This window comes from Oryza brachyantha, chromosome 3 (assembly GCF_000231095.2).
Source record: "Oryza brachyantha chromosome 3, ObraRS2, whole genome shotgun sequence".
Taxonomy (NCBI): domain Eukaryota; kingdom Viridiplantae; phylum Streptophyta; class Magnoliopsida; order Poales; family Poaceae; genus Oryza; species Oryza brachyantha.
The window spans coordinates 12,182,390-12,253,049 of NC_023165.2; the positions used below are offsets into that span (position 1 = coordinate 12,182,390).

General features: G+C 38.7%; 6 protein-coding genes and 1 non-coding gene across 22 annotated transcripts; 4 read left to right on the forward strand and 3 right to left on the reverse strand.

Moving 5' to 3' along the window:
- The first annotated feature begins 12,980 nt into the window (after positions 1–12,980).
- On the forward strand, positions 12,981–21,223 carry LOC102711687 (calcium/calmodulin-dependent serine/threonine-protein kinase 1). Its single transcript, XM_015834421.2, has 11 exons — positions 12,981–14,046; positions 15,699–15,829; positions 18,467–18,508; positions 18,618–18,726; positions 19,044–19,122; positions 19,209–19,505; positions 19,593–19,705; positions 20,076–20,183; positions 20,255–20,317; positions 20,410–20,577; positions 20,661–21,223. The coding sequence occupies exons 1-11, from the start codon at positions 13,492–13,494 to the stop codon at positions 20,802–20,804; spliced, it is 1,809 nt and encodes a 602-aa protein (XP_015689907.2). The 5' UTR covers positions 12,981–13,491; the 3' UTR covers positions 20,805–21,223.
- A 466-nt stretch (positions 21,224–21,689) lies between these two features.
- Positions 21,690–24,953, forward strand: LOC107303855 (cyclic nucleotide-gated ion channel 2-like). The gene is made up of 2 exons (XM_015835054.2): positions 21,690–22,175; positions 24,609–24,953. The coding sequence occupies exons 1-2, from the start codon at positions 21,933–21,935 to the stop codon at positions 24,744–24,746; spliced, it is 381 nt and encodes a 126-aa protein (XP_015690540.1). The 5' UTR covers positions 21,690–21,932; the 3' UTR covers positions 24,747–24,953.
- A 604-nt stretch (positions 24,954–25,557) lies between these two features.
- On the reverse strand, positions 25,558–25,630 carry TRNAA-AGC. Its single transcript has one exon. It is a non-coding gene; the product is annotated as a tRNA-Ala (tRNA).
- Positions 25,631–25,733: 103 nt separating this feature from the next.
- LOC102720777 lies at positions 25,734–30,018 on the forward strand. Its single transcript, XM_006650050.3, has 6 exons — positions 25,734–26,063; positions 27,033–27,122; positions 27,201–27,434; positions 27,611–27,713; positions 28,697–28,926; positions 29,511–30,018. The coding sequence occupies exons 1-6, from the start codon at positions 25,756–25,758 to the stop codon at positions 29,719–29,721; spliced, it is 1,176 nt and encodes a 391-aa protein (XP_006650113.1). The 5' UTR covers positions 25,734–25,755; the 3' UTR covers positions 29,722–30,018.
- An 897-nt stretch (positions 30,019–30,915) lies between these two features.
- LOC102721059 (heat stress transcription factor B-4d-like) lies at positions 30,916–45,041 on the reverse strand. 16 transcript variants are annotated; one of them, XM_015835481.2, is made up of 13 exons: positions 44,952–45,041; positions 44,578–44,712; positions 42,556–42,654; positions 42,106–42,157; positions 41,939–42,024; positions 41,311–41,424; positions 39,345–39,831; positions 39,111–39,245; positions 38,878–39,004; positions 37,830–37,969; positions 36,265–36,359; positions 33,350–33,610; positions 30,916–31,849 (listed from the first exon to the last, which is right to left on the reverse strand). In XM_015835481.2, the coding sequence occupies exons 11-13, from the start codon at positions 36,271–36,273 to the stop codon at positions 31,223–31,225; spliced, it is 897 nt and encodes a 298-aa protein (XP_015690967.2). In that variant the 5' UTR covers positions 36,274–36,359; positions 37,830–37,969; positions 38,878–39,004; positions 39,111–39,245; positions 39,345–39,831; positions 41,311–41,424; positions 41,939–42,024; positions 42,106–42,157; positions 42,556–42,654; positions 44,578–44,712; positions 44,952–45,041; the 3' UTR covers positions 30,916–31,222. The 16 variants fall into 16 exon arrangements, with proteins under 16 accessions (XP_015690967.2, XP_040377688.1, XP_040377685.1 ...); XM_040521754.1 differs by having other exon boundaries at positions 39,345–39,359; positions 39,767–39,831; positions 41,939–42,157; XM_040521751.1 differs by having other exon boundaries at positions 39,345–39,359; positions 39,574–39,831; positions 41,939–42,157.
- Positions 45,025–46,354, reverse strand: LOC102721252 (CST complex subunit STN1). Its single transcript, XM_015835491.2, has 2 exons — positions 46,139–46,354; positions 45,025–45,538 (listed from the first exon to the last, which is right to left on the reverse strand). The coding sequence occupies exon 2, from the start codon at positions 45,517–45,519 to the stop codon at positions 45,037–45,039; it is 483 nt and encodes a 160-aa protein (XP_015690977.1). The 5' UTR covers positions 45,520–45,538; positions 46,139–46,354; the 3' UTR covers positions 45,025–45,036.
- An 823-nt stretch (positions 46,355–47,177) lies between these two features.
- On the forward strand, positions 47,178–57,521 carry LOC102721530 (peptidyl-prolyl cis-trans isomerase PASTICCINO1). The gene is made up of 20 exons (XM_006650052.3): positions 47,178–47,442; positions 47,588–47,672; positions 48,559–48,628; positions 49,266–49,363; positions 49,525–49,647; positions 50,761–50,793; positions 51,387–51,445; positions 52,056–52,137; positions 52,668–52,823; positions 53,369–53,426; positions 54,163–54,311; positions 54,753–54,850; positions 54,925–54,994; positions 55,468–55,527; positions 55,990–56,046; positions 56,318–56,386; positions 56,567–56,644; positions 56,839–56,940; positions 57,049–57,120; positions 57,208–57,521. Exons 1-20 carry the CDS (start codon positions 47,357–47,359, stop codon positions 57,496–57,498), a joined length of 1,896 nt encoding a protein of 631 aa, XP_006650115.1. The 5' UTR covers positions 47,178–47,356; the 3' UTR covers positions 57,499–57,521.
- Positions 57,522–70,660: the final 13,139 nt, after the last annotated feature.

Consider the following 70,660-nt stretch of genomic DNA (forward strand, 5'->3'; position numbering starts at 1 on the left):
CTTGGCAGATTTCAGAGTAATCTAGGCCCAGAGCACTGGAAATTAGTAAAGAAAGTCTTGCGTTATTTGCAAGGCACAAAAGGCCTCATGCTGTCTTACAGAAGATCAGAATCGCTCTAGGTAGTGGGGTACTCTGATTCTGATTTTGCAATGACAACACAAAGTCAACGTCGGGATACGTGTTTACTCTCGCGGGAGGAGCTATTTCATGGAAAAGCTCAAAATAGACGATCACCGTAGGGTCTACAATGTATGCCGAGTTTATAGCATGCTATGAGGCAACATGGCAGGTGAACCGGCTTAAAAAGTTCATACCCGGTTTAAAGGTGGTTGACAGTATTGAGAAACCACTAAAGTTATACTACAACAATGAACCCTCAGTAATGTATGCTCACAACAATCAGTCAAGTGGTGCTGCCAAACACATTGACATAAAGTACTATGTTGTGAAAGATAAAGTCCGGGATCAAACAATCAGTCTCGAGCACATAAGAACAGATAAAATGCTCGCGGATCCGCTCACGAAAGGCCTACCACCCAACGTGTTTAAGGAACATGTAGCCGGCATGGGTTTAAGGGAAGCCTTATGATTCCTGGACTATATGGCCCAAAAGTAAAGTATCTATTTCTGAATAGAGATGTGCATAGTGGCCGTGGAATCCATCGGTGATTAACTGAGATGATGAAACATGCTCTATATGCAAATCTGGGATGGAATAGAAAAGGCATAAAGAAATAGTGAGATCAAGGGGGAGAATGTTAGATTGATCTCCAGCCTTATTAGCCCAACGACTAATAGGCCTTGATCGCGTCCTGATCGGGGGCGTCCAGCCCAAGTAGGCTAGTAGGCCCCCGTCACCCTACGCTACATAAACAGGGGGTGGAGGTTGGCTCGGCACGCGTTCCAAAGTTCGTCACCGCCACCACTCCACCCCACAAAACCCTAACCGATCTAGGGTGAGCGCAGCCAGTGACGGGAATCGCCACCGTCGCGCCCCAACCTCGCCGGGGGCACTACGACCAGTACCTCGCCGGGGCTTCACCGACCACCGCCGCCGCCGTCAGCACCAAGCCCTGATCGACGACGATGGCCGGTTCCTCCTCCTCGGCAAGTGGCTCCACCGGTCGGTAACCTAAACCCTAATCCCTCTTACAACACGTGTAAATGTTGTTCTACCATGTCAATAGATTACCCGATCAATGCTAGACCTAGGTGATCCCAAAAGAGTCTAACAGGTGTACGTAGCAAAATATCAGAGACACGTACGGTAATCACGTACGTAATCATGCTGGACATCGAATCTAAACTAATGATTTGGGTATAAGCTCCACTGTTGGAGTGAGTACAATAAGCGATACGAGCAGGTTTTCCAAAAATTTGTATGTTGTATTTATGTTTACGTGGAGAAGAAAGCAAATGAGAGAGTTTACGTGGAGAAGAAAGTAAAGGAGAGAGAAGAAAAGTTGATTACAGATTTACACCCAGCCATAACACAATCTGTACGACACCGAGTGCGTATGAGAGGTAGTCTATACATTGATGATGTAATATATATTTATGTGTAAATGTTGTACAAAGGATAATATGCTAGTTCTTAATAACATGAAAATAATTTAGAACTATTAGTTAGCTTTTCTAATGACCTTGCTCAGGTCTTAGTCTCTTTCGTAAGGAGAATTGTGAAATTAAAGAAACATGAAAAACGTAGAAATAAAATGCCACACATATTGAGTTCATACGAGATTAATTTCAAAAGAAAGTAAAACTTCAAAAATATTGTTCGATTGGTATACATAAAAAATGCACGGATTCTAGCAACAAAAAATCCAAAACATAAGCTGAGACATCATGCTTATTTTCCTCTAGAATCTCTTATTTTATAGAAATTTCAAAGGAGTTGATAGGAATCAATCATTTGATTCAAATGCCTTCATAAAATTATTTCATATAGAAAGTAAAACATTTATAATTCGTATAGTTCTTCTTTGTCTCAAAGGAGGCTTGACCGGCCAGGTTCTGACCATGTTCTTCTTCCCTGGCACATGGCAGTCTATCATTAAGCTAGAATTTTCTTCTTCTGATTTAAAAAAAAAACTAAAATATATGATGTGATTCCAACCGAATTCAGCTAGCTGCCTAGCTGCGTTCAACAGTTCAACTGTGTGTCCGTTTGTGTTTCTTTCATCCTGTTTCTTCGTACATGTTGTTGTCAAATTTTTTTCTCGCAAATTAATTTTGATTTAGTTTGGTGCACCACAAAATCTGCAGAAGTCGACCCGCGTTTAATACTAAATTATTAATTACTTAATTATACTTTTGATTTCAAGATGTGCACATATTAATTCATTCATGGCTCCAGCTAACAGGAAACGATTAACACAGAGTCGACTTTTGCATCGATTTGAAGAAAACAGAAAAGGACAGGACGAGACCCAGCTGTGAGCAGCTTCCCGTTATCGCGATAATCGCTCGAGTTGTCGGGACAAGGCTTGGGTAAGGAGTGATATGGTTTGTAAAATTTTACGAGCTTTCAAAATTTCTGAAAAAGTTGATAAAAAATCCAAAAAAATTTGTCATGATATATCGAGGTAGCTACAACATATCGTGTGATTTCTCACCCCAAACCACGATTATCGATATTGATCATACCAGCTACAACATATCGTGTATTTCTCACCCCAAACCACGATTATCGATATTGATCATACCACCGTAATTATCGATGTTGCGAAACACCGTGATTATCACTAAAGTATCACAATAATCATTGGATACTGTGTGATTTCGCTTCCAAAACCGTTGTGGTTTCATTCAAATTTTTCAAATTCAAATTTCCATGCTTTTTGGGCGATAATCACGTCAAATTGTCCCCTCGCGGTTTCGGCCCAAAAACAATATTGCAAACACTGATCTAGTTGGTGTTTAAGATAGCTGAGATTTTTAGATTACGGGATTATCTTATCCTTTTATAATTATTTGAGTATATAAATGACCAAATTAACTAAAATAAACTGAAAATATTACTTTTAAAAGTTCATATGATTAACTTTTAAAAGATCCATAATCCAATAAGGCCGTGTTTGTTTGGAATGGGTTTGGAGTAAGTTATCCAGCGTGGAACACAGTAATAAATTAGTACATGATTAATAATTAATAATTATAAAAAAAATAAAAATCGATTAATATGGTATTTTAAAGCAGGCCGCGTTCGTTTGGAATTGGTTTGGAGTCAATGCAGTAATAAATTAGTACATAATTAATTAATTATTAATTATTAAAAAATTAAAATAGCTTAATATGGTATTTTAAAACAACTTTTCTATAAAATTTTTTACATAAAATACACCGTTTAGCAGTTTGGCAAGCGTGTGCGTGAAAAAAAAATCCGGATAAGTTATCTTCGAGCCGAACGCGGCCTAACAATGCAACCCTAGTTGACTTCTAGTATAAGGGCTTGTTTAGTTCCCAATTTTTTTTTCCAAAAACATCACGTCAAATTTTTGGACACCTAAATAAAGCATCAAACATAGATGAACCAAAAAACTAATTGCACAGTTATGGAAGAAATCTTGAGACGAATCTTTTAAGCCTAATTAGTTCATGATTAGCCATAAGTGCTACAGTAACCAACATGTGCTAATGACGGATTAATTAGACTCAAAAGATTCGTCTCGTGGTTTCTAGGCTAGCCGTGAAATTCGTTTTTTCATTCGTGTCCGAAAACCCCTTTCGATATTCGATTAAACGTTCAATGTGATGTTTTTGCCAAAAAAAATTTAGCAACTACACACCACCACCTAAGTTGTATATACAGCAGCTATGAGTGTGGACACATGGGAAGGTCAAAATGTCAAAAATTAGATGGGTGGCTAAAAAGTCAAATCCATTCTGATTTGTCGTCTGGTTTGACCAGTTCACCTGTTCAAACAAGTGAAACCTCCCACGGCCGTAATACTTCCCTTTTTGAGTTGGCAAGCAGCTCCAGATTTTTCTTTCGTTTTATATGCCTTTGGTGCTTCATTAGAAAGAAATAGAGGAAGGTTGTGTAAAAGCCGACCGACTTTGGCCCAGTTCTTTGTTTAGATTGTAGTTATCGAAATATCACGAGCACTCCTTTTAAACCGTTAAACAAAATATTCTTAAAAAGTATATAGATTTTCTTAAAAACTATTCAAATATATCAACATAATTTTATAATAGATAATACTTAATTAACCATGCGCTAATTAAGTGTTGTCACAGGGTTGGTACTCAGTCACAAATTTTTTATATACATATAATGTTTCTGTGTATACCCTCTCCGGTTTTTAATATTTAACATTGTTAACTTTTTAAGCATATGTTTGATCATTTGTCTTGATAAAAAATATGTGTAAATATGTAAAAATATAAGTCATGTTTAAAGTATTTGTAATAAAAAAATACAATAAAATAAATGTTAATTGTGTGTTTTTAAATAAGGCAAGTGGTCATGCATATGTTTAAAAGTTTACGACAGCAAATATTAAAACTAGAGGGTTCATACCAGATGTCTCAAAGATATACATGAAATTTTTATATAGACCTAGGTCACAGGGTGGAGGTCATATTTGTGTGGTTAACTGTTGTGCATCATGATGTAGTTATTTCCAATATATTAATCTCCTGAGTACAAGTATAGATAGAAACTGATGTAGAACTCCAATAACGACTCAACGAGGTTAAATGAGGTTGGATTTGATACCAAAATCGTGATGCTTTTATTTAAAAATTTGAATCTAAATTTATACGGTTTCCACACGATTATTACGATTATCGAGTATCGCTGGTGTATGATTCGGCTCATAAGCAGGGGCGGTACTAGAGCTAAGACAGCTATGGTTGGAGCCCTAGACCTAGGTCCGTAATCCCTTTAGAATTATACAAAACTAACATATAATTTTTTAAAATAGTTAATACTATATTAGCTTAGTCCTATTCTTTAAAATTTTCTGTTTCAGCCCCTTACTTATAATATAAGACGATAATCGAAACCATGGCTACCTAGTACCAAATATTATATATATATATATATATATAAAAGCTCCAAAGCTCCGGACACAAAACAAAAAGAGCGCCGGACAAAATGAGCACGCAACGCAACGCGTCACCTCCATCGTACTTGCACTTCCACGCATTTCTAGCACGCATTGCAAGCTTTGCAACTTCCGTGACGTGACGCCTTCTGCCCGTGGATCTATCTGCTTGCTAGCGAGGGGCCGGCCGGTGCTCTTGCTCCTCCAATGCTCCATCCTGCAGATCAGATGGACGTCGTCCTGAAATCGACCCTCTAACCACCAACCACAATCCTTAGCTAGTAGAATGCTAGATACACATTCCTCTCTTGCTAATCCACAAGGAAACAAGTTAATTAATTTTTTTTTCGAGCATACATAATTAGAGACGGAGCCACCTCCTAGATTGGTCGGACGGCTATATATCCATGCTCCCGCAGGCATACTTTCACCGGTTTAATCTTATCAATTTATTGTAAAGTATACGTAAAAATTAGAAAGAAAAAATGATGAATAGGGGCAATATAAGTTGGTCGAGGTTGATGGTGCGTTGTAGTACCATGCTTGCATAGGTGAGATCCCCAGGGTATAGCCTTGCTTGTGTGCCATGGTTGGCAACCGATGGAATCATGGTGCTCGTCATGTACGAGAAGTACATCCATATATCCATATATAGCTCTCAACCCCAAATAATTAATTAAGGGCTTAATCTCTTGCAAATTGCAAGGCGATGATCAATAATTCAATATATGTGCGCGCACATTCTTGGCCCATGTTACTCCATGTTCCTCCTACTCATGTACTCCATATTATTCCTTCCCAACCACTTAAATGATTTTCTTGTACTCGTTGGAAGGCTTGTCTGTCTAGAGCAGTGTATTAATTGGTTGTAATATATTCCCTCAAACCGTCACAAAAGCGTACTGTCGAATGCTTATTAATTCCTCCTTGATTATACTCCCTCTGGTTTTTTTACGCCGTTGACTTTTTATTTACGTTTGGTCTTTCGTTTTATTCAAAAATTTTGTCCAAATATACAAAATTATAAATAATACTTGAAGTTACTTTAGTAATAAATAAAATTATAATAAAATAGTCAATAATTATATAAATTTTTTTTGAATGGGACGAAGGGTCAAATGTAGATTAAAAGGTCAACTGCGTCAAAAAAAAAATCGGCGGGAGTATGTTAATATTTTTTTAAATAAAGAAGTGCTTGAAGAGAAGTTCACCTTTTTGCGTACCCCTAAAGCATATATAATATTTAAGAACACACCCAATCTAGTCAAGATGGAACAAACATAAATATATTTACAAGCCAATTCTAATTTCCGAGTTCTGTTAATTGTTTGGCTCTATCTATTGAGTCCACAAAATCCGAGACAGTGAAGGTGGAATGTAAAATGACTCTTTGGCGTCAAATATAAGTTAAACGGAAACCAAACGAATTATTTATTCTTTTTAACGATATATATTGCAAATGTTGCTATATTTTGTTATTACTTTTGCTCTCTTATTTCCTCATTAAGGTCCACTAGTAAGTATATTAATTAATTATAGGCATGTGTGATGCAATGGTTTTTTTAATTCAGTTTAGTGAAAATATTTGGACCCCATGGCAGGTAAAATGTTTTCAACTAAATAGTTTTAAGTGGTAGATATAGAGTTGCATAGGCATAGTTTTCTTCTCCAATTCCCAAATCGATCGGCATCCCAGGTACTACGATCGAAGCCCAGTTTTTTTAAGAACAGGGTTGATGATAGAATAATCATGCATTAGGCATAAGTATCATCAGTATATTTAATTGCATACGTACATCACCTCCTAGTACAGAATAACGTGATCATGGTCACAGTGCGGTTGGCTTATGTGAGATTAGGTGAACGTAAAGGCATGCCATGATGCTGTAATGTCAGGCACAAGATTTCGTTTATTTCGTCATACGGGACATTCATTTTTTTTATGCTTGTTCCAAACGTGACCTCTTCATTTTATTTTTCTAACAATTTGAAGAGGTGGAAAATAGTTTGACGACCCTTGATGAACATATATAGGTAATCGCTTTTATGCAAAATAGTGGAAACTACGCTCTCCCTATTTTAAAATAGATGACACCGTTAATACTTTGGTACACATTTGATCATTTGTCCCATTCAAAAAGCTTATCTAATTATTATTTATTTTTATGTTGGATTTATTACTAAATATATTTAAATTATAACTTAGTGTTTTATAATTTAAGTTATAACAAATGTTCAAACATGTGGCAAAACGTTAATTGCATCGTCTATTAAAATAGATAGAGAGTATTATAAATAATTAAGTCAAAGTTTCATAATTAAAAATAATTAGTGTAGGATGTTCTACACGTTACATGACCGAGGAAAAAACTCACGAACAAGCTCAATCTAGCTTGAAAGATATAGGTTTCACAAGTAGCGGAATAAATATTGGGAAAGTAGCGAAAGATCAATCTGTAATCAGGCTGTAACGAAGCCTATGTCTACTGTGTAAGATTATAGTCATGACCTATAATGAACAATTGCCTTATAAATTAGGAGAATTTGGTTTGGAAATAGTTGTAGTGTTGGCATCGGTGTGTAACTAATGTGAGTCAGGTTGTGATATCTGTGCCCGGGTACGGTTGGTTTTCTTTACGTGTGCAGGTGACTTGAGATCAACTATGGTCAATGACTGGTAAGGACCACGACTAGGTTCAGGGAGGAACCGAGATCTGGATGGTCAGCTGACCATGACTAGGTTCAGGAGGAACCGAGGTCTGGATGGTCGGGATGCCATGTGACATGGTTAGACTGTAGTCGTGATTCTCGAAGATCAATATCGGTCAATGGCGGTGGTATCGTGACTAAGCTCAGGGAGGAGCTGAGATCTGGACGATCGAGGATGCCGGATGACGATATTGAATATGAGATGACACATGGTAGAGGAACACCGTGTGGAATGGAACGGTAACAGACTTCACATGTTGCATGTGTAAGCGCCGGAAAAACGCGAGGTAAATCGGATAAGAAAAAGAGAAAGCTGCTAAATGAATCGGATTGCTGCAGTACAGCGGTTACTGTAGCGTTCAAGGACTCCCTCGTCCTTACGCACGCTCCAACCTCGAATAAAACCGAAGAATTCCACCCGCACACTCACACCTCAAAAAATCTGAAAAAAAAAAATCTAACCGCTCCCACTCAAAAGAGAACCATACAAAATAAATCACTTTTATTTTTCTATTTATTAGGCAGGCCCATTAGACAGTCAATAACATATTATAATTTGATCTAGATATTGGGCTATGTCCATAAAACGATCAATAGCATATTAAAAAGTTCTAGTATGAAATTAATATCCATGGCTGTTAATTAGCACATGCGAGTTAAGTGACCACACATGTCATCCAAAATTTCCATATTTCAAACCAAGTGATTGTATTCTAATATGTTATGAGTTTCTAATTCTATTTGTCAAAAGTTACCTGTTCGTACTTTACTGATTGGGAGTTTATTGTGTTTAGTTCCATAAGGTGTTCGGTGATAATCATGGCAAAAGTGAAGAACTGTAGTTTCTAATGATGATGTAAATGCATATTGTAAACAGTGAAGATTCCATTTCTCCCTGTAGTAAAGAAAATTGAATCATCGCTTTTTTTTTCCTACCTAACGAAATTTAAAGTGCCATCACCACTAATGGCATTTACTCTTTCATTTATTCATATTTTTAAATATAAGATCTCATTTTATATTTGGCTCTAGAGCTCAAATTCTTATAGCATCTTCACAGCTTATCTAAATTTAGTCTTTCATATCTTTATTTGGATGATAATCTAAAATAGTTTTACCCTCTAAATCCATTTGTACTTCAGCAGACCATCTATATATGACATATTTCATATATATTTAAAGGATGGAGAGAACATCATATATAGAGTTTCTCTCCTAATATAGATGACATCAAAAAACAGATGATGAAATAGATATTCTGCTGAAGCTCAAGTTGTATCCTTTATGCTAGAACATACCAGTAGATAATATCAACTCTACTAGATAATCCAAAGAACAAAGCGTTTAGTTTTTCTATAAAAAAAAGACATAGCATACCGCTGTATACGATGTTGCATCATGAATATCAACCATATTAAAACTATTTACCTACATAATATTTTGATTTGATTAATTAAAGGGCACTTGCATGATGGTTGATGGGTACATTCAACCTGAAATGGACAAGAACCCTCTATCCCCCACACATGAACTACTGCTGATACTAACCTGCCATTTAGTTATTTTCTGTGTGCACACGTATTGGGGGTTCCTTTAATTAATTAATTTCGTGTAAACACTACATGCAATTAAACTCCGTTTGTTGATGTTCCAAAACATCTCATTCACGTAGACGATGGCAACCTCATAACGCATGTTCCTTTTTTTTTCTTTTTGTAAGGACACATGTTCCTCTTTCACATAAAAAATTAATTAAGTTTGATCTCGAAAATATTTGGTGGCTAGGTCTCAGGTGCCCTATACGTTCTCTTTCACAACAAAATTCAAGCATGATTGAACAAAAGTAGGAAGCAAGAAGCAAAGCACAGTTCAATCCCAATATTAGATCAAAATAAGTCGTGAGTGGTATCTCCGGGTTTTGCGAAAACTATTGATAGACTTAAAAAAATGATGAAATCCAGATAAATTATATCAAAGATTAAAAATTCAGTATGAATTTTTTTGAAGTTGATTTGAAGACCGAACAGTTTGTATTATTATGCACGCGCACACATCTAGCTCTTTTCCTTTTATCATAAGTATAGGCCAATTTGGATGTAAGAATCTCTAGATCACTAGCGTGTTGGGGGTTTGATTACCTACACCAAAAGCCCTTGATTGAGGCCTAACAGAAATCTTAAAATGCAGTAACACGAAAACCCATTATTCAAGTTTGAATCTTTAGAAATTTTAGAGAATGTACTCAGGACGGATCCAACATGGGGCGACAGGTCTCGAGTCCCCGTTACCCCGTTAAAGTTATTGGAGCCCTTACAAAGACCATCCTAAAATTTTATAGCAAAAATCAATAGAGATGGATGACCCCCTAATTTCGTTGGCTAGATCCGCTACTGTCTGTACTAATCGGTCAAGCATATTATTATTAATCACTTTTTGGATGTTTCATATGAAAGTGCATAGAGTTTCAAAGAGGGATAAGGGTGAGTTCTTTTGGGCAAAAATTACCTGAAACAATTTGCTTACGATACATTTGTAGCACATGATTAATTACGTGAAAAAGTTATATAGAAAGTTGCTCTAATGCCATAAATAAACTTATCTTTTTAAGTTTAAAATAATTACATATATAATTAATCGTGCGCTAAGACTTACCCTTTTTGCGTGGTCAAATTGTTTTAGACCAGTTTTGCCAAAGAAAACTTACCCTAAGATTTCATTCTCAAGCACATATATCTTCCCGTGAAGTGAACAATATTGCATAAAATTTCATCCTTAAGTCCTTGTGCTTGGGCTTATATATTACTCTATTTGGGGATTTAGCAAGAAAGAATCTTATGGCAAAAATTCTTTTCTTTCCAAAGAACAATGTAGGGAACATTTTCATAGATCACGGTCCTATAAAAATATTATTTTTGTTTTTTCTTTTTCAGGTAGGGCCTCACTAGACGGGTGAAGTCAAATGTTTAGCAGAGTCGACAGCTGTCACACAAGCCACAACGCCATACCACTATTCGACCAAGCAAAGCAACTACAGAATACTCTCTGATCCAAAATACAACCCATTTTGCATATATTGTTTTGAGATGGTTATGTTTGAACAAAAGTGATACGGACATAATGTGTGCCGCTGAAATTGCAATTTCTTATAATGGTAAATACCATCAATAAATATATACTTCTCCGCCTTTTTTATTTGACGTTGTTAAACATGTATCTAACACTCAACGATGATGTTAAATTAAAAAAAATCATAGAGACTATGTAATAACTACCAGAAGTATTGCTCGATATGACGAGGCATATTATTTGTGCAAGGGTGATTTTTTAACAAAAACATCATGAGACAATCTTTCTACCTGACTTAAATTAAGAAAACACAATACTTAACGTGAAAAAGACCGTGCCAACCCAACTATTGTTAGGTTTTTTGTTCTTGGCTTTTACGCGCATGCTTACCGATATATTAAATTCTATATTTTTTTAAAAAAAGTTTCTATATAGAAGTTCATCATCTCACCTTTCTATAATAGAATTTTAAATTTGCAACACCTAATTTTATCGTTTACATCATTAAATAGCTATCAAAAAATCAAAAAATCTTTTATCTTTAGATAGAAAATAATACATCCTAGGTAAGATCTTGATTAACACCAATTACACAGTTGCTTTTAAAGTTTGCAATAGTCATCCATCCTGAAGAATGAATCCATGGAGCCTCATAGAAAAATACCAATGAGGTCACGCCTCTATGTCTAAAACCATATATGCTCCTATACCGTCATCCATAGACATAAATATAACACTCACAAACCCTTCACTTTGTGGAGCAAAGAGAGCGCTAGAGGATCGTTATTCTAAAGAATGTTATCATCATATCTATCAAAACAACGACACCATGTGTATATAACTCATAGTCAATCTCATTTCACGGGAAAAAGTCATCGAAACAAGATGACGTTAAAAAACACCAATAAAAGATCCGCCATCATCACCATTGTCAACGTCGATGAGGGAAGATATAACCTTTATTTGGACGAAAACCTAATCAACTATAAGTTCTACTTAGAATGCTGAATTTTATGTCTCCTCTCTACGAGCAGCTAGTCAAAGAGGAGGAAGGGATAAAACTGAGTTTATAATAATGATTCGAAGCCGTAGATTTAAAAAAAGCTGATAAGTTGATTTAAAACGAATTTATAAGCAATACCAATGATATTTTATGTTTTGACATACACATATGTATACGCATATGCACATTTGCATAACATCACCCTCACACACATAAGAAAAATCATACTATCTCCTTCAAAAATATAAGAGATTTTTTCTTAGATTTGTATTGTCAATATCTCTTATAAGACGAATGTACTATTATTTTTATTTTTGGAAACATGATTGTGATATTCCATATATCATGAGTAAAAAAACACACTTAGCCAGGTGCTACTAATTAGTGTTGTGAAAGTCGGCCATCCCAACTGTTTAATCGGCCGTGTATGCAGAAACGATGGCTGGTCCGTACCGTACCGCCGAGTCAGAGTAGCAGTAAATTTCAGTACAACTGTGCAGCCAAATGACATGATTAATTGTTCATATTTAGTCTATTTGATCTAATCAACCTTAAAATGTGTTTATTACCTTGCAGCACAGCTGCACTCGCTTCCATGGACTGTATTAATCCGTCGTTATTTATATTCTTTAAGCAAATAATGCTGTTTTCCTGTTATACTTATAGAAAAGTATAAATATATCCGGTTAAAATTATATAATCTCCATCAACCACAACCATTAACATAAAAAAACATATACACCAGAGCGAACGTATAAAATCCATTTTATTCTATTTAATCGTTCGTATTTCGACTAATCATTTGAAGGTATCTCACCCGTCGGATACCGTACTCTGTCTTACACAGCACTGCTACTAATACTACCGAATGATCTCTTCCATGAAAAGAAACAGAACGGTTTTTTCCCTGGCAAGGGAAGGAGCCAAGATGAGCAGCAGAAGAGCAGAAACTGTCAAAAGAACGGATTCCACCGCTGCCAGCGCAGACTCCTTCCTCCCCTCCCTCTCCACAGTGCTTTCCCTTCAAAAAGTAGAAAAGAAACAACCAAAAGCGAAAAAAAAAAACCTTCAAAAGAAACAACAAAAAATACAGAAAAGCCTCAGTGAGAGAGAGAGACAGAGAGGAGAGGAGGAAGAGGAAGAGGAGAGCAACGGAAAGCTACGCAAGCGAGCGAGCGAGCGAGGCAACCTCCCTCTGCCTCTCCCTCCTCCCCTTCCCCTTCTTGTTGATTTTCTTGGCCCCCCTGAAAGCTCCCATCTTGGGGAGTGCAGCGAGGAGGGGAGCGGCGGATTTGTGTTCCTTTTTCTTTTAGGGATTGGTCGGTCTCCTGCGAGGAGCTGGATTGTTTGATTGTTTCAGCTACGTTTCTTCATCAGGCGGGGCAGGTCGGTCTGCCCTGATTTGGAATCTGGGGGGAATTTTGGGCCCCGTTTCTTGGTTTCATGTTTTTGTTCCGGTGGAAGGAGAAGGATTTTGGTGCGGAATTCGAGGCGTGGTGATGAACTCTTGGGTTCTTGAATCCGAGGTGCCTCTTTGACGTGTTCTTGATCCTTGTGTTTTTCTTGGAGAATTCCGGCGGAGTTTGCTTGAAAAATTTCCGGATTTTGGGGGGGTTCTTGGGGACGCGAATCTCCCCCACGGTTCTTGATCCGGCTCCATGGGTCTCTGCCATGGCAAGTCGGCCGCGGTCCTTGAGCCGACGGTGGTGGAGGAGGAGGAGGAGGAGGAGCAGCCGCGTGTAGCCGAGGCCGCGGCGGCGACTCCCGCCAAGGGGGCAGCGTCGCCGGCGCCGTCGGCGGCGGCGGCGGCGAAGCCCGGCACGCCGAAGCAGCACAAGTTCCCGTTCTACCTGCCGAGCCCGCTTCCGCCGTCGAGCTACAAGGGCTCGCCGGCGAACTCGAGCGTGGCCTCGACGCCGGCGCGGGGCGGGTTCAAGCGTCCGTTCCCGCCGCCGTCGCCGGCGAAGCACATCCGCGCGCTCCTGGCGCGGCGGCACGGCTCGGTGAAGCCGAACGAGGCGTCCATCCCGGAGTCCGGCGAGCCGGGCGTGGGGCTGGACAAGAGCTTCGGCTTCTCCAAGCACTTCGCCGCCAAGTACGAGCTCGGCCGCGAGGTGGGGCGCGGCCACTTCGGCTACACCTGCGCCGCCAAGTGCAAGAAGGGCGAGCTCAAGGGCGAGGACGTCGCCGTCAAGGTCATCCCCAAATCCAAGGTGCAGCCTTCTCTCTTCCTTGCTGGCCGCCAATTCTTCTCCTGTGCAGTTCACGACTTGGTTCTCGTGGCTGAGGTTTTTTAGTCAATGTATTTTCTTTTTCTTTTTCCTTGTCTGGGTTTAATTAATACTTTGATTCATTCCTGCATTGTTTAGTGTTTACACCTGATTGAATTCATAAATGTTTCTGCTTGATTGTATTGTTTCCATTTCTTTTGTTTAATGCTAGACTTACTTGGACTAATGTTTTCAATTTTGTGCTCAAAGCATCTTTGTTTGTGGATTCTTTTTATCTTTTTGTTTTTGTTTTAAAGAAGTATGTGGATTCAGCATAGTTACCTCTTGACCTCATTTGGTTGATTAGTTCAGTTGATACGCTTGTGATTTTTGACTTTAATTGCTAAGTATCATATTAGGAGGTAGGAATAGAGAAAAATTACAAAGTCGATTTACATACTTCCATGAAATTTTTTTGGGCATATATACTCTGATGAACAAGCTAGTTGCTTGATTCAACACTTAGAATACAGTATAGACAAGAATTCACATTTGTCCTCATTTTGGATGTTTCCTGTTTAGTAATTTGGGAAGGGACAATGTTGCTCCGTTGAAGCTTGCTTGGTTCTTTACAGCATTCGTTCCAAAATGATGGAGTCTGTGTCTCCATAATGTGCAAGCTCTCCATATCTCGTGTAGTGTATCTGCTTCATGTGAGCCCTGATAGTATTATCATTTTCACTGGCTGTTTACTATAGAACTATTTAAATCCCTGAGTCAAAAGTCAAATAATTGTTATGGTGCTGTGCAATCCCAGTCCTTGTTATTATCTGCCAAAGCATTGTATTAGTTCTATTGAAATACTTACCCCTTCTACCATCAACACTGCTGTGGACCTTCCAATGCCTTTTACTGGGAGGGTCTAGCTACTATCCTCTAGTTGTTCAAGGTGCAATCTTGGCCTTTCTATGTCAATCATCATCATTTTATTTATGCAATGCTGAATTGTTGACAGATATAAGATATCTTTATTTCATGTATTTGCTGCTATCCATCATTTTTTGGATATCAGTTATGCTTGTTTTCCTTATCAATCTACTCTAGCTATCCTCCTGTAGTGCAGTCATGTTGTTCTCTTGTTGCTCTTCCCTTTTTGATGTCTACCCTTCTTGATAATGTTAAATGATACTTGAAGCAAGCGAATTTCGGATTACATTAATTAGAAATGCATGTTCTGATACTTATTTTATATTTTGTTTGTTATATTATTAGTGCATATCATTGTTTGTTATTATGTATTTGTTCACTAAAAAACTAATCCTAACACATGGCATATTTTTTGGTACCTGTAATTGATGTCTTATTGTATGTACTGTACTATACTGTACATTAAGATTTAGAATTGTTGGTCCTAACCTGCGGTCAGATTTTGTTTGTATTTCACCTTGTGGATAATCCATCGGGGAGATTTGAGGGTTTTGTGTTTGTGTAGTTTGATTAATTGTACTGTGAAGTTGCTGCCTTTGACATCTAGATACAAATATATGAATCCACTGGAAGTTCAATTCCTCCTCCTTTTTAAGAAAGAGAAAGTACTGTTAAGTATGTCTGTAAATACTGCTAACTAATCTCACACAAGCAACTTCTTTCGACAGATGACAACTGCTATTGCCATTGAAGATGTCAGAAGGGAAGTCAGAATACTGAGTTCATTGACAGGCCACAACAACTTGGTGCAGTTTTATGATGCTTTCGAGGATGAAGAAAATGTATATATAGTTATGGAGTAAGTTCATACTTCTGTTTACCAGCTTAACCTACTGATCTGCCAAAAGTTACAACTGCAGTTTTGATATTCTTATGCCAAATAAATAGCACGAGTTTTTCAGGTGGGTCTTTTGAAATTGCAATACACTATGTACTAATTCCTCGGTGGGTTAGCATGACTAACAGATGTTGGTTGTTTTTATGACAAACTTAGTCTCAAGCAAACATGGCATGCTAGCATGTGCTTTCATTTTTCCATGTGATAGTATTCGTTTTGGAAGGAAATCAAAAGCGAGTAAATATGGCACAAATACTAGTGAGCAAATAAAAGGGTGGGAACACATAGAACTTGAATGTGGTCTGATGGAACCACCAACCAACCAGAATGAACTTTGTGTTTTGTCAAAGCTATGAATAAAACTAGCATGATTGACTTGGTACATTTTATGTAGGAAAAGACCCAAAAGAATATACTTGATGTTATAGCTGCAGAACTAGACATCGAGAGAGTTGCGTTTGAGGGGTATGAAGCCCTTTGAGACAAGGAATTCGAGCTTTGAGCAGAAGTTGAGAGTAAAATGAGCTGTCTCTATGGATTATGCTAGTGATATGTTACAATATGCATAGCTCTTTTTGTACACATCGAGGGATGGCATAGAAAGTTAAAGTTGTTGCCCTATGGAGGGCTAGGTACATAGAGTTGCAACTGGTGGATCATAAGTGATTACCATTGTTCAAGAAGGCACTAGAAGCTAGATAGTGGGCAGGGCTAGCCCCTAGGGCCTTGTGACACCTAGAGCCGTGGCTTATCTAGGATCTTTATTTTAGGTGGTCCAACTTACATAATTTTTTTAATTTCACAAATATAACATACAATATATAATAGAAATATAAAATTTATCAAAAATGTATTTTGCATATGTTAATAAATGATTTTTCTCTTATTTTTATTTTTTCTATATATATATATGCACTTAAGCTGGGATTTTTTGGGTGGTCTCGGGACTACCCTCTAGATCCGCCTATGCCTAGAGCCCTAGACTCTGCCTAGGATCAACTTGACCAGTAGCTTCCAAGCAATTTCCTAGTATATGACATACAAGAAAGAAAATATAACAGCACTAGAGCCCCTAAGGCTGGAAAGCTGTCTAATTCACTGCCAAATTTCCAGACAAGATTTTTAGAACTGCCTAGCACAAGCTGTCTAAGCCTAGCGCCCGATTTTTAGAACTGGTGATTAGATAAGTCGTAAGTGTGGTGCTTACTCCTTAGGAAACCCCCTTGACTTGGTGGATTCTGCAAGACAACCAAGATAAGAATGATCCTGCAAAATGGGAAAAAAAAAGTAAGAACGAGGTATCATCCTTCTACCAGGGGGCTTTATCCCCTCATCTTGGACTCCACAACCTTGTTATATCTAGGATGTTAAAGGGGTTATGTTCTTGGGTTTTTCTTCAAAAGGTGGATGGCGACCTTTGGCTAGCAATTGGTGCTCCGCTTATGTGCTAATGCTTTGTGCTGATTTTTGTTCTGCCAATAGGGGGCAGCAACTTCTCATTTCTGCCAGTAAACCAAAAACCTCACTTTAGTTAATAGAAACGAGTGGCCTAAAAACATAAGTAAGAAAATGATTGGCAGTGGTAAAAACAAAAAAAATGCCTCGACAGAAATCCTACTAATTGGCACTGAATATGTACATGTAGAAAAACAAAGAGGAATAAATAAAAGTAAGCCATAGTCCGGAAATTGTAAAACTTAAAGAGTATGCCCTTGGTTAAGCACCCAGAGCTGGACATTCATAAGCAGAGCAGCTACATTCAGATGCCGATTCTGCCTATTCCAAAAGACAATTGTGGCCAGTACACAGTTTTGAAATGTTTGGACAAAGGATATTCCATTTGACAAATAAGAGTAGGATCATATATATTGAGCTAGAAATGTGTTGCATTTTGCTCTTGCTGGTCTTGAGTGGCGGAGCTGGCCATGTTAATGTGAAACTTGGGCGCTTTTGTAGCCAATGCCCATCGTAGTTATTTAAATAACTCGCAGACTTGGTTCAATCACATTTTCCTATTTATGGAAAAATGAGTTTTGTACAATCAATGCTCATGGCTAACTCCATCTATTAAACATTTTACTCATGAAAGCGATGCAAGTTTCTTTCTAATATGGTACATGTTCAAGAGATTAAAAGGTTATAATCCCTATTACTGTAGGCAGTTTTCATGGCCTTGGCTCATAAACTGTTCCTTAGTTCACTGCCAATTTACATTTAAAGTGAACGGTAATCAAAAAGGGAGAAAATGTTCAAAAGTAAAGGCCCAGAGAAGACAGGAAACAGTTATAAAGCTCCCAACAAACAAAATATAGGTAGAAACATTAAGAAATATGATCATTTCCTAAATCAAGATTTTCTTCTTGGAATAAGTGTTTATAATGGGTATTATTTTCTTTTGAACTCTTTCCTAGCTAAATCCATAAATCCATATAGGAAGCATTCAACTGTAGTCTTGTGTATAATTTGTCTGTGTAGTCAAATATGTGAGAATTCAACTGCCATGAACTCATTGAAATAGGGTGTTGTGATATCTGAAAGTTTCCCGTTTCATCAACTGATTATATTCAACTCATTGGAATTATTCTTTTTCTGATTCAGATTATGCAAAGGAGGTGAACTGCTGGACAGGATTTTAGCTAGGTACTTATAGTACAGGATATATCATTTCTAATGCCAGCATCATTTAGAACAATTAATTCAATAATTTTACTAGGATTCCAAATATAACTGCATATATTTTTCTTTGTAGAGGTGGAAAATATTCTGAAGGAGATGCGAAGGTTGTTATTCGCCAAATCCTAAGTGTTGCTTCATTTTGTCATCTTCAAGGTGTCGTTCATCGGGATTTGAAACCAGAGGTAACTTTGATTTAAGCAATTCATAAATATTGCTTAGAATCTTCTCTGTTGTACTATCTGATTTTCATTTCATTGCTGTGCATATGAAAAAATTAAGGCCATACAAAAGTTATCTACGTTGGACAATTTGCTAAGTGGTGTAATGTTTAGTGAGCTTAACTGATGGAATCTTATGCATAAATCCTTTCACCCTTCTGGTGTTTGTTAATTTGTTGTTGTGACAATTCTTCTACTATTGTTTGCAACAGCACAACACAAGTGTAATTTTTTATTCTGATGCTAATGTTTGCTTGCGGGATTTTACTTCTGTTTTGTAGAATTTTCTTTTCTTGTCAAAGGATGAGAACTCTTCCATGAAGGCCATAGACTTTGGTTTGTCTGACTTTGTAAAGCCAGGTTAGTCTAATATATTTTTCTTATTCCTTGTTTACTATTGCTTTAGTTTTATCTATTTAACTCTTGGTCATCATTATATTCTGCAGATGAGAGGCTTAATGACATTGTCGGAAGTGCATATTATGTTGCTCCTGAAGTGCTCCATCGTTCTTATGGCACTGAGGCAGATATGTGGAGCATTGGAGTAATAGTGTATATTTTGCTTTGTGGTAGCCGTCCTTTCTGGGCAAGAACTGAGTCAGGAATATTCCGAGCTGTGCTGAAAGCAGATCCTAGTTTTGAGGAAGCCCCATGGCCTAACCTCTCTGCTGAAGCAAAAGACTTTGTAAGGAGGTTGCTCAATAAAGATTACCGCAAGAGGATGACTGCTGCGCAAGCCCTATGTAAGTACCATAATTATCTTGGTTTACACTGTACTACTAGTCAACTTTCCTGATGACAAATGCCTTTTTTTTCCCCACACATTTAAGGTCATCCGTGGATTCGTGGTACTGAAGAAGTGAAGCTTCCTTTGGACATGATAATTTACAGGCTTATGAGGGCTTACATAAGTTCATCTTCTTTGCGGAGAGCTGCATTGAGGGTAATATTTCTTTTAGGCTGTATACACTGGTTTGTACTTTGCAGATGTTCTTTATCTTTACTGCCCCAAATTAATGTGATGCTTGGGGTTCCTGCTTCATTGTATGCCATTAACAATGCCATTTACATATTTATGCTGCTTCACCTTTTAGAGGCAATTTAGTGGTCAAATAAACTTTGTTGGCAAATGGTTTTGTTTTAATGTTCTTATCATTCTTCTTCATAATTAGCATGTATTTGCCTGTGGGCACGATTACATTCTGCCCATTATTTGATGTTATAGAAACATCTTGAAGATTTTATATTTTTCCAATATTATGATCACTTGAGTATTAGATTAGATTTGCTAAGTAGCTCTTTACATTTTTCAGGCCCTTGCCAAAACATTGACAGCAGATCAACGCTATTACCTAAGAGAGCAGTTTGAATTGCTGGGCCCAAACAAGAGCGGTCTTATAACCTTGCAAAATTTGAAGACGGTGAGTTATTTTGCCATTTAGTCTAAAGAACTAGTCGAAATGAAATCACTAAAAGTATGTGAAACTTCTAGGCCTTGATGAAGAACTCCACAAATGCAATGAAGGATTCTAGGGTTGTTGACTTTGTTAACACAGTAAGCCTTAAACTCTCCTTTTCTTTTTTTCTTCTTTCTTTCAAAGTAGCATTAGCAATTATGTAATCACTTGTCCTACTGATGAATGCCAGATATCCAATATTCAGTACAGAAAGTTGGATTTTGAGGAGTTTTCTGCGTCGGCCATAAGTGTTTACCAGATGGAAGGCTTGGAAACCTGGGAACAACATGCCCAGCAAGCGTACGACTTTTTTGATAAGGAGGGTAACCGGCCAATTGTGATCGACGAACTCGCATCGGTATATTTTGATCCCTATCACAAAATTAACTTGGGCTGTGCATGATAAAATGTCCTCACGGGTGATGCCCTTTTCTTTTTCAGGAACTTGGCCTTGGCCCTTCGGTCCCTCTACATGTCGTCCTCCAGGATTGGATCAGACATCCTGATGGAAAACTGAGTTTCCTCGGATTCATGAAACTATTGCATGGAGTTTCTTCCCGTACAATCCCCCAAAACCTGAAATAACTTGTTTTCTCACATCCACCGAAGAAAAGAGTGATGACTAAACTAATCTCTGGGCTGTTTGGAGAAGCTTGCATGGAACCAGTACAAAGATTAACAAGCTTTCCTAGTGTAAGAGGTGATGAAAGCTCTCCAATCAGGCCTAAAACCTATCTCGCCTTCTCACCAGATGATTGATGTTGTTTGTACTCAGGTCTGCTTAGAGGAATGTACAGATGAGTTTAGGAAACAGGGAAAAAGAATGAAGTGCTAAGAAAAAGTGGTACATGGGTTTAATTTTGATTGGTGTCTCTGCATTGTAACTGTGTGCGTTTGATCTTGCCGATCTGTGAATTTCGTGGTTGATCTGATAACTGAAATGTAGTTGGGGGCATTGAAATGGGGTGGTATCATTGTCAAATTACTTGGATGTTTGTTTGCAACAGTTTGGCTCTAATGTACATCGGTGATGCTAGAAAACTGAGGCGTAATGGCTTTATTTTCTTTGTTTAGGCTTGCTTGGCTTATAAGCCTAAACAAACAAGCAACTTTTTTATTAGGTTTTTTATACCCATAAGCCATTCTTAAATTGTTAAGCCAAAAGTTAACTGGTGTTTGAGTAGTTTTTTATATTTATACCTATTTAAAGTAGAGGTACAGCTAAACAATTAAGCTTGAGGTTTAAAAGTTATCGGCTTATAAAAGTTTAAAGGTCTAAGCCAATAAACTTAGGATTTTTTTAAGGTACCCTATAGTACATGTGAGCTGTCTATTAACACTAATCCAATGACTTAGATACGTTAATAATGTAGTGATTAAATTATGTAGTAGCGTAGTAGAAGGGTAATATGGGTAAAGATTATTGTGGTATTATTGTAATTTGTGAATGTTTCAAGGGTAGAGCGCTAAGCCTTCGAATGGCGATTAGGCTGGTCCTATCCTAGGGCAGCACAGGATACTGCTGCCGCCGCCGTCGGGAGGCCATCCCGCGCCGACGCCCGCAGCCGCAGCCGCCATCGCAAGCCACTCCCCCATCGACGCCAACGCCGACGCCGTGAGATGGCGCTCCCGCGCCGCTGACTCTCGCCGATCTGATCGCCCGACGGCCGCCTGTCCGTACCGGCCATCACAAGCCGCTCCGGCCAGCCATGCATGTACATGGACGTCTGCCTCGCCGCCGCAGTCACGGCGCTCCGCACTTCGCACCTGCGCCAACCTAGCGCATCTGGCGCACGTCCTGCTCCTGTTTCGCCTCGCCTACATGGCTACATCTGCCACGAGTCCCTCATCGTCGGCTGCGGCAAGCTCGTCTGGGACCCCCGCGCCATCGCCACACACACTACGCCCTCTCCCTCAAGGGTCTCTGGTTCCTTCATCTTCCTGCCCATCCCACAGGTCAGCTTCATCTCTCATCACCATTTTTAGTTCTTGATACATCTGAATGCAATGTTCAATATTTTGGGTTCTCTGTTTGAAATATAGTTAGAAATGTACTCAAGGAGTGTCTGCCATCTGCAGGGTTTTCTTTTTTGCCTACTAGTATATCATGAATTTTTTATCCTGTATATTCAGGTGATACACTCAAACTACATTCAGTTATAACTAAATCAGTATGTTTTTCAGATTGTGGTATATTGCTTTTCATGGCTAAATTTACAATGTTTTTTTACAGTGGAGATTACATCTCCTGCATTACTTTGGACATAGAAGCAATAAACCAACATTCGATTGTCTTCTTTTGCGTTGCCATTTCCTGTTGCACCTGTAAACTTAATCAGTATTCTTCTAAAACAAAGGAAATATAACAGCTTAAATCTAGCTGCGTCTAAAATTACTCATGGGCTCGCCTGCATCTGGCATCCTTATTAGTCGAAACGTCTCTTTGATCATTTCCTAGCTTTACCTTGTTAATTGATATAAGGCACCTAGATGGCACATATTTATCGAGATACCCTTCTTAATTTATATAAGGGACCTAGCTGAAATGTTTCTTTTTTCAAAATTGTGACTTATCTTCCCTTGTTTCCGAACACCAGATGTTGAAACCAGGAGGTTCTGTGAGATCAATGAGTGATCTATATGTTTTTGTGATGAACAAATTGGTGGTTTGCGAGATAAATGTTTTTTGATATTTGACCGGGCGGTCAGACCGCAGGTATATGGGCGGTCAGACCTTTCAGATAACTGCGGTCAGACCGTAGGTATCTGGGCGGTCAGACCAGCAGGTCAGCCCCGAAAGTTTTAGCTTTCGGTTTTCTTTTTTGGTTTCGGAGTTGTTCTTCGTGAATTCGATTTCTAGTTGGTTTCTATACGTATGAGTACTGTTGTTTTGCTAATCATAAGTCAAGTTGGAGATAGTTTTATCTCGGAATATGGTTTGTTTGTTTGATTCATGTGTAGGTGACTTGATGCCTCGGGAGAGTGTTGCCGGTGATGGATCTAGGGCTGGATAACGAGCCAGCTCGGCTCGGCTCGGTCCAGCTCGTTAAGATAACGAGCTGGCTCGGCTCGGCTCGTTATCGTAACGAGCTAAAAACCTAGCTCGGCTCGGCTCGTTATAAAACTCGAGCTAGCTCGTTAGGCTCATGAGCCATGCATAAAAAATTAACCTAAATAATTTTTTAATAGGTTATACAAGCGAACTTTTATTTCAAACATGCAAATCATATGAAATTGTATTTAAATATTAAAGTTTAAACCAACAAATCATATGGTGAACCTATGAAGTACTGAACACATGTATTCCAGGTGAAATCAATGAACGCCGGTAAATCTTGTGTCTTTGGTCTAGCTCATTAGGCTCGCGAGCAGCTCACGAGCTAGCTCGTTATCTCTAACGAGCTAAAATACTAGCTCGGCTCATTAGAAAAATGAAACAAGCCGAGTTTGTCACGAGTCAAGCGAGCTAACGAGCCACGAGCTTTCTGTCCACCCCTAGATGGATCAGGAGTCAACTTGGAGATTCCGGCGGTCGAGATATCATGCGGGATACTTAGGCTAGAGTTCAATACACGTGGTGGTGAAGATTCCATGTGACTTACGATGGAGATATTGTGTGCGTATGGGATATAGAAGTTGAATTCGGATAGAATTCGGATTTAAGAAGATTTGTTATATTAGAGATAGAGATATGGTTAGTTATGGATAAGGATATGTTTCCCACGAGATTGAGAGTCCTAATTCATGCTAGATACGTGGGTCTTGCATACCCACGTCGAGGTTATAAATAGGTACCGAGGGGTATGCCCTCGGAGAGCTTTTTTGTGCCGTTTGAGAGGAAAAGTTAGGGTTTCGACTCTATTTCGATATTAGATCGGAAGTTTTGGTTAGGAGTGCTTTCTATGCACTTTGTAAACACTGGTTGATCAATAAAAGTCGAGAGATTCAATCTACATCTTGAAGCTTTGTCGATTGGTGTTTTTCTAGGATCCCGTGGCTAGTCAGACCGCCAGCCTACCCGACGGTCTAACCGCAGGTAGGCTGGCGGTCTGACTAGCCACTCAACGTCGGTTTGACTGAGGTTATGCGAGCGGTCTGACCGGCCACATAACGGCGGTCTGACCGGTGGTACATTCGCAGTGCGGCCGGAGGCTTCGGTAAGGCTTTTGTGAAGGTAATCTTTTGTTTCCGCGAAAAGATTTGGTTTTTTGATCTAGCTACCATTCACCCTCTCTGATAGGTGTTTTACTCTGTTGCGATCCTTCAAGTTCAACTGAAAGATAGGAACACAGGAATTGGACGAGGCAACCGGGATTTCTGCATGCCCTGTTATGAAATGTTGAAATGTTATCTTCCATTCTGTCTAAAAATAGGTTTGTTGCAATGCAGGTTCCTAAGCTTAGAAAAGATTACATTGATAAGGTTTCTGTCCAGCTGAAAATGGTATGTGAATCTGATACTGATGACGTGCTTTTGGAAGATTACATTGATGAGGTTTCTGCCTGTTCCAATGATTTAGGAGCTTAAGGAGACCGTACCTTGCATTTAATTTGTAAACAAATTAGGTAAAGCAGCTGGTTGTATTTGTTGGCTTGTGCACATTTGGTTTCTGAATTGTATTTGTGTAACCAATCCATGTTGGTTGTAATTACTTTGTGATGTATATATGATGTCTGGCACACAAACCAGATTGTGCTACTGCTGTAAATTATTTTTGCAGATTTTGTGATGAAATGCGTGATAGCATGAATGAATATAACATCGCTTTATATAGTGTTTATTGGGCGTCCCTGCTGGCTGCTCTGCTGTGGCCAATCTGTTATTGTTTGTTCAAAGTAGGGAAACAATACTGAATTCTATCATAAATCCATAATCATGAAACATGATCGTACAACTTACGGAGCAAAGTTTAATGGCATTCAACCAGAAGAAACAAATGTGGTCTACTCCCTTCATAGCGCGTTCTCTTTGTTTCTTTGCTGCACGTTCAGGGCCTACTATCTCGGCCACTCAGTAAATAAAACAAAAAGACTAATTTGTCCCTCTCTTTATTTAAGCAAATTACGAAAACACAACCGTAAAAGCGCCCTAAACTTACACCGGGGGTCCGGGAGGCCGAACTTCTGACTCATAGTGATCCTGAATGTACAAAAATGGAGATCCAGCGCAATGCAGAATCTGAAAAAGAGGGAAAAAACTAAAACACATGATGATACATCTTGCTCTGCATAAATTCACACAAAATGGACAAACACAGTTTATTTTGCTTGTGAACTAAAACTTTTTTTTTAAAAAATAAATTAATATTCAGATTACAACAACGTTAAAAAATTAGAATTGGAGATGCGGGGTATCGATCCCCGTACCTCTCGCATGCTAAGCGAGCGCTCTACCATCTGAGCTACATCCCCTTTGATTTGAATTTTGTCTTAGAAAATTTATCTTTCGAATTTAATTCTCAGAGCATATAAATAAGTTTGCTACTATACCGCACGGAAGCCTTGCAGAGTTGCAGTACACTCTACTCCTCGCTCGCATGGCGATCCCTCCCCGGATCGCCCGCAAGCCAAGGATGCCGCCGCTCCCGCCGGCGAGGGCCCTCCTCACCGCCTTCGCGGCCACGGCGGCGCTAGCCATCCTGTGCCTCGTCTCCTCCTCCTCACCCACCTCGTCGTTCCGCGGTTCCTGGGGACCCGCCGCGGCGGCGGCGAAGGGCAGCGACAAGTACCTGTACTGGGGTGGCCGCGTCGACTGCCCCGGCAAGCACTGCGGCGCCTGCGCGGGCCTCGGCCACCAGGAGTCCAGCCTCCGCTGCGCCCTCGAGGAGGCGCTCTTCCTCGGCAGGTAGGTTCCGCCCCTTGCTTTGCTTGGATTTGTAGCTATGCTTTCGGGCACTTGCTAATGGCAGATAAGTAGTGCTCCAGTGTCATTTCATTGCAATTTAGGGGGTACATGATGCAAATTATATGGTTGGTAGAATTCAGGGTGTGCAAGATGCAAATTTAGTCGTGGACAGGAGGTTTTCTCAAATATTCTGTAATGCAGTGTTCTTGTACTTGTTGAATGTTTTTTTTTTTTGTATGTGAGAGCTTATAACCAGAGCTAAATTGAACTCTGAAATGTCTTCACATGAATAATGCAGATTTGCTCTGTGTTTCGACAATATTTTGGTAAAATTCTTTGTTCATTCCATCTATATATAGTTCCTTTTTGTACCTGAGTTGTACATGTAAAACTGAAAACTAAAATGTAGGTGAATACATTTTTTATTCTTAGAAATACCCACCATATTCCCTCCCCTAGTAACATGCATGTTTGCCGATGACTCCAGTTTGTATCTCTAAGAAATGTGTTCAATCAATAATTAATGGTTTACTCTGAGAATGATATAATGTGCATTTCATGAAGTAATATTGTGAACGATTTAATGGTTTACTCTTAGAACAACATCCACAGGATCCACGAAAGTGGTGTGGCATGTGCTTGAATTGCTGTATTTGATGAGTGTGCATTGCCCTGGGTAGATAGGACACTAAAGGAACATTACAGGGATACCGCGGCATATATTTTCTATCCCTTTTCTCCCTTCCTTTCATGTCAGCATCTGGTGTAATGAGTTCCAATTCTTTTCCACTGTAATTAATTGATTCATAAAAGCAATTAAAGTGACGTCAGGAGTACAGAAGGCCCATGCTAATGTTTTTACATTTCTAAACACACTATTCCTTTGTGATGTGTGTGTGCTCAACAGCTCAAGTAGTAAAACAATGATGTGAAGTATTAAAAATTAATACAATTCTTATTGCTTTCCAGAATATTTGTCATGCCCTCAAGAATGTGCCTTAGCTCAGTACATAACACAAAGGGAATAATCCATTCAAGCAATGCAACTTCGGAGCAAAGGTTTCTGCTTAGCCACTCATATTTCTGTTGGTTTTTGGCTATTTAAACCAGAATTTGAGCATGAAGAAATATTTGTAGATGGGAAGAAAATTCTTGCTCTATGGATTCGCTATACGATATAGGCCTTATCTCAAAAACAGTACCTGTTATTCTGGACAATTCCAAGACATGGCATGAGATAATATCAAGAAGTATGAAACCAGATGAAGGAGGCGTGGCACATATTCAAGGAATCAGCAGAGCTGAACTCAAAGATAATCCTCTGTATTTTAAAGCTCTTCTAATAAACCGTACTGCAAGTCCTCTTGCTTGGTAAGTACACAGACTATTGTCGTACTGTTGTTTTTCACCACTATTATTGGAATTTTCTTGGCTTACTCTAGCACAGCCATAATTAGTGAATGAAAATAAGATGTACAGTTTTATTAGTTGACTTCTATGATCATGCCAAGCTTCAAGCACATACCTTGACCATCACTTATATTTAGGTTTATGGAGTGCAAGGATCGCAAAAGCCACAGCTCTGTGATGCTATCTTATACCTTCTTGCCAAGTATGCCAGCTAAAAAACTGAGAGATGCAGCAAATAAGGTACTACAGGCATTGTATCATGCACCTTCTGTTTATACTGATATCCTTACATGCAGGCTTCAAGCTTAGGCATTTAATTATATGGATTTTCATGTGTTATAGTGTTCCTTTGATCAATGAACTTTGTGGACCTGCATGTTTATCAGTTGAAACATCTCAGGTAGAATCTGGTGTTTATGTTTGTGATGCAAGAATACCACAAGAAATACTATAGTTTTACCATCTCTACTACTATTTGAAGTTACATTTTTCTACTTTGTATCCCTGAGAGAAATCATGAAGCACTCTACACATGAGTTCCATAGTTTTCTGTTCATGAAGCATTCATTATTTTGCTGGCCTGTGGTCATGACGCTAGTTTTTTACAAAAATATGAGCTATAGAATACAACAATGTTTTTTTACTTAAAGTTATGCTTGAAAGACCACGTGAACTTTGTCTTCCATGCATTAAACCAAGAGTCGATGTGAAATTTCTGAAGACAGCTGTTCTCTGTGCTTATGTTACTTCGTCTCGTTAATAGAGATGGCATCAGTTCTTTTGAAATAATTTGAGAGCTTAGATTACGCTATATAGCTCTAGCAAAGTACCTCTATGTGGTCCTTGACATTGGATATTGATCTGACAACTTTGTATATCAATTAATCAGATATATGCTTCAGTTATGCAGCCTGTTCTTGTTTCAATTCTTCCTTACTAAACAAAAACATACTCCGACACCATGTAGTCATAGCAACTAGTTAATCTAAGGCTATCCAGATTATTTCTCCTACTTAAAAAAAAGGAGAGAAACAATATATGTAGCCTTGTTCCAAGTCATATCAGATAAGGTTATGCAGTGCATCTGTGCATGCAGAGGGGACTTTCTTTAATTTTCCTTATGAATTCTTTAATCAAGAACTAAACAGTTCTATTGTCTGCTCATGTTCAGCAACTGAGTACTGACTATCCTGTACTTATATCCCTTTAACGTTTTGTTTCAGATGAAACAAATACTTGGTGATTATGATGCTATTCATGTGCGGCGTGGTGATCTACTGAAAAATAGAAAAGATAGATTTGGTGTTGAGCGGAGCCTTCATCCTCATCTGGATAGAGACACCCGGCCTGAGTTTATCAAAAAGCGAATTGCAAAGTGGATCCCACCAGGTCGAACTCTATTCATTGCCTCAAATGAAAGAACACCAGGCTTCTTTTCTCCTCTGTCAGACAAGTAAGACTTGCACTCTTTTTTTACTGTTCTTCTCACATGAGGATCTCTGGCATTATTTCGTTTCATTGTCATTTTTCTTATGCATTCATCTTAATAGTATATCATATTAAGAATCTGTCTTTATTCTATATATTCATATTCTGGGTTGCCAAGGCATTTAAATATATATTTTTGTTCTGTTGCTTAATGTTTCATGGCTATGCAATTTAGAAATAAGCTACTCTGTAGCATGATAACTAATAACACACATATGGCAGCTTTAAATATGCAAGACTTTCACATATTTTGATCTTCATTATTATAGATGTATCACTATATAGGTCAAGACACCTTTGTGACTTGGTCTAGATTTGTTGAATACGAATTACCTATTCTAACTTGTAGCAAGTGGTAGACACAATATGCACAATAGCAGTAACACTGCAAGATAAATGTGTTGTTGCATATATTTATGGCACTACTGCAAAGAAGGTTGGGTTCAGTATTGCTACCTCAAGTTATAGTGTAGTTTTATATTTAACTTTAAGAAGCATGCGAATATGCTTATTAACTGAGTCTGTGTTTTACTTATGGTGCCAACTCAGATACAAATTGGCATACTCGTCCAACTTTAGTAGCATATTGGACCCAATAATTGAGAACAATTACCAGCTATTCATGGTGGAGAGATTAATGATGCGAGGGGCAAAGACATTCGTGAAAACAATGAAAGAATTCGACAATGATCTCACTCTTTGTGATGATCCAAAAAAGAACACCAAAGTTTGGCAAATACCAGTCTATACAGATGATTGACGATATCTGGCTACCTGACCACCCGAAACTGCTGCAGCACGTTTTTCTCATACCCACATCAGCACATGTGTTCTTATGGGAGAGATGTGAAATTGTTTTTTTTATTCTTTTCACAATTAACTAGATAATAGGTTATAGGAGGAATTTTGTTGTTGACAGAATGCATATGTCCCATTTTTTTTCGCATTCTCTGTATATTAATGTAACAATCAGCATGACCTTGAGGCTTCAATTGTAGGGACGATGATTAGTCGGTACTACTTTAATGATGAGTTCTTAATTGTATGTATGTTGATGCGCTGAACTTGTTTTTTAAGGGTGTGTTCACTTCATTGCCATCTTCAGCTTCACCAAAATTTGACAAGGCAACAGACCAGACACACCGTTACTGGCACAACCTTACCAAATTTTGATAAATTCAAAACTTCCACTTTCAAAACTATCAAAATTCGGTGAAAATCAAACGATACCTAACATCACCTCACTAAACTTTGGTAATGCCTGGTGGTTAGAAAAAATGTTTTTTTTTCTTCAACAAAGTGAACAAAGCCTTAATTCGTTTGCCACGTGGGTACTAGTTTCTATTACTTCCTAGTGAGTATGGGCTGGCGCAAATCAGCCTTTTATTCTCCATTTCAGCCCATTTTATCATAGCCCGTTTGAAGCCGACATCTCTGCCGACAGAATCCTCTTCGATGGCTTTTTTTTTTTAATCACCTATGTGCAGTGAGCTGATTAGTTACTTATGTGTCATCACGTGTAGCCAACTAAAAATTTCGATGGCAAGGGAATTCCAACATTGAACCAACCTAGTACCATAATTTCTCTCTCAAAAAATGTGGACTCATTTCGTCAAAACAAAAAACAAAACAATACATATATAGATTCATGTACTTTCTATCTAGAATAGGATTAATATCTTCTAGTGATATAGACAAGCTCTATCTATATATTTGTAGTACTAGAAGATATAACATACTGTGTTAGCTATAGTTTAAAATGAAAAAAAAAAATCTACTCTTCTTCCATCGTACTAAGCAATTTCCTCGGACTAGCTATAGATATCTCAAAAAAAAAAAAGTTCGGCAAGAAAACTTGCTTGCTCTAGCTAGGTCTCATGTGATCACTTATTAATCCATGTCCTCTAACTCGACTACTAATCTAATAGTCTAATAAAGTAATAATCTAACCATATATAGTCCCTTGGGAAAAAAACAAATCAATTCACAACTAGCTAGCTAGTTCTTGCGGATCAATCATGAATATCTCTAATTAATAACAAAAAACCAAAACAATTAAGGACCTGCCTACTACTACTACACACTCATTCCTACATCTACATCTTAGTGACAAAACAATTAAATTCAGCCACATAAAATGCCCGCAGCAAGCTATAGCTACGTACCCCTGCAGGCTGGAGCTACATACCGTACGTACCTGATCACTCTCTATGTACACTACGATTAAGCTACGTATACGTACGTCACAGTGACCGACCGACCTAGCTAGCTTCCCGGCTCGCGACATCTCCTTCCTCCACCAGCTGCGCCCTCCTCTTCTTGCCATGGTCATCCAGCCGGACGCCGAACAGCCGCACCGCCGCGTCGTCGTCGCCGGAACGTTGGGTGGGCGAGGGAGACGGGCCCAGCTCCACCAGCCTGCAGCTGGTGGCCGGCGGCGGCTTGGGCGTACTGGGCGCCGCCGGCTCGACGTGGTTCTGCAGGAAGTAGATGATGTCGTCGTAGAGCTTCCTCATGTGCGCCAGCTCCGACAGCAGCAGCGAGTTGCGCCGCCGGAGCTGCCGGTTGTCCTCCGACAGCGCGGCCAGTAGGTCGCCGCCGCTGACGACGACGTCCGAGGAGGGGGAGCAGTACTCTTCCTGGAAATGGTAGGCCGCTGCCGCGGCTCCAACCGGAGGAGACCTCGTCGTCGTCGTCGTCGTCGGCGGCGGCGGCGAGAAGAGGCTGAGGGGGTAATGCTGGTGCATCGGGAGCGGCAGCAGCGGCGGTGGGTGTGAGCAAGACGACGACGACTTCCTCCGGTGGATCTTCGAGAGGAGGTGCTTGGCGCCCTTCCTGAAGAACTCGTTGGCGAACTCCCACCTGTCAGCCACTATCTTCCTGAACCCCTGCAAAAAAAGAGGCAAAAATTAATATAATCAAATGTTTTCTGACTGATATATGGCTAGTTAATCACGTAAGATTCAAGACAAGAAGCAAATCAACATTGAGATGAGTTAATTTGGAGATAATAAGTACAGAATGAATGAATGAATGAACAAATATGGCCGTAATTGTTGTGTAAATTGATGTGGGAGTTCAGGTACTTGTACTACACAGATGTGCATGCGTAATGTCAATGATTTGTCTGCCAATGATTGGTGCACGAGGGTGTGCATGCATGGTATGAAGTACTCTAGTTTTCTGAAAAAGAAATTGAAATCAAATAAGGGAAGTGAAGAATCATCGATAAAAGTTGCATATATCAAAAGAATTATCCAAATTTTCAAGTCAGTGAGAAGATAAACACAGGTGAACATGGCTGATGGGTTGATGCAAAAATCACCCATGGTTTAGGTACATGACAACATGAGGAGAAGGGAACTAGTATACTTATACTACTCGAAACTAAGAAAATAGCTCAAATGACTCTGTAATATTTCCTTCATCCTTACTGTCAGAAATGTTTTCCTTTATCTGTGAGTGGGACAACTTATATTTGACAAACATGAAAAAAGATGGAAAAAAGCTTAGAAATTCCAAAGTAATTATATTTAGGAAATATATTGAGCAGTCTAAAGTGATAAACAACCATATTTGAAACCGGAGGGAGTAGTAATTATTACTACTAACTAGTTACTGTAATAACTAGTGAGGTGACGAAGAGAGTGTTCTTGGCAACTATTTGGATTTAAATATTAAGAGCAAATCACAAGAACAAGACTTCCATTAATGCATACTGTACTTGTGTTCCTGGAACATAAAAATATGTTCCCTACATGCACACATATATCATCAACCAAAGAACATAAAAGAGAGAACGTTTGATTTGAAAGAAATCTTTTCCATCATTTTCCGCAGACTAGGAAAACGTCGGTAAGATGGACATTCGATCTGTTGTTCAAACCAATGTCCACCCAATCCAATAAACATGCAAATCCAGAAAAAAAGAACAACTTTTGGTCTCTTCCTAGGAAACAAGGAATGGATTCAAAGGATGAAATGTCACCATCAATAAGCAGAACAAAATATACATCAGTTGAATTATTGGAGATCGCCGTTTACTTTTCAGCACCAACTATAAACATCTAGCACTACACGCACTACACGTGAACAACTCTCCCCTGGCTCAACAAACAGAAACATCAATCTAATCAAACAATAACCCCCCATTTAATGCTCAGTTAGAAAGAGAACAGTCAAATTGATAAAAAAAAAACTAGCAACAAGAACTCGCGCCATGTATACATTAAACGATAATCACGAAAAAGAACAGTAGAAACGAGAAGAGGGCGAAAATAAAAATAAACAAAAATAAAAGGTAAAAATGAAAGAGCAAAACATGCAGCATGTACAATGAGTGAAATTGGAGGCATGAGCATGATACATATACATGTAGTAGTGCATACGTAGGTGTTGAGCTGCCTGACGAAGCTGGAGAAGTTGTTGTGCTTGAAGTAGTTGGGGAGGAGGTCCCTGGCGAACTCCGGCGGCCGCCACACCACGAAGGTGGCCCCGTCCTCCCCCCACGACACCACGTGGTCGCTGGACGGGTCGTCCACCAGCTCGTACGTCTTGCTCAGGAACGGCGCCGGCGCCGCCGCCCCCCTGCCGTCTGAGGACACCACCATCTCGCCGCCGCCGCACCTCTCTACCAGGAACGCCATCTCCTGCAGCCAAAACAAGGAGATCGAAGAAGAAGCTTGCCACTCTAGCTAGCTGTTTGCCAATTAAGCTTGCTAATCTACTAGACTAGCTAGCAACTACATGCATCTTGAAGAAGAGCCCCAGTGCCTCACATGCACCACACACACACACAACACACAGCCACACCCGGCTGCCCTTCAAATATTCTCTCTTGTGTCTTGTGGGTCAGTGGCTCACTGCCTGGACACTGAACACACACACACACTCTCTCTCTACCACTTACTGCCTCCTCCCATCTTTATGCATGGATATCTGTGCAAAGCGAACACGAGCGAGCAAGCCGGCCAGTGCAGGGTGCAAGCTAGCTAGATCGATAGCCGGCTCTTCTATCGTTTCCTGGATTATTTGTCCATGTGTGCATGCATGCACAGAGTACAGTTGTTGCTGGGCGATCGATCGAGGCCAGCCCAGCCGGCCTCGTGAAGTTTTGCTGCTGGGGAAACTGTTCAGTGTTTGGTGTAGTACTCCACGTGACAGCTACAGTACGTGCATGCATGCAATATATATACAGGCGTAAACGTGCATATATAGCGTGCTTGCACGTACGAGTACGAGCAGCTAGCTCGATCTTATATATGTCATCCTATTAGTATACAAGTAAGCTCATTTATATTTCATAATTTTCTTAATTGATGAAGCTAAGCAGTCAAACATTGAATTTGTAGTCTTACTATATAAGATTGGCAATACACGTACGTACCTCTCTATCCATAAATTTTATTACGGTTTGTACAAGATAGTATATATGTAGGGCAGGCTTCATACATGCATGAAGACCAAGAGAAAAGTAAGCAATACATGTGACACAAAACAGACTATCAAATCAATGCATGCACGAGAGCCATAAATTCAAACAAAATGCTCGGCAGGAAAAGTAGGGAAAACAAATGCTCCCTCGTCCCAAAAATAATCACTTTTGTCAGATAAACTAAAGTTTATCCCGAAATAAGTGAATACTTGGAGACTTTCAGCCTTATCTTTTTTTTTTCTACTTATGCTTATTTGATAAAATTTAAATTTTCAATCTTAAAGTTGAAGTTGATTTTAAGGGCTTTTATAGTTTATTTTTCAGCCTTAACTTTTAGATCGCTAAGAACACGTATGTAAAACCTTTATTCACAAATTATTTTTTGTTTACAAATATGCCACCAAACAATCACTCCCTTGGAGGAAAGAAAATAGAATAAATATATGCATGCACGATTATCCCATATTTTTATGTTAAATAAATAGATGCATGGAGGTTGTTTTACTTAAGTATTATTTTGTCTGGAATTGGTGAAAGTAGTCACTTATTTTTTGACGAAGTAAATATGAAATTCTATAGCAGCACTGTATTATTCCATAATCCATCTATACAAGAAGCATATATTATAACTCAGTTCCCAAATATAAGTATATCTACCTGTCGAAGTAAGGCTGCGTTCCTTTTTAGATGAAAGATGAAGTATGATAGAATAATTGGTTTTTTAATAACTATTTAATATTATAAATAATGGAATTGGCTACTATACTCTCTATGGTCGAAAATCTACTTTAAAAATGTGAGATGATCAACTTTTATATAGATTTTTTTTACAAAAATACACTATTTAATTTAGCAATCCGGGAAGCACGCACAATAACTGGGTGAAAATAAAACTAAGAATAAGCTATGTAAAAGACCACAACCTAAATAGGGGTACAAACTACTGACTGGAATCCCCATTGTATTTGGTGACCAAATTATTTCTGCACATCTGACTCTGACCTTTGCTACTTGCATTGCTTTATGCAAAGATGTGTTTGTTCGCACAGAAAGAAATTAATACGTACCTTGTGGCGTTGATGAGTAGTAACAAGTTTCAAGGCATACCCGTGACCTTCAGGGCATTTACAGGAACTAAAAGATTAGAAAACAATCCTTTTTTGATGCAACATCAGTTTCCTACTTCTCCCTCCAGCCATTGGAGTATAGTACTGCACCTGCATGCACCGTATGCATGGTGTGATGCAAGGCTGCAGGTAGCTGCAGCTTCCATTAATATCGTATCTATGTGCAAGAGAACAAAACAGTTCTCTCCCCCAACTTGTTGAAATAATGATCAACAATTAAAGTCTCCTCTCGTTTTTTTTTTTTGACATGTATTGAATAATTGCACTTTCACTATGTATGTGTGTGTCCACTTAGAACAACATGAAAATTGATGCATATATATATATATTTCTTCTAGTACTTGGGATTTGAGGAAACGAAACAAAGTTTGTGAAGGTCTTGATTCTGATTCATAAAATCAATGCTAAGGCAAGAGATATAGACAAACATTATGAATAACTGAAAATCATGCATGGAACGAAGAGATGCATGACCTTAATTAGAGAAGCCCATATATATAGCTGGATGCATGTAAAAGCTGAGTGATGCACATTCTGTTGTGCTGCGTGTGCAGCCGTGCAGCACTCAAGCCCATCTCCTCTAGTCCTCGACTCCTTTTCTTCTTTCCCTTTTCCTGTTCTTTCATAGCACCAGTTTCCCTCGGTCAAAATAGACCCAATAGGGTAATATACATGGCACCCCAATTAGACAATCTATTTCAGAGCAACTTTGGTGATGCAGTTAGCAAGTAGCATGCCATACCCTGCGCATCGATGCAGACACAATGCAGACATAGTCTAGTGATCTGAAAGTTGTTGCCAAAGTAGCCTGATCAACTTTAGCTTGAGGGCCAAAACCTACAAGGAATAACAATGGCACCTAAAACATTAAACAAGTCATAAACTAGTCACAAGGAGATGATGAACACATATATATACTACATATATATAATTCTGATAAAAACAGTTTGCATTCTGTAGGGTTGGCTGTGAAGTTTGAATATAATGGAAGATTCTGTTCCATATATGACATGCTGCTTTAATGATGTGTTTGCAGAGGCATTTTATGAGTACATCACATGACCTTTCTCCATCGCACATGTGGCCCACTGCATTTGTGGCCACTAGGCATGTCTAGATTTAGTCTTTGACTGTCTATTATCATGTAATACACCAAGAAAAAGAGAGAGGTGATGATGCGATGGAGATCATCACATAATGAGATGCAAGATCGAACAATACTATGTTGAGTCTTCTATATAACTTTTAGCACAAGTAATATCAGAGAATTTTAGCAGTTACCTTGTGATCCTAGACTTTATTATTTCCATATCATTTTTTAGTGGTGATTCCTTATTAGCAGGGTTATACATAATGAGTGGCGGATTAGGGCATTTCAATAGCATATAAGAAATCCACCTCCATTTCCGCTCTATTGGAGAGGGCCTGAATGCCATAATAATTTATATTTTCTTCTTACACAATTCATTTAAAATTAATCATACTGAAATGCAATTTCTAAGGTTCAACTTTCCACATGGAAATTGTTCCTGTGTTTTCTTTGCTTTGATCGGGAACTGATAATTGATTTCAATCCCTATTCAATTTTATTTTAAATTTTCGAGTATTTTCAACCTAAAATAAATAGCTTGCTATAACAGAGATATTTACTCCATCCAAAAACCATATGACACAGATGCACTGTTCAATGTTTATTCTGGAAGAGCTGATCAAGGGAATGAACAAAGCTCCCGCTCTGCTAGTTTCTTTCACCAACGAAGATCATCACTATCAGGGAAATGAACAAGTTCCCACACTGCTGGTCTCTTTTACCAACAAAGGTCATCACTATAAGATGCAAGATAATAATAGGAAGAAGTACATGGGTCTGTGCAAATAAGAGACGATTTAGTTAGTTAGGGTATGAATTGAGTTCATGCAAGTGAATATAGACACTGCTCATGGATTCATGCATTTTCGTCCTAGACTGTATGAAGAAGAGTGAGCTACGTAGATTGTTGAATTTTAGCACGCATGCACGTAATGTGTAGATTGAATTTAAAAAAGCATTGGATATACATCTGGACTTATTAAGGGAAAGCAAGGCTCAAAGCTGGGCCGGCTATCCAACCACCTTATGGTGCTAGCCGAAGACTCCAGGTCTTTCTTTAGATTGAATTTAAACTTTGCATGTTAGTTTAGTAGCTTATAGCATCATAATCTATCTTACCATATTTTATGATTTTTTTCATAACTACTTAGGTCGCATGCATACAATTAGGTACTAGTGCACCATGCCAGGAGCATGGTTGCCACTCTTGTACGTACCTGATGACTACCTAGAACCGTGTGACAATTGGATGTGCTTCACTAAGTAAAAATCCCTTTATGAACCCGCCAACGAGCCAAGTAACTTTCCTTCCCACTCTAGCTTGATTATGTTTTTTCGCAGAAAGAAGCATCAATCCCTGCAAAAGAATCAGCAACCAGAATGAGGAATGGACCAACTAGAGCCACCATCATGGATCCCAGCACCTGTACAAAATAATGCTTTGCATGACCATTCTCCATCATTACACGATATTTCTCAGGCACATTGGAAGCATCTCTGTATGGACATGTTTTTACAGGTAAATGCAGTTTTCATAAAGGTATGAGCAAGTGCGGTTTGTCCCTGCAAAATTTCATAAATTAAGCATGATAGGATAATATCTGGATATGACCCAAGGTTTCACAATTTTAGCAGCAGGCATGAAAGATTAGCACAATTAACAATTAGGCAACAGTAGTTATTATTTCTGGACTAATGCCATTGTTTAGAACGCAGGAATATAGGGAGAATTTTATAGGAAATTCTCCCTTGGCTCAAATGGAGTTTTTAAAATGGACTTATTCTAGACTCCAGCTTTATTTCACTATTCAACAAAAGAATTATTTTTTTACAAAAAAATTTAAAACATCAATTTTTATTCTTAAAAATAGATTCTCAACAGATGAATGTGCTTCATAGGGAGTTGATGTCTACTACTAGAAGTGGAAGTTAACTAAATCAGTGTGAAATATACTACCCTTTTTTGACTCAGAAATACTTAAAGGTCCATTCTTTTTAAAAATTTTAAATAGCCACAAACAACCTGATAGAGATTTTTATGCAGTAAACAGAAAAAGGAAGAAAAGGTGTTTCAAAGATAGTCGCCTAGCTAGCCAAAGGAGGCTTTTCAGAGAACATTTCCTTCTGCTCAGGAAGAGAGAGGGAGGGAGAAGGAGAGAGACCGAGGTGCATGCATGGGCCAGAGGACTCAGGGTTCAGAGCATTAAGGGAAAACTGATTAAAGTCTGTGTTCATAATAAAGGAGGTGTAAAGATGTGAATTTACCACCCTCTCTTTTCCAAACTCTTACACACCTCACATGTGCATGCTCCCCAGCAACTCTCTCTCATACTGCCATGGGTTGCCTTAGGATACAGACAGGAATGCTTCTGGGCACTAGATTTAGATGTTTCTGCGGTAATAAACAGAGAGTCATCATCTTGTGTCCCACAGCCTTGCAGATGAAAGGATTGCACAATCTCATTCATCTAAACACACATGCCATCATTTTGTATTACCTATCACATTAATGCTGTTAACCAGTTAAAATTTCTTCAACAAAGAAACTTCAGTGTGCATCCAGGTATACCTCTCTCTCCTGTAGAGAAAGGCTTGATGTTCCCTCTCAAAAGCCTTCGACGAAAATCTTCACCCTGTGGAACATAAAAGAGACAAACTTTGAACTCGATATGCTAGGAGGGTGGGAGAGCAACGGGCTTAGAATAGACAATAAAAAGAGAAATGCAACTCACTCGGTCATCCGTAGCCTGTTATAACGTAGCATTGGTAACATCACAGAGTTCGGTGTTATGAAACATGAATGCACAGTATTTGAGTTAGAACAAGCAAAAGGACATCAATTCAGAGGAAAATATAAATGCACAAAATTAATCAATTTTCCGATACCACATGATAATGTAACCTCCAACCCACTAGGCCCAATAACAGTAAACCCAAATTTTCACATCCCTACTCCCCTACCAGGCAGCTGCTGCACTCCTCTTCGCTCAGTCGCATTCGTGATTTTTTAATAATTTTTGTGCTATGAAATTGTTGCTGATTTTCAGTTATAATCGACGCCAAGACCCAATTGCTCGGTCTTCTTCTTTTTTTTTTCTCAAGACTGATTGGTCTTTAGTTTCTAATGACCGAAATGTAGTTGAACACTGAATACCGAGAACAATTTCTTCGGTCCGTCAAATTCCCACCCCTAGCCGTATGGATGTATGAGTATGATACCTGCCAAAAGAAAAAAACAAGTTGTCAGTTGTCACCGCACATGCCACATCAGTTATCTGAATGGGAGGCATGCAAGATACTGGAGCAGCTGGCGAACACATCTGGGCTAACAGAACAAGCCCATGCATGCGGCACACTGACGGCCAGCTCACTAATTATTTCTGCCCATAAATGGCCTTGCTAGGAGCAGTCGATCGAGCAGACATGAGTCCAAGCTCGTGCACTGCACACGTGAGTTGACACCAGGATTCATGTGCATGAAGGTTCCAACACACACCCACACACACATTTAAGCTTAAGCTACACACCAATCTGCAGACCGCAGCTATGCTCTGTACGGTGCAGTCAAGCACTCCCATCTCTGTCTCTCTCTCTCACAGACACAAAATAAAGGCATAGCCAAGGTCTCCGGTGACTAGCCTGTGTGGGTCTCCTGTTTTATCACATGGAGTCACATGCACCAAGGCGCCTCCCCTCTTATTTTTCATCTTTTCATAATCTTATTCATAGAGGAGAACAGTTTTACATGTTTCTGTGTGTATCTGCTGTTTGCCTGGCCTCTGCACCTGAAGCCAGTAATTTCTTTTGTCTATTCTACTGGAGCTATGCGCTGTGGGTGGCTTTGCATAGAGCCATGCAGGCACACAGATCTTTCCAACCTCTTCTTCCCGAATCTAATCATGTTCAGGGGTCAGCATGGCCTGTTCTCTGGAGAAATTGCAGCGCGTTGGTAAGGAAAAAGGATACCCACACTGGCCTAAAACTATGAATGAATCAATCACATACTATACTCATGTTTAACCCTTTGGAATCAGAAAAAGGGAAGTCTAAAATTGATAGCTCCTACTCAGTGTTTACACTCAACATGCATGCACAGTTTCCTAGGAAGAAGGAACTATAGAGCATCTAACGGCTTAGGTTTCACCAAGGAGAACTAAGCTGAAGTTGATCGTGTAGTGCCAGTCATTTTTTCAGCATTTAAGCGAAGGGGTTAGCGAAAGAAGCAATCACAGTCATATGATTTATGACCTTAATTAGTTTCTTAAAAATACAAAACATTAGACGGATATAATTAGCAAGAGGCAGGGATATATCCTTGAACTTCAAGATATAAAGAGGAGCTACTATACAAAACTTGGTAGATAGTCTTATGAACACTTTAGCCAGAAGAAAAAAGAACACCACAGACACAGATACGTTACTCCCAACGTTTCAGAGTATAAGACTTTCTAGTTTTACCTAGATTTATATAGATATTAATGAATTAGACATATATATAAATTATATATATTCATCAATAGATGAATCTACGTAAAGTTAGAAAATCTTATAACATAAAAGAAAGGTAGTACCAGTTTAACTCAGAGCAGTTTTAGCAAAAGCCACATCTTATTAAGGTCAAAACATTTTTAATAGGACTCCAAATAAGTCGTTTATATGACCTCAAAAGAAATAAAGGGTGAAGACAGCTGCACTTACCAAGCGTGGATCCCATCATGCAGTCCTCAACTGTTCTCTGATCTAATTTTCTAGCCTCCTGCTAATACAAGTACCAGGTAAAGTAAAGGTCACACGATTCACCAGACTTGGTCCCTAGAGAGATAAAATATCTGGTCAACTTCGTGGCACATGGTCTGATTCTAGTTCAAGGTCATAATAATACATTTCCCTTCAAGCATTTGTGGTGTTCATTATGATGCATAAGCACACATAGTGGCTGTGTTTATGGATTCTTATATCATAGACTTGATAGTCTGTTCACCCTTGTATTCCTGATCATGCATTTCTTTACTCAAATATGTAGGAACTAAACAAAAGAAGTCCAATATTAATGATCCAATATATCATGGAAAACATATAATTTCCAATCGGACAGGTTCTCTATTTTTCAGATCTCACATTAAATAAGTACAGTAAAAAAAAGGCTAAAAGCCTAAAAATATGATGTGATCAATATACCAGACAACATGTGACCGGTACACTGGCATGTTAGAAGGACAATGTAGAAGATGGGACAATTTAGTAGCAACAAAATAACATGGTATGCCTATAGCGTGCTAAAAGTGAAGCAGTAACCAGTAAGGAAGTGCATATGCAGGGAATTAACCAAGTGACTGAAGAATGTTGCTAGCAATGATTGTCCTAGCGAGCTCCTCTTTTGAGATGCCTCCCTTGATGTGGTCTCAGTAGATTCTGATACAAACGTTTAGATCTCCATGGATAAAGCGGGAGAGGAAAGAAGAGGAAAAGCAAATGAGAATCATTAGAAATTACCAACTTTCTGAACACAGTGGGTCCACTCCGGAATCAAAAGTAGTCAAATGGCCTATAAAGATGAGGAGTTTTCTAAAAGCTGTGGCTTTACACTGTTACTCTTATCTACCAAAAGAATGTTGTCTTAAACATGGTGTTGGCTAAAGGTGGAGGTTGTCTTTACAGTAAAAAGAAGCAATGCATTACCAATGACAAGGTGAAAAATGCCTTTAAGAATGCAGGATTTTCTTGCAGCTGCGCCTGATAAAATAACAGCTGAATACTAAAGTCACATGATAGCATGGTCAAATGTGCAGATACTCTTGAAGTAAAAGCTACTGGCATACTTCCATAGTTTAGTGGACCATTCGTACTTTCTTTGTCAAGTCGCTTATGTTTTTTTTTTAATTCAAATTAACTAGGAAAACATAAAACAGAGGTATGCACATAGGTTATAGGAAACTCAAGTACCTGGTTATATTCGTGCAATGCAGTCCGAAAAGAAGCATAAATCCAGAGTACTGGTAGATTCCTCCAGTACCTTCGTTTGGTCCAAGGGATTTCCCATACCTGCAGAAAAGCAAAAGTGACTTTTGAGTTTAAAGGAAACATGGACTTGCATCGGATTGTCACTATCAGGAAAACCAGAAGTTATAAAGACTCAAATTTGAAAGGATGGCGCTTCTTTTCACACAATCCAAAAAAGGGACAAAGGATCCAAAGAATAATGTGATACAATAAACTGTTGCAACATCAACAATTTTAGTATCAAACCATATCTATATGCTTAAGTCTTACAAACATTCATTAAATACCGTGTTACCTCTGTAAATGACAATCTGGTCACTACAAATTGCGAAATGGATAATTTAGAAGCTAAAGGAATTCCTTACTTACCACTGAATCATCATATATTCTTGTGTGTGTTTTAGGTGCCAACAATGCATTCCTAAACCACTGAAACCCCAAAAGAAACTGCATTGGGCCCTTGACCAACTTGAGCTCTCAAATCATGCTGATGATGGATCCAAATTACAAATGAGCACTACATAACTAATTTATGATATCACGGCTATTTGATTAACATAGGAAACAATGAAAAATGGTGACATGGCACAGGTTAAATTGGGCAACCATCATAGTCAGGCCTCTCAAGTTTGACTGCCTCTCATCTTTCAATTACTGTGGCTATAATTTTTTGCTTGTCAGTTACAGATATATATGCATGAGTTAATCACAATCTGATAATTCTTCTCTTGATTTGAAGCATAAAAAGTGAAGCTATTTATTCCAGAGAGTCATTAGGATGAATGAACAACATCTCAACTATAATTGCCATATTTTTTCGGACAGCCATGAGTCACTAAATATTTAGTTACTTCCTAGCAAAAATAAACAAGATCATCTATTAGTTATTTAGTTATCACCACAAAAAGCCTTAATCGATCACCACAGTAAGTTTCTGCGCTTAACCGTTTGTTGTCAGAGAACATAACTGATGATCATACAGGTTTCACATGGAAATGCAGTAATCCTCAGTCTGCACTTTAACCTCAGCACAAAAAGTATATAACAGTTTATAGCAAGAAATGGAGCATGTTTACAACATTACAGCAAGAAATTATGCGTACCATGCTGAGGATGCTCCAAAAGGTCAAACTACAGTAGGAATTGCCAAAAAAACTACAGGATTTACCGAATGTAAAGTACATCATTGAATATAATAACTATGTTTAGCTAGTACAGCATTAGAAAAAAGAGAACTAATTGAAAATTGTGTTTGATTCTAACGGGGTATTGTGTGCATGTATATAGCATATGGAATGCATCATAGGAAAAGAAGATGTGCGGTGTGAGTTGGCGGAATTCTTCGCAGACAATATCATTAGTACCCTGTCCGATTCTCTGCGTGCATGAAGAAAAGGCCATCAATTCGTCTTCTGTTCTAGTGCTCTCAATTTGGTACCTTTGCTCACAGAATAGGCACTAGAAACCAATGTATCTGTAGTGCACTCTTCTACTTTTTGTGTCATTGCAATCTTAGTATGAGTCTACACTCTAAAGAACTGCAATTTAAATGGTTCTCTTGTTCTTTTACTTGCTTCTCTCTGGCTGTTTTTATTTGGTTCTCACTAATTCCTATATTCCTTTCCTATCACAGTATTATCTTACTGAAGAAGAACTGGTCACCTTCAGACTTGTTTAAGGTGGTGTATCCGGGACAACCAAAAGATCCATGAAACAAAGACTATCATTCTATCATAAGTTGCAAGTCAAATCTCTATCTTCAACAGGCACAACCTCTAGAAGCACATAAGCTTAAGGCTTCACCCCCAGAAAGGCAGCCTTCATTGTTCCCATGAGCCATATTAACATACAACATCTGTATCTTTGGTTGCTTTGCATCTTTTTCTTGAATAGCTGGTTCTTATTTATGTACATAAGCATTAAAACTTTGAGAAGTTGCTGAAGATGCATTGTAAAGTACCTTACCAGCTGATAATGTGGTCACCCATATTCCCTCCTGCTCAGCTTGATCCTAAGCATAATGGCATATGCATTGAGTCAATGGACATGATGCTGCAGTTCACAATTTATAAAATCTATCTGTCTTGTTTGTCAGTTAACCTGCATTGAATAACTTGGTCAAACAAGCTGGTTTCAGTGAAAAAAAGAATCAAAATGGCATAGCAGCAACATTGCTGGCCCAAAATGGTCTCCTGCCAGTAGAAGCTCAAGTATTCGATCTAAAGTTCTAAACTAGGCGCAAACAAGTGAACAGTCCTGATACTTAAATGGGTGTAAATCCAACAGAGTGAACCCAAAAGGAATTTAAGCTTGTCGTATGCATTACTAGATTATCTTACAGTTGGATCTCCAGCAATTCCATAAAGAAACATCATAGAACATATTCGGAACATTGCATTGGATGAACATCCTCCAAGGTGAGCCTCAAGCAGAAGGCGGCTGCAGATCATAACACTCCTTGGCCATGTGGACACATTGCAACCAATGTAACACCTCCACATTGGGGTCCTTCTCCAGAACCACATCTCTAACAGCAATCTGGATGGCACCACGGTACAAGACAATCCTGCCTCGAACCCTCAACAGAGTGCCCAGGCTTACCAGCTCGGACATCTTCAGTGCCATCTCTGCAGTTGGATCAGAATCCGATGCCCTGGATGAAGAATCGTTTGCATTCAGGTACTGGTGGTTCAGCCACAGGATGCATGGTACACATCCGGTGCCATCATCCACCAGAAAGCGGAGGAACTTCTCCCTGCGATCACGCGAAACCACGACCCCGACAACCTCCGCGCGAGCTACTGTGCGGCCGCAGCGAGCAAACGAAGGCGGCGAGGTGTGCCGGGAGGCCAGGGAGAGAAGATCCGCAGCCAAGAGCTTGACGTGCACGAGATGGAGAGAATCCATGCCGGCCACCTACTGAATCCTGGAAGAGAGATGCAGGTTGAGACTGAGGAATCGAGAAGGATTGAAATCAACAGCAATACTATTATCAATGAGCTGTGGCTATGCAGGTGCAGCTCTCCCAAAATCCTAATAATTGGCTTGTATAACATCAAACATTTAGTGATCGTACAATATATATCATATAAAACACAAAAATATTAAAATTGAGCCTAAAGTCATATTTCATTGAATTGATCACCACAGATGAAACATGTAAAGGATGAAAAATGATAAAATAATTAGAAAGAAAAATTTTCTTACAATGAATGTAACCAAGCAGTCATTCAAATATTGAGAGCTGAAAATGTATGGAGTATCGTTAATCCTAATGGTATAATTAAGGTTAAAACATTTTACATTGTACAAAACGAAGACTAATAGTTCATAAAACATTTTACATTGTACAAACGAAGACTAATAGTTCATACTTTAGTTTTAGTACGCACCGCCCCCGTCAGCTAAAATCTTGGAGCAGTACATCACGTTACATCCACATCATGAATTCACGATTAAGGACTATTATTTGGAGCAGTACATCAGCTAAAAAGTGCAGAGGAAGTAAGAAGAGATCGATGAGTACTTGAGGTCTTGAGGGATTGCAGGATTGGTCCGATCGAGGCGGCGGACGGAGTGTCGGAGTAGCCGGCGGACGCCGCACGGGCGGAGGAGAACGCGGCCGGCTGGGCCACCGGCCACCGGCCACGTGCCACGTCAGTCTGTCGGTGCCAGCTGCCACTCACCGGGACGCCTGCTCGTTGCGCCGCCCCCCTCGGCCCTCGCGGACTCGTCGCCTCGCCGCGCGCCGCCCCCTGCACCGGCGCCGCAACCGCCGGGCGCCCGCGCCGTCTCCGTGCGCCGCCCCCCCCCCCCCCCCCCCCCTTGGCTCTCGCAACCTCGCTGGCTCGCCGCGTGCCGCCCCCCGCCCCGCCCCCGCCGGCCGGTGCCCGCGTCCTCTCCGGCTCTCCCTCTCCGCACGCCGCACGCCTACGGCCTGCCGCAACCCGCCGCCCACCATATTTTGGTGACGAATTCAGCCTAAATACGAAAATTTGGCTCATCTCATTACGTAAACGAATTTAGCCCATGAATAAAATAGGCCCACCATTTTTGTGGACGAATTGAGCCCATATAAGGAAATTCGGCCCATCTTGTTACTTAGACGAATTCAACCCATAAATCAAAGTCGGCCCATCTTGTTATGTAGGCGAATTAAGCCCACAAATGAAATTGGCCCACCATTTTTGGTGGACGAATTCAGCCCATAGATCGAAATTCGGCCTGTCTCGTTACTTAAATGAATTCAGCCATAAATAAAATTTGGCCCATCTCATTACGTTTGCATATTCAGCCCATAAATAAAATTGGCCCACCATTTTGTTTGGACGAATTCAGCCCATAGATCAAAATTCGGCACATCTAGTTACGGACGCGAATTCAGCCCATAATTGAAATTGGCCCAAGCAGAGACTGGTGGTACCAGTCAGCCCGGCCAGAATCTGGATGGTTGCTCGGCCCAGTTAAACCTCGCGGCCCAAGTCAAAACCGGCGGGTTCTCTCCTGCTCCTCCTCTTCGTCTTGACTTTGGCCACTCCGCCATTGACAGCGTTGACCAAGTCGTCGTCCTCTCCAACCTCCAAGCCTCCAGCCTAGCCTCGCCTAGGCCTACTCCCCCTACTACCGCAACTGCTCCACCTCCAAGCCTCCAACGCCATTAAGGCGCAACCACCATCGCGCCGGAGGCAGCAGGGACGCCGATCCCCTTCCCCCCACATCTCGACGCGGCGAGCGAGCTCCGGCCATGGCGCGCGCGGACGCCGACGACGGGGACCTGCCCCCGCCCCCCGCGAAGAAGAAGTCGCCCGCCGAGGAGGAGGCCGAGAAGAGGTAGGGGGACCCTCTCTGTTTCGCTCGTGGCATTGGAGCTTTGCCTGCCTCTGTTGATCCAGCAGGCGGAGCAGCAGAATTGAGTGGGAGGGGGAGCTCGCGGTCGGTCACTGAATCATGCCATGTCTCTGTTGTTGTGCCGCAGGAGGAAGAAGCTCACTCCTGGGAGCTTGATGAAAGGGCTTGTCCGCTCTGGTTCAGGCGACGCGACCCCAGCGGAGGGAGATCAGGTGAGAGCATTGGTCTCCTAGAGTTTGCGTTGCCTCGCTGTGCGATTGCCAATTTGTGCTTAAAAGGTTGCAAAACGGAACAGGTTTGTTCATCTCGGGCAAACTTAACATTCTTCAGCAGTGAAAGAGTCATATATTATGTTCTGCACATAATATTATGACATTGCCTGCAATTAAACGCATAGTTTTACGCTCCTTTTGAGTTTGTGTTTAGTATGTTATTGGAAGCAAGGAAAATTAAGTAGATTCAATTAAATAGTGAGCATCTAGCAGGCGTAGTAATCAACTAGTGGTACAATGACGCAAGACTGTTCTTATAGGCTGCAAGTTTTGATTTCCATAGTGTTCTGTGCCGGGTTTTAAAATGAATTTTCCAGTGAGAACTATTTCGTGTTCTATATTAATCATAGTACAAAAATTGGTGTTCTCATGAAGTATTTTTCCATGATGCTTATCTGCCTACACATACCCTATGTGTTGAGATTCTAAGTGGCTCTATCTGCCTGCAATCAAAAGTTGCACTTGTTCAATACAAATGGGTCAATTTGAACTGACTGTACATGAATAAGCTTCTCATTTCAGAAGTATGAAAGTTGACCATTGTAGTAACTACACTTCTAATGTGTCATTTCCTCTGGGAGTGGCTCACCAAGCACTATCTGGATCATTGTTTTGCTTATGATTTTTCTAAAATGACGATCCCATTGTTTCAAGTTTTGAGATGATGTGGAACCGGCAATATGACCTTCCTGATACTGCACTGTTGTCTAACCCTCAATATCTATCTTGACCTTTCATTGGGAGATATATGACTTCATCTATAACCTATAGGGACCTCAGGGGCCTCTAGGTGGTCATGTTTTTGCTCATTCAAATCGTTTTGCAGGTTGTACTTCATTGCACCACTCGAGCAATGGATGGTATCATTGTGAATTCTACAAGAAGGGAGCACGGAGGTGATTATCAACTTCTTTTCCGCTCTTTTGTCTGTGAAGTCCTTACTTGGTGTATATTTTGTTTCTGAACGCCAATATGTGATGAGGTGGTTTCTGACTTGATAAATTTGCATCTGCTTTAGGCGTGTATCCATAATGAGCAGATAGTGGTTAAATGTTCACAAGTTCTCAATATCTAAGAATATATTGATTCTTACACTGTATATCTATGTATGCTAGTATCCTAATTAGTGCTTGTAATCAGGGATGGGGCGTAGGTTGGGGTAACTGGGATAAGGCTCTCCCTAGTCTTTGAACTACTTCCTTTAGTACTAATGAATATGTAAAATTGAACACGCGCATCCACCTGGTTCATTCTAGATCCACTGTCTGCTCGTTCTCTGTAACTGGCACAATTGTCTTAATAGTTCATACTAGCCTACTAGCAAGGCCATTCATGGATGGTTCATCCTGTTGGCAGAATGGAAAAGCTGAAGAACATTTATTTTTTGCTTGCCAATCATGCCAAGAAATTTTCAGGAATATTGTTATCTTTCAACTGATTGTTGCATGAATTTATCAGTACACTTTCTGAGCAATATTATTGGTCCATTTGTATCAGTAATCTAAACCATCCTCTATTTTGCTATTACAATAGGTAAAGGGGTCCCACTCAGGTTTGTCTTGGGGAAGAGCAAAATGATCCTTGGCTTTGCTGAAGGCTTTCCAACAATGCTGAAGGGTGAAATTGCGATGGTATTTCTATAGAACATCTAGTTTAAACCAGTTAATCAAAAGAATAAATACTTTCTATGAACCATTACTCTTCTTTTGGGTGCAATAATGAAAAATTCACAGGTCATAATACAAAAACATTTAGAAATTATCACTCTCCCTCTAATAGTTTCTTTGTGCAGTTCAAAATGAAGCCTCAGATACACTATGCAGAGGAGGATTGTCCAGTTACAGCTCCAGATGGCTTCCCAAAAGATGATGAACTTCAATTTGAGATCGAGATGTTGGATTTCTTCAAAGCCAAGGTTAGTCTTGTTAAATAATGTCATCAGTGTGACTTAAATCCTTGAACTGCTGTATATTTCAGAACTGTTCACTGCAAGCTATTAGGACAGATTCTCATGAGAATTTATTTCATTCTGAACAATTTATTTTTGGTATAATATGGTTTCTAGAATATTACCCAATTTATGTTTGATCTTGTGTCCAAGATAGCATGCTTACTGCATCTATTGCTATATTACATCGAGTGACTGTATCACCTTGATATAATCATCTGAGATCATAAAAGCTTCCTTTATCTAAAAGAATTGCTGTGCGCTATGAAGTATTTCATATTTCACTTCATTACCCAAACAATACTCGTGGTTCTGATTCTTTAGCATCTATACTGCTGTTCTGGAATATGTCTCTTCAAGCACAGCGATACTCTGATGCATACACATAAAAATGTTTGGTAACAATATTGATTATATTTCTTTTTTGTAAATAATATTCATCTAGCATTGTGCCAGCTTTGTTGTGATGTATCTCAGATTATACCATAAGTTTAAAGCCTAAACTGCAAAAAAGCAAAATGTATCCTCGCATAAACAGGGTGGCATAATAATTCCTATCAAATCAACCCAAAACTGTGTGTGCACATGTCCTTAGAATGCAATTATTTAAAGGTCCTACAGGTAACACATACATCCCTATGTGGATCCGTCCACAAAGGATCTTTTCAAGTGAAGGGCTCACAGTGTAGAGCATACCAACTCCAACCAAAAACTTTCGAATAGTAGAAAGATTCTTACTGCATCTATCATGACACTTATTTGAGGTATTGAGCCATGCAAACATGCATTTTAGTTGTTTAAGCATTACATTAGTTGCTTTGCTTAAGTTTCGTTTGCCAGTTAGGCCTCGTTTGGATGGACCTCAATCCCAACCATTCATGTGTATATACCAGGAAATTTAATTAAACAACAGACCATACGCCTGGATAGGCCAGGCCGAATGAGACCTTAGGAGATCCCTTGATTGGCATTTACTGTCACTTTCCCTTTTTTTTGCTGCATTTTTGCTAACGAGCAACATGAAGTGTTTTCTTTTCTATTGTGCTGCATTTTACTAACTTTTTTTACCTTCTCTATCAGATTGTGGCTGAGGATTTAGGGGTTGTAAAGAAGGTAAACAGCCATGATGTATTGATTGTATTCATTGCTGCATTCATGTTTACTTCTAATTTCTAGAACTTTGAAAATACTGAATTTTTCCTAACCTGTACAGCTTTAAGGTGTTGTCGTCTTTCAAATAGCGCTCGTGAACTACAAAGCTAGTAGCACAAATAGATCATACACTTTCAAGAACTTGTATACTAAGCATTCATTCAAATGGATCTCAAATAAATATACTGTACATTCTGAACTTAAAAAAGACAAATAAAAATAATTCTTGATGAATAATTCACATTGGATCAAATAGACACCTGCATACACACATGGCTGATCTCCGATGCAGTCCTCCCCACAATGTCCTATTAATGACACATGCATATATTTATCAACAAAAGGTATTTAATGTGAAGGGGATGGGTTTGTTGCATACTGTCAGAACCACCAATTTCTTCTTTTAAAGATGTGAAGATCTTTTGAAATGTGACCAATGTTATTTGACTCCAGTGTAGATTTTTTTTATGGGTTTTGCAATTAGTCAAGTAGAATTGATGATTCAGCAATTAGTCAAGTAGAATGGATGATTCATTGTTACTTTTATGTGACAGATAGTTGATGAAGGCAAGGGGTGGGAAACACCTAGGGAACCATATGAAGTGACAACACGGTAAATCACCTTCTAAATCTACTTGATGTCAGTTATGATCCATGCTTGGACAGTAACTATGTATCCATGCTTGGATAGTAACTATGTATCAAATTTCTTTGTGGAAACTGCTTTATCTTGGTGCCTGGAAATACTTGGCATAATTGCCTGATGTATGTTGGATATCTTGCAATTCAAATGGGATAATTATGTACTTATGTTTCAATTTAAAAACATATAGTCTTAATTTGCATAGAAAAAAAAAGGGTGATGTGGAGTTGCAATTTGCAATGTTACATTTGGTAGTATCTCTTACACAAGTCAGTACTGAAGATAAAAATATGTTTATTTTAAGATCTCATGACTAAATTACCCTTTCCTCAGACAATTCTCTGATGTGACACATGCAAATGGATTTATTTGACACTTATCAGTAGGCATGCCATGCTTCTTGTACTTACACTGCTTTCTTGTATTTCTCTGTTAGAATTGCTAATTCCTATTTACATGGTACAGCAGCCTGATCAAATGTTTATATATCTAACTATTTAAGCTATGATGGTACTAATCGTTGCCTTTTTCTTTTGAAGATTAACTTAATTAGGAAACCTTTTTTGTCTGCCATTTCCAGGATAATTGCAAGAACAGCAGATGGCAAAGAACTTCTCCCCAGTAAAGAAGAACCCTATTTCTTTACTCTTGGTAAATCTCAGGTCAGTGAAATTCTTGTTGCACTTACATGTAAATATGTACTAGGGACATAAAAGTCTAGTATATGATATGCCTCTTGAAATTCTTCTGCTGTGAAAAATGCTCATCTGAGATCAGTGATGTTCTTTTTGCATAAATAGCGATACTTAAAGAAAAACATTGTGCTCACTGGCCTAGCTGTATCATCCATCTGAGGCTCCTTCCAAGGATTATTTTTCTACAGCGATTTGACTGTATTAGTTGGACACTTGGGGCTCATCCCATACTTGCACTTCTCAATACTGATGTGCTATATGACTTATGTCTGGTAGATTTTCACTTAATGTTTATTCTCTACATTAACTAACTGCGAGTGGTATTAGTTTACAATATGTAAATTGTAATGTCATCTGTCTTATCCCAATACGATGCATGTTTTACACAGAGTTGTTAAAAGGCACGGAAAGCTTGTGTGATTTATGTTGTTTTATAGTAATTCATTTTTCCTAACTTCTGTGTCCCCTGAAATACTCTTTTTGCTGTTTTAGTGTAGGTACCTAAAGGGCTTGAAATGGGAATCGGGACAATGGCACGTGAGGAAAAGGCAATTATTTATGTTACCAGTGACTATTTGACAAATTCTCCTTTAATGCAACTTGAAGGCCTCGAAGAAGTTCATTTTGAAGTTGAATTGGTTCAGTTTGTTCAGGTATAGTCATAACAAGCTATTTTGTGCTTAATGCTCGTTATCTACTTATAAAATCTGCTAGGGGTTTTCTATGGCACGGATGGTCTCCCTGTACTTTACTGAGGCAATATACTGATATTCTTCATGATGACGATGGAGTCATTATGGCCATACTTTCTGTCGTTGCCATATTGTATTATAACGTTGTTCTAAGTCATCATCACTAGAGCTGGACATTACCCTCTAAATGTCCAGCTAACCTGATCAATTGTGTATAAAGGCCACTAACCCCATCTAACACTTCTATCAAAGCCGTTTAGTTGTTTGAAGGTTGGGTTACAATTTACAACAGGCTAGCTGCTGACCAGTAAACTCCAAGAAGCTGCCATCGAATATTTCTACAATGCTTTTCTCAACGTTTTCTCTCTATAGCTCATTCCATATTTTTGGAGTACTAAACACTATTTCATTTTATTACAATTATCACTTCACCACTGCAAAATAAGATTTTTTTATTTATTTTTTTCATTCAAAACCACATTAACAGTTGTGTGATATACTGATAGGTGAGGGATATGCTTGGTGATGGCCGCCTCATAAAACGACGTGTAGTTGATGGAAAAGGTAGGATTGCATGTTCATACTGGTTTATACTCATCTGTCCCAAATATATCTACTTTTGGCATTCAAAATTTGTCCCAAAATAGAACAACTTCTTCACCTACATTCTTTTCTCAACCAATTACAACCTTCCATCATTCAATTTCTCCACTTGTCTCAACCTATCACAGTCTTCCCCCATTTAATTCCACCTACTTTCTTAATACTCTTGTCCAACTCTAAAACTTATATTTTGGACAGAGGTAGTAGTTTTTTTTTTCTTAGGTTGAAAGTTTTCGTATGTTCGTGGCACTCACCTTGATATTATAACAGAAATTATCTTTCATAAAGATTAACTAGAAATGTTGCTTTCTTTCAGATGCATTCACATAATGACTAGTGATTACTGAAATGTGTTGACTACTTTTCATTTTGGTCCTTGTGATACTTGTGTTGGATACAAGTTAACTTTTATTTCTTTAATATTTACCTGGAACAGATTTTTCAAACTTTTACTTTTATTATCAGAAAAGCTAATTAGTACAGAATTAAATGATAAAGGGAGGAGGAAATGATGATGACAACAAAGTTTCTAGATAGTGAATACCTGCTCTATTGTTACTTTAAGAACATTTTTTTCTACTTCCTAGTCTCCCCTTTTGTGAATAAGTTACAAATGGTATCATTTTATGCTTGATAAGGCACATGTTTTTATTCCATCATGTGATGTGCTTGATGTTTTGTTCCTCTAAAATATCAGGTGAATTTCCTATGGATTGTCCTCTTCATGACAGCTTGCTAAGAGTGCATTATAAAGGGATGTTGCTTGATGAAACGAAGTCAATATTTTATGATACACGAGTTGATAATCACGGTGAACCATTGGAATTCTGTTCTGGAGAAGGCCTGGTAAATTGTTGCTTAAATCTTTGTCACTGCTATGATTAACTTCATCAATTCATGATGTAACTTAAAAGCTGATTGTTATGTTTCTGGAACATCATTCTCCTACCGCTCCCAGAGTTTAGAAACTTAAAAGTTTCCTAGTCAACCTGCATTAAAAAAAAAGGCAACTTAAACAAACTTAAAGATAGATGAACAAGTATTACTTTACACTCAAATATTGTACGCAGTGACTTAATTAGTAACGATAACTCCCAGCAGGGTTTCAGGGATTCACTACCTTGATGGTTCTATGCTTCTATATACATATTTTCCTCTGAGAAAAGGGAGAGAATCATGGCTTTGCTAGTGTTCTATGCCTATATGCACCTCATTACATATCTCTAGTGTTCCTGTATATTTCTTATACTTCATATTAAACAAGAGCACCTTTGAATATTTTCATAGGTTCCTGAAGGATTTGAAATGTGCGTTCGACTAATGCTTCCTGGTGAAAAATCTATTGTGACCTGCCCTCCAGATTTTGCATATGATAAATTCCCAAGGTTGTATGTGGCTTTATATTAGATTTCTTTTATTGTAACATCGCGTGCTGAATAATCTGATATGGTTTCAACAGGCCAGCAAATGTTCCTGAAGGAGCCCATGTTCAATGGGAAATTGAACTGCTTGGATTTGAAATGCCCAAGGTAATGACTGACAAACCTTTCTGTATTTCCATGTTGCTTGCGCAGTGTTAAAAATTAGAATGTTTGTGATTATATTCCTACGCTCTGTTGTGGGGAGCGCATGGGATTAGAAGTAGCCGTTAGTATTTTCAATGCACAATCAGTTCTGCTTATCATTGTTTACATTCAGTTTGAATGTTTTCCTAATATTTGTGAGGTTATCGCTGTTTCTCGTAATCCGTTACTGCTTCTAGCTTTTTTAAAAACATAGAACCTTCATTATGTTTTTCATGAATTGAACAGCAAAAGAAGTAAATGCTACTTGTCATTCTGAATATTTATCTGCTCTAGATGGGGACCCCTTGTCTTGCCTGGCTCAACACTAACGTTCATTTATGGCTTATGATTATACTATATATTTTTCCCTTTCATTATTTTTATCATTAAGTTTTTTTCTGACCAATCTTCTCACCCTTCATATAATACAAATGTAGGATTGGACTGGCTTCACCTTCCAAGAAATCATGGATGATGCAGAAAAAATAAAAAGCACGGTATAGCGATTAATATTGTTGAGTGCATCATTACATTATTTTGTCACTTAGTATCTCCCTGGGGCCTGGGCCTATCATGGATGCATTTTTGTAGAAGACCAATACAGAAACTGTTGAGATATCATTAATTTAAAAATATAAAACTACCTTATCTGTGTTCTATGTGCGCAAACTGTTCACTGTTTTTTGAATGCTTTGTAGCAATACATATTTAAGAAATTGCAAGTGTATTTGTCATCCTCAAAATGACCAATTGTTTAGTATGATCATATCGAAACCGAGTTCCCATTAGGCCAAAAGCTTAGGTCTAATTTTCTGGTGGTTTGCATCTTGCTAGTTGTTACAGCCCACTCCGGAATTGTGATCTGCTACTAAATATCCATGCCCATTGTTTTCACGTGACCCTTTATTTTGTGTATTTTTTTCACTAATAATTAGCTCTAAACTGAAGCCCTTTCTCAGGGTAATAGACTGTTTAAAGAAGGAAAGTTTGAGCTAGCAAAGGCGAAGTATGAAAAGGTATGCCCCTGACTTGACTCATCATTCATTATGCGATAAAGCTATTCATCATATATATTAAGGGAAATATCGGTATGTCTTTTCCGCTGTTATTAACTCTCCACACGGTACCAATTTGGCAGTCTATACTAATGAATTGTACTTTACACTTTCTTATAAAAGGGCATAAATATACATGGGCCCATGACTTCATTCTGTGAATTTTTGGGTGCATTCTTATTTTTGTGCAAGGGCATTGGTGAGATTTTTTTCTAACCTTCTATGCGTGCAGGTGCTTAGGGAGTATAATCATGTACATCCTCAAGATGATGAGGAGGGGAAAATCTTTGCTAATTCAAGGGTATGACAGCACTATTTAAGCTGCCCCCCCCCCCCCCAACAATAGCAGATACTTTTGATACTTGATTAGAGCATTTCTTTGATGCATTTGCCTCTGATTAGCACTGCAATTTCAACAACTGTTTCTGCCTTTTAAAGCATGCATTTACCTTAAATTTTTGTTTTCCTTTAACCCGTGCAGAGTTCTCTACATCTAAATGTAGCTGCTTGCTACCAGAAGATGGGCGAGCACAGAAAATCTATTGATACGTGTAACAAGGTATGTTTTCAAAATGAGCTTTGTACGCCCAAAGAATTTCCCTAGGTTTGTGTATCTCAAAGGGGGTGATGCATGCCTATACAAGTAGGGTGACTGATTTGTTTTGTTCACATTGTGCTACTTGGCATCTCCAGAGCATTGCCAAGTTATGAAAAGATGAATTGAGCAATTTATTCCATTTACTCTTTGATCAGGTGTTAGAAGCAAACCCTGCGCATGTGAAAGCTCTTTATCGCCGAGGAATGGCCTACATGTTATTGGGCGAATTTGATGACGCAAAGAAGGATTTTGAGAAGGTGGGTATCACTATACTTTGGTATCCTGATGATTCTTTTTTTTGGCGAGGTATTACGATTTAATGTTTGACCTCTACCTAAACCATTATCATCGCATCTCTTTATTAGATGATAGCTGTCGACAAGTCCTCAGAGCCTGATGCTACAGCTGCTCTGCTTAAACTTAAACAAACAATTCAGGTATGCAATATTACATCAGAAAGTGAGACCCTTCAGAGCTCTGAACCTGAGAATGGTTGAATGATATATTTTTTTTTCCAAAATCAGGAAACTGAAAAGAAGGCAAGGAAGCAGTTCAAAGGACTGTTCGACAAGAAGCCAGGAGAGATCTCCGAAGTGGGTGTAGTAGAGCCAGAGGTCAACAAGAACGCAAGCGACGCAGCAGCCTCTGGCGAGGCAGCGTCGATCGCCGACAGAGACGCGGATGCAAAGGCTATCCCACGGTCAGATTCAGAGTTGGCCTTCGAGGAAGAGAGGCCCGGGCTTCTGGGCCGCATGTGGCCCTCCGCGAGCCGGATCTTCTCCTCCCTCGGCCTCAACAGGTGCACAATTCTCTGAATCTGATGGCAACGGCATGCCACTACAATGTACAAACAGCAGAGCCAGAAAAGTCTCCCAACAACAGCAACAGCAAAAAAAAACGGTTTCGAGGTCCCTGACAGCCCTGTAACACATACACACGCAAAACTATCACCTGAATGGGGACCTATGTCTAAACTGTAGACGGGAGATAATCAGGTAACCGCCGAAATTTACATACCTTTTCTGAGAAGTAATTGAAAAAAATGGACTGGTTCAAAGCTTATTTTAAAAATAGACTATTTTGCTTCGCGTCACCTTTGAAGGGGCGCAGAGATCCTTCGTCTCTACGTCAAAACTCGGCGCGGGTCTTACCAACTAAGTGCGAGGCATGTAGCTGAGTTCCTCAGCGTCAATTCCTCCTGCGAGGAGATAAAGAACCTCCGTGTCATCGGCCATCGGGGTGGCATGGAACAAATGATCATTTTTTTGAAAATAGTTTTTAAACCGGTTAATTTTCATAATTTATTCTAGAAAATGTTAAATAGTAAAAAAAACAGAGGTAACCGATATAAGAGCAGTAATAACGAGGGGAGCACATGACATTGCCATCATGAGGAGATGCGCCATGCTTGTGATGATAAAGAATAAAAAAAAAAAAAACAAGGGTGGCAGTGACGGTGGCACCGCCACTTGCACCCGCGAGCGATGATGTGGGGGTGGCCCCTGCTCTAGCTCCTGGGCGTGGAGACTAGATCGTAGCAGCAGCAGTAGCAGTAGTAGGTGAGAATGAGACAGTCTTGCACCAGGTGGCATTTGATAGTGGCACACCAGGTTTCATTTCAATCCATGGCTGCCGTTGGTTCTTTCCGGCCATCTAGAACAACACGGTGGTGGCAGTGGCAACGCCGTGTCGGCTGGCCGGCCATCACCTAACCTAACACCTCTGATAACGATGGGGAATCAGGCTGAGGCGGAGGCCCGCCTGTCCGTAGTGGATTTGCAGGAGAAAAGAAATGGAATGCCAATGCAGCTGGGCCTGCTGCTGCTGCTGCTGCGGCTGCTGCTGGGATTCCTGTAGATTTGATCGTTTCATCGCTCTCTCTCCTTGTGTCGCTGGATTGGTGGTGGCTCAATAGGGCTGCAAATTGCCGGAGTCGGTAGCATAATTCGGGGATTTTTGTAAAAAAAAAAAGCATGTTTGAAAGGTTCGGTCGATCGGGAATTTCCGTGACCGTTTTCAACCCTAGGCTCGCTGCCTTCGTGCAGGTTATTGTTAAGAGTGTGACCTTTTAAAATTCGTTTCTCCGTTCAAAAAAATCTTTCAGTCGTTTTCTTTTCAGTTTCTCTACTATAGTTGTAGAAGTGGAAAGCTAGAGATTTGCTCTGTCTAACAAAAAGTATATCAAGGTACCGATACCTCGAGGTATCAAATCATTTCTCACCATTAGATTTAGCTGAGAAGGATGTACACTGTTAGATCCAACGATTAGAAATGATTTGGTACCATAAAATACTAGTATCTCAAAATACTTTTTATTGGACTGAAACAAGTCTCGGAAAGCTAGCATTGATATTAGATTCGCTGGGGCTTGGGGCCCTTTTGTTGATGGTAATGATAGGGCATAAACAAGTGTAGTACGTTTAAATTGAAGTTATGTCTCCCTCATCCCTTCTGGAAACTCCAGGCCGATCCTATCGAGAAGAAAGAAAAGATGAGAAAAATCCAGGCCGACGTGATGCAGCAGGCCAAACAGATACCATTTGTTTTATAAAAGTTGATGTTTAATATCTGGAGAGAGTTAGTTGATGTTTAATATCTGGAGAGAGTTAGTTGATGTTTAATATCTGGAGAGAGTTATGTTGCATTAGGTAAATTTGGTGCATTTTTTCTGATGCTGTGGAATTCCCTGGACATTGGAGCTAGCGGCAAGATGAAAACCTTCACGGTTGTTGTATTTGAAGGGAGCGACTTTTCTGCTTGCAAGAAATAGTGATTCAAACTTGCTATTATGGTTACTTAAGAAAAACTGCAAGGAAAATTAGTGTCACCTATAGAGACGTAAAAGCAATGCCATCAATAAAAAAAGGTTGTCTATAAATGAACGATGGTTTGAGACTGAACACAGGAGAGACCCAAGACTAATTTTTTATAGGTGACGTGGACATTATATGATTAGTTTTATATATACTTTATCTGATTTATATTATAAGATTTTCTAGTCCTACCAAACTCATATAGATACTACATACATATCAAGCATATATATTGATTGGGGCTGATTTCGGTGCATTTTACTTGCAGTAGAATTTAATCTATACTATAGATCTATTTTATTGAACGGTTGTGATTAAATTATACTATCAATAATATTAGGTGTAGTAAAAATTAAGAGGGTAATATCGTTTTTTATTGTGATCCTAAATTACCTCATGACCTCATGGGGCCGATTCCGAACTGTACGTCACAGTGTGATATTAAACTGAACTTTGCAGTTCTTTGCACTGTTTATGTTTTGATTTTGTTATCAGCATCTTCCGGAGAAAGAAGGGGTTGCGTTTAAGCTGTTTCATAATTTCAGCGGTACATCTGGAACATAAATTCAATTTGGCATGAAGCGAATAATTATTGGAAAACTCTTGCTACTGAGTCTGTCGCCAGCATGGCCGCGCCGCAGAAGAGGACGAGGCTGTCGCCGGCGTCGCCGCACCGCAGAACAGGAGGATGACCCTCTGTCTCCGCGTCGCCGCACTGCACAGTAGAGGATGGCCCGACGATGCAGAAAGCTGGACGATGAAGATTGAACTAAGATAATATTAAAGGCGATCAAATGATTAACAAATACAAATTAAATAATTAATAAAGTACAAAAATACTCTTTTAAATCAATGGACGAGATTAGTTCTACTGACACTGACGGTATAATATAATACGACCAGTACAATTAAAATGTATCGGAGCGTTCCCATATTGATTTATAAAAGAATCTAAACAAAAGCAACATTACAGAACTAATAAAGGGAGTATGGCTAACTATAAGAACCGCTATGGCGCACGCAACAAACAGTCTCGGGTGAGTTGCATGACTGCATCTGGCGCTCTCGAACAACATCTATGCCCATAGGAATACAGTATAGGATGGGATTAGGCTCGAGGCTAATTCTGTTCTACCTTACCCATGCGACTGTCAATGGCGATTAAGTATGATAAGAAAAACAAACCTAGCAAATTGGAGAAGAGTAATGTCGTATTCCATGCGAAGAGTAGTATAAGCACAGACAAATCTTGCCTGGCGGTGGTGAGCACTTGGCAATTTTCTGAAAGAATAGTGGCACTAAAAAGGTGATAATTAAATCCATCATCTCACTAAACTATTGATAAAAGCAAGTGTGCATGCATGTCTATAATTATGATAACCAAGATAGCTCTAGCGCTGCTACTCCCAATCATTGCACCAAATGTGTTTGGTTTATGGAGATCAATTATATATTTTGCTGCTGCTACGACACTCAATAGTTCGAAAACGATTTGTGAATTTCATACAAAGCTGTTGATTTTGGTGTTATCCAATGGCGCGCCGGATCAATTTAAATTCATAGCTGGCTGATATTAAAGCCATTATCCAAGCATCAAACTGCCTAATCCCGTACGAATTATTGTGGCCCTGTTTTTTCACATTTTAATTAAGCTAGTTTGTTATAACCGCAAAATATATATATCAAGGAACACTGACATGGACATATGTAGATTCCCATTAGTATAATTTTCGACAGAGAATGCGGTTTCATTGTCCGAAGGCGCCCTTTCGTCTGGACAAAGATGAACTCAATGCCTTGGGGACCATTGTGATGCACAAGTGGTGAGATCTGAAAACAAAACATTCTAACTATGAAAATCTTGAGCATCCATCGTTTCGCAGTTGCAATTGCTTATAAGCCACCGATTTGAATTTTTGAACTTTATTTTAGATTTGATTTTATGGTTTTTCATCATGTTTTTTTACAACTTTTGCTTTTGAATCGCTATGGACAAATATATAAAAGCTTTACCTGCACATTATTTTTTTTGGAAGAAAAAGTGAAAGGATGAGAGCCTTGGATTACCAATCGGTGGCAAGTTGAAACTATACGTTTATAACTTACAAAGCAGTATGTGCAAGTAATTTCGGATTTCTGATTTGTGTTGGTTAATGCTACCTTTTTAGTTTAAGTTTACATGCCCTATTCTCAAATATGTACAAAACTGTTATAGTAATTTGACAATTTTAGGTGTAGCACAGATATGTCTTGTCGTAAAAAAGGGTTTATGAGTAGAAGATTTAATTTGTTCCATGGTTCACGTTTCCATTATTGGAAAGTAATCGAAACTACGAAATTTCGAGTTGCTGACACAGGGCAACAAACAGAGTTTGAGAAAAAAAATCAAATGGTTTTGTAGAATTTCAAATTTGAAATATTAAGTTGGAGTCATCTTTGTTCAAATTTTGGCGAAAACTGCTGTACCACCGAGTGATAGGATCTGGCGATCCACTTGACATGTGAACCTTGTTATGTTCCGAGCCTCATCAATTTATTTCTACTTATATTTATAAATCAAATTTTAACCTTAATTTTAGAGTTTTTCATTGTTGTTTATTTTGCGGTCTTTCCTTTTATATCGTTATATACTTATAACGCAAACATGCCCCCTCTCTCTTATTTGGAGTACAAATTTAACCCCACGCTAACATTGTGCTTTGAACTTTTCTCAAAAAGAAGAGTATTGATGCCAAGGCTGTCGCCTTCAGATCTTCAATTACAGATTGCTTTCTCCAAATAAAAGGTCAATAATTTTCAACAAGTAACAGACCATCAACTAGACTACAGTACCACTCTTTTTTTTTTCTTTGCCCTAAAAGAAATCCGTATCGGCGTTTTTGGATAAGTATACTTTGTGCAGAAGCTGGATGATTATGTTTGACTAATGAAATGTAAATCTCAGCTGGATTTGTCCCTTTTCCTGTCCGTGGAAAATCTGTCTGGTAGTCATGACTTCTTGAGAACTACATTACACCCCCTAAATTGAAAAGAAGGTGAATGTTGTTCCAGAGTTATTTTAATCTACTGCTATTGACAGTCGACACATGCATCAATTACCAACTAAGGCCCCGTTCATTAGATGTGAGGGGGTGGATTAGTTATCCGGCGCGAAAAAACATAGTAATAGATTAGTACACGATTAATTAATTATTAATTATTTAAAAAATAAAAAATATATTAATATGATTTTTTAAAACAATTTTTCTATAAAAATTTTTTGGAAAAAATACGCCGTTTAGCAGTTCGGGAAACGTGCACGTGGAAAAAGAGAGAGATAAGATAACTAACTTAGTCAGCCGAACGCGGCCTAAGTTGAAGTTACTCTCTCACGTCTGTTTCATTTATAAGTCTTTTTAGCTTTACCTAAATTTATTGATTGATGAATATATATACTTTATATATGTGTAGATTCATTAGCATCTATATGAATCTAGACAATGCTATAAAGACTTATATTGCGAAACGAAGGGAGTAGCAAACTTCTAACATTTAAAATTTTATCTTCAAATATAATTGCTTTCAGACATACGTTCTCTTTTTAATCAATCACGTGCTTCTACCATTAAAAGTTTATTACTCTTCTCGACCAATCACAATAGTTTTTATTTAATTACATCAACTTTTTAATACGTGTGTCTAACCTAGAAATCCTTAGACCCATCTTTTTGCAATTTTGCTTATGCTTATAAGCCAAAAATTTAAATTTTTAATTTTAAATTTAGAGATGATTTTGGGTTTTCATCGTAGTTTATTTTTCGGCATTGACTTTTATATCGTTAAGAAGAATTATATAAAAAATTATTCGTAAATTATTTTTCGTTTATAAATATCTCGTTTTGTTTTTCCCTTATATTTTAGGATATGGACATAGTAATTGATTAATTATTGGATGTGCCCTTCACGATTAATTAGCGAATCAAATCGTGCATCCTAATCCGGTTGTCGTGTCCGTGAGATTCGATCCGCGGCTGGGCTCAATTAGTGGGTTAATTAAGCTCAACAAACCGAGACAAGGACACAGTCGCCAATGGATGGACCACTGCTACTATGAAATAAAGAAATAAATATATGATGTGTAGATTGTCCATCGTTCTCCTTCACCTAACCCCCTGAAAACGTCACCCATGCACAAGGTACAACCAATTTCCTGCAACTCCTAGTGACCTACGTTTCGAACGAGTTCCCATGACCCAGTTTAGAAATTTTTTAGGTAGGGTCTATCTATTTTCATCATCGTATACGTATATTTCTCAATCAAGCTCAGATATTCGTGTGGTAATTTAAACCCAGTTTAAAATATTAAAAAGCATGCGAGTGACATATTTCGTTGTACCTCCATCGTGTCTGCCACTGTTTTTCTATGTTATCCCTATATCCAATTGACTGTCCTCTGGTTTGACTTTAGTTAATAGTAACTCGCCTAAAATAAAAATTACTTCATTTATTTTATATTATAAGTTTTTTTAGGTTTGGTTAAATTCATCTACGTGTTAATATATATATATATATATATTATATGTTTAGATTCATTATCATACAACTAGAAAGTTTTACAAAGGGAATAACATATATTTGCCATTGCCATGATCTCTTTCAATCTATGGACCATGAACCGCCAAATAATGATTTCCCCTGTTTGAGGGAAACTTCTGACAGATATAGCTGGTCCGAGAATCTTTAGCTCACTTGGACAATTTATACTTTCGTCTTTTCACTTATACTTATATTTATAAGTTAAAATTTAAATTTTTAATGTTAAATTTAGAGTTGATTTTGATATTTTTTCACTGAATTTTACTTTTTAGCATTTTACTTTTTAGCATTGACTTTTAGATTGGTAAAAAACATATATATTAAATTTTTATTCGCAAATTATTTTTTTGTTTGTCAATACGCCGTTTGGCTTTTTCCACGAAACACCTAAACAATCACCCAAGTTAGATTTTTTTTTTTGTCTTGATGTATAATTTAGTAAAATTAAATTTATAGTCACAAACCACGAAACTCCAGCTTTATATTCTCACTAACTGGGTGTCCACTTGGTGCTTTGATCTTCTCGGAATATCCAGCTATCCCAAACAGCGCTGCGGACATGCCTTTTTTTGTGTTCGCTGAAAATTTGGAATTGGGGTTTCTCTATTCGGAAACTAAGATATTGGGATGCCAAAAAAAAAATCAAGAGTACACTCTTGTTCTCTTATGTGCACATCTAGAAAATTTTGGCACTTGAAAAGACCACATGTGATAGATACTATAGCCAAGTGCACTGTACCTACAAAGCTGGGTACGAGAGAAAGAGCTCTTATGTCAATATTAATTAAGGAGAGCATGGGGCTCAAGCCCAGGTTGGCCAGTCCCCACCGACTTGTGGTGCTAGCTGAAAGACCCCCGGTCTTTCTCAGTGCACTGTACCTATAATGATAATGATAGAATCTGTTAAATTAATTCACACAAATGACAGCCTTAAATTGCTTGGAGTCAAACTGTAGCTACTAACTACTACTCTGTCCCGAAAAAAGAGCATTTCTGAGTTTTCTAGTTTGGCGTTTGACCATCTGTCTTATTTAAAAATTTATGAAAAAGTTAAAAAAATAGTCACACGTAAAATGCTAGTTATGTTTTATCATGTGATAACAATAAAAATATTAATCTTAAAAATTCAAATAAGACAAAGAGATAAAAATTCTATAGAAAAACTCAGAAATTCGTTTATTTTGGGACGGAGGTCGTAGTGATCAGGCAATTAAGAAGATATATTGAGCCGTTAAGACCATGAAACTCCCATATATAGATTACGAAATACGCACGTAAAAGTCCTCATAAGGAAAAACAAAACCAATTACTTTCTTCGGTCGTTTAATTAAAAAACAACCCACATGTTAGCTTAATTATTTACAACTATCAACTTCATTTTTTCACTTATGTTTATTCTTATTCTTATAAGTCAAAAGTTAAATTACACTTAATTTCGAGGGTCTTTTATTAATATTTATTTTCCAGACTCTATTTTTTATCGATAAGAGCACGTATATAAATGTTTTGCGTGTAAGTCATTTTTTAATCGTTAGTAAGCAGTTTGACTTATTATTCTTATAAAAAGCAAAACGTTGACGTTGTATATCTGTTTTTGGCGCATACATCTAGTATAGCCAGGTGTATCACATAATAAAAAGCCTTTCTAGTATTATACTAGTACTTGTTTAACTTTGGTTTTTTAATGTAAAAGAACGTATTCAATCAAAGTTCTAGTCTTTTATTAATACTTGAAAAAAAATCCAAAACCACATAGTATTTTTTATATAAAAGAAGGGGTCCATGCATATTTTTCCTTGATACGTACGGTGACTTATTTGGCTACTTTCCGTTGTTCTCGACATGTTTGAATTCGGATAAACTGATAGTGGCCGTCACGAGTAAACGCTGAGAGAAGGCATGGCAGAATTGAATCATGTTTAATTAGGTACGGCAATCCCGCCTCTCATCGTTTCGCAGTTGTAACTGTACAGCGCATGCACAACATTTCCTCTAAACTTCTTTAAATCCCAAAATTAGAGAATTTTAGGTATAAATATCTCTCAAACAGATTTCCTAACCATCCTTCCAATAACTAGAGGTCCCTTCAATTCCCCAGTAAAATCGTATCTACAAGTTGGGAGTGACACTCTCTCCCAATTCCAGGTCATTGCTAGCTCCTTCCCGCGTGCAAAGAAAATGTTTTTATGTGTGCGAGAGAATGTTTTTGTCTTGATAAATAAACTTAAATTTGTATAGGCCTATTTTATTCTTTATGAGTTAATTTTAGACAAGATCTTGGAGGGATAATTTTTTTTCGCATGCTAAATTATGTTTAGGATTCCCAAAATCAAAATTCCAGAGATAAAATTTTAGCAAATTTATTGGCGACTGCTCTTATAAGATAAAATTTAATTTTAAAAACTTAATTTTATGGTTTTTCATCGTGCTTTATTTACCTTTTTATTTTTAAGTCTCTATAGACATATACATAAAGGTTTATCCGTAAATTATTTTTTGTTTTGCAGAAACATGATTTCGCCTTTTCTTCCAAAAAGCGAATAATGGTTGCCCCCAATGCCAGTGGTGGATCATGACTCAAACACGGGCTACTATTAATCATGCGCTACCATGTTGCTCCGTTTTAATTACGAACCAGAACAAAATAATTAAGTAAATAAACGAGCATCTTATGCATAACCTTTCCCAAGACCCAAGTGAGTTAAATATCAGCTCCCCACGTTTGTTAAAAGCATCCAAGGACAAAGAATAACACCCACAAGGCCGGCCACAAACACCCTAATTGTAAAATCACATGCTTACTTAATTACTACTCTCCCACTCACTCACTCACTCACTGTCCCGATCTTTATTTTTTTCCTCAAGTATATATGTGCACTCATGCACGATTAAATTTAATTAAGCAATGCAATTTGGCAGCAAAAATCACATGGCATCTAAACAGACCCCAAAAAAAAAAGGAAAAGAAAAGGGTTTGGTGTAGGCTGTTCTGTGTTATCGCGCTCGTGTAGATGGTGATGATCTTGATCCGAAAACGGAAATTCAATGAGATACTTTTTTTTTTGGCTGGTGTTGTATGTAATGGTGAAGGCTACTGATCATCAGGATGCGAACATTGCAGAGCACCTAAGGTTATTTTTTTATGTATAATTGTATCATCAACAGGTAAGATCAAAGAGTGATCTACATGTTTTTGTGATGAATAAATTGGTGGTTTGCGAGTTAAGTGTTTTTGTGATAATTGACCGGGTGGTCAGACCGCAGGTATATGGGCGGTTAGACCGTTGAGACATCTACGGTCAGACCGTAGGTATGTGGGCGGTCAGACCGGCATGTCAGCCCCGATAGTTTCAGATTTTGGTGTTCTTTTCAGTTTCGGATTTGTTCTTAGTGAATTCGACTTCTAGCTGATTTCTATACGTATGAGTGTTGATGTTTTGCTAATAATGAGTCAAGTTGGAGATAGATTTGTCTCGTAATATGGTTTCGTTGTTTGATTCATGTGTAGGTGACTTGATGTCTTGGGAGAGTATACCGGTGATGGATCGGGAGTCAACTTAGAGATAAGGTGACATTCGATGATCAGATATCATGCGGATACTTAGGCTAAAGATCAATGCACGTGGTTGGTGAAGATTCCATATGGCATACAATAGAGATATTGTGTGCGTATGGGATATGAAGTTGAATTCGGATAGAGTCCGGATTTGAGAAGATTTGTTATGTTAGAGATAAAGATATGTTTGTTACGGATAAGGATGAGTTTCCCATGAGATTGGGAGTCCTAATTCGTGCTAGGTACATGGGATTTGCATAGCCATGTCGAGGTTATAAATAGGTAGCGAGGGGTATGCCCCCGGTGAGCTTTTTGGTGCCATTTGTGAGAGAAAATTAGGGTTTCGACTCTATTTCGATATTAGATCGAAAGTTTTGTTGGGAGTGCTTTCTATGCACTTTGTAAGCACTATTTGATCGATAAAAGTCGAGAGATTCAATCTACATCTTGAAGCTTTCTCGATCGGTGTTTTTTCAGGATCCCGACGGTCCAACCGTAGGTAGGCTGGTGATCTGACCGACCACATAACGACGGTCTGATCGAGAATATGCGAGCGGTCTGACCGGCCACATAACGTCGGTCTGACCGGTGGCGTAAACGCAGTTTGACCGTAGGCTTCGGTAAGGCTTTTGTGAAAGTAATCTTTTATTTTCGCGAAAAGATTTGGGTTTTTTTTTGATCTATCTACTATTCACCCCATCTAATAGGTGGTTTACTCTGTTGTGATCGTACACAACGGTCCTATTGGAGGATTTTTATATATGATTTAGGCACCATGAATGAGAGAGAGAGTGGGAAATGAAGAATGTTACTGCAGAGGAGGTGTTGTAGATGTTTGTCCACCGATAAATAAATGTCATTAGTAATAGTAATATATTAAGGTCTAGATGAGGGATAGTTGTGATTAGGCGAGATAAAGAAATTGGTATAAAAATAAAATATGATAGTTGTGGTTGAGGGATATAAGAAATTAGGTGGAGATATTCTTATACTCTTTGATAAATTCTATCTACTTATGTTCATATTTTTTTGGCTAAATGGTGTACCACTTTAACACAGTTATAGCATTGGGTTCGATTTTCTAAGCAAATTTCGATGTTTCACTTTTACTAACTCTAATGACATATATGGTTGCTATATATATCATGTTACCACATATGTATTTTTTTTATTAAGAAAATTTTGCTACCCAATATCGTGACTCCACAGTTTTAGCATCAGGATACAGCAGAAGTCAAACTTTGAGAGAAGACACTCTCAAAATATGGTTACATTTTTCCCATCACTATCCTCTCTTCTACCTCTTCAACAACCAGTGGTATGGGAGAGCATGCGTGGCAAGTGGCAACTGCAAGGAAGGAGATACTTCCTTCGTCCCAAAATAAACCAATTTTTCATTTTTTATCTATAATATTTGACTTTTTGTCTTATTTAAATTTTCTATTGATATTTTGTTTTTATTAGATGATAAATCATGAATATTATTTTACGTGTGACTAATTTTTTCTAATTTTTTGAAAAAATTTTAAATAAGACGGATGGTTAAACGCTGGGCACAAAAACCGAATAATTGGTTTTTTTGGAACAGAGGGAGTAAGCGAGTGGCACGACAGATGGTGGCATAGTCTGGCATCGGATCTTGTAATGTAAGGTACGATTTTGCAAGTAGACTAGGGCCTCGTTTGGCTCGAGCGGTAAGTTAACTGATCATCCTCGTTTTTCACGCGCATGTTTTTTAAACTATTAAACGGTGTATATTTTGTAAAAATTTTCTATAGAAAAGTTGTTTTAAAAAATCATATTAATCTATTTTATATTTTTAATAATTAATAATTAATTAATCATGTACTACTAATCTATTACTACGTTTTCCATGCCATGCCAGAGTAAGTTAATTTACCCACACCCTTACCGAACGTAGCCCATGCCATGCCAGAGTAAGTTAATTTACCCACACCCTTACCGAACGTAGCCCATGCCATGCCAGGGTAAGTTAATTTACCCACACCCTTACCGTACGTAGCCTAACAGGTCGTTGTCATGTGTAACGCCAAAAACTTGGAAGTCATGGATGCACCACCGGCACTCTTACGTCTACTCCTCCTACCTCGGACGAGACCCCCGAAATAATTAACATTTTGCCACTCTTACGAGTGGTAATAACATATTTGTCATTGGACCTATATGTCATAGACACATGAAAGTCCATATGTTATAGATAGCAAGTGGTGAATCTGTTATCTGTCAATCTTAAGAGTGGCAAAAAGTTAAATGCCCCGCCGCCATTAACAGGGTGGTGACAGCATAAGCACCTTCAAGACGGAGGGGAGGCAAGGAGGAAGAAGAAGATTTTGATTAGCAGGCTAAATGCATTTTTGATATTTTGACAATCGGCTAAATATTAATATAGATACAATGGGTATGCAGACTGGCTACAACAAACTAGGCATTCGATCAATATGATAAGTTAATGGTTAATAACTTATCAGTTGGAACTCCAATAAAATGATGAGTAAGATAAACCAACTTAATATAAACTATTTGATAAATGCAATTTAATATATTTGATCTATATGAAATACTGTTAGATTGAAGATGTCAAACAGTAAATATCAAGTTAACGTAAATCACTTAAAGTGGTCGACTAGATTAATTTAAGATATAATAGTAACTTAAAAACCAATCTAATACAAACACTAGCAATAGTATAGGTTTCCATCAAAATATTGAACCTAAGCGAGAAAGTCTCAATCTACCTGATACAATTACTATGTGATGTAAGATCATAAGCATGATTAATATTTTCTGATGAACAATTGGCTTGCCATTTGGTTTATAAATTGAATTTGGTTTGGAAACAATTAAGGTGTTGGTGCGAGTGTGTGTAACTAATGTGAGTCAGGTTGCGATATCTGTGCTCGGAAACGGTTGGTTTGTCTCTAGTTGTGCAGGTGACTTGAAGTCAATATCGGTCAATGGCGGTGGGATCGTGACTAGGCTCAGGGAGGAGCTGAGGTCCGGACGATCGAGGAT

What these genes read in the sequence shown, in the direction of transcription:
- LOC102721252 (XM_015835491.2), bottom strand. Translation starts at nt 45,519, where the DNA reads ATGGATTCTCTCCATCTCGTGCACGTCAAGCTCTTGGCTGCGGATCTT.
- LOC107303855 (XM_015835054.2), top strand. Translation starts at nt 21,933, where the DNA reads ATGTACATGGACGTCTGCCTCGCCGCCGCAGTCACGGCGCTCCGCACT. An exon ending in TCTTCCTGCCCATCCCACAG is followed by an intron (nt 22,176 to 24,608) that starts GTCAGCTTCATC and finishes GTTGCAATGCAG; the next exon opens with GTTCCTAAGCTTAGAAAAGA.
- LOC102721530 (XM_006650052.3), top strand. Translation starts at nt 47,357, where the DNA reads ATGGCGCGCGCGGACGCCGACGACGGGGACCTGCCCCCGCCCCCCGCG. An exon ending in CCCCAGCGGAGGGAGATCAG is followed by an intron (nt 47,673 to 48,558) that starts GTGAGAGCATTG and finishes ATCGTTTTGCAG; the next exon opens with GTTGTACTTCATTGCACCAC. An exon ending in GCATATGATAAATTCCCAAG is followed by an intron (nt 54,851 to 54,924) that starts GTTGTATGTGGC and finishes TGGTTTCAACAG; the next exon opens with GCCAGCAAATGTTCCTGAAG.
- LOC102720777 (XM_006650050.3), top strand. Translation starts at nt 25,756, where the DNA reads ATGGCGATCCCTCCCCGGATCGCCCGCAAGCCAAGGATGCCGCCGCTC. An exon ending in AATGCAACTTCGGAGCAAAG is followed by an intron (nt 27,123 to 27,200) that starts GTTTCTGCTTAG and finishes AAATATTTGTAG; the next exon opens with ATGGGAAGAAAATTCTTGCT. An exon ending in ACTGCAAGTCCTCTTGCTTG is followed by an intron (nt 27,435 to 27,610) that starts GTAAGTACACAG and finishes ACTTATATTTAG; the next exon opens with GTTTATGGAGTGCAAGGATC.
- LOC102721059 (XM_015835482.2), bottom strand. An exon ending in TCAGGCAGCTCAACACCTAC is followed by an intron (nt 31,850 to 33,349) that starts GTATGCACTACT and finishes CTTTTTTTGCAG; the next exon opens with GGGTTCAGGAAGATAGTGGC.
- LOC102711687 (XM_015834421.2), top strand. Translation starts at nt 13,492, where the DNA reads ATGGGTCTCTGCCATGGCAAGTCGGCCGCGGTCCTTGAGCCGACGGTG. An exon ending in TTGTTGACTTTGTTAACACA is followed by an intron (nt 20,318 to 20,409) that starts GTAAGCCTTAAA and finishes GATGAATGCCAG; the next exon opens with ATATCCAATATTCAGTACAG. An exon ending in TGATCGACGAACTCGCATCG is followed by an intron (nt 20,578 to 20,660) that starts GTATATTTTGAT and finishes TTTCTTTTTCAG; the next exon opens with GAACTTGGCCTTGGCCCTTC.